This window comes from Archocentrus centrarchus, chromosome 5 (assembly GCF_007364275.1).
Source record: "Archocentrus centrarchus isolate MPI-CPG fArcCen1 chromosome 5, fArcCen1, whole genome shotgun sequence".
In the NCBI taxonomy this organism is placed as follows: Eukaryota; Metazoa; Chordata; class Actinopteri; order Cichliformes; family Cichlidae; genus Archocentrus; species Archocentrus centrarchus.
The window spans coordinates 20,261,621-20,333,089 of record NC_044350.1 but is presented as its reverse complement, the minus strand read 5'-3'; the positions used below and the strand labels follow the sequence as shown (position 1 = coordinate 20,333,089).

At 39.6% G+C, this 71,469-nt stretch overlaps 4 protein-coding genes and 1 long non-coding RNA gene across 5 annotated transcripts; 2 read left to right on the top strand and 3 right to left on the bottom strand.

The window, feature by feature from the left end:
* Positions 1–11,791: 11,791 nt before the first annotated feature.
* synprb (synaptoporin b) lies at positions 11,792–17,126 on the top strand. Its single transcript, XM_030729971.1, has 5 exons — positions 11,792–11,815; positions 12,381–12,505; positions 15,970–16,168; positions 16,470–16,661; positions 16,755–17,126. The coding sequence occupies exons 1-5, from the start codon at positions 11,792–11,794 to the stop codon at positions 17,124–17,126; spliced, it is 912 nt and encodes a 303-aa protein (XP_030585831.1).
* A 7,088-nt stretch (positions 17,127–24,214) lies between these two features.
* LOC115780579 (green-sensitive opsin-like) lies at positions 24,215–26,622 on the bottom strand. The gene is made up of 5 exons (XM_030729846.1): positions 26,144–26,622; positions 25,881–26,049; positions 25,572–25,737; positions 25,194–25,433; positions 24,215–25,101 (listed from the first exon to the last, which is right to left on the bottom strand). The coding sequence occupies exons 1-5, from the start codon at positions 26,526–26,528 to the stop codon at positions 25,003–25,005; spliced, it is 1,059 nt and encodes a 352-aa protein (XP_030585706.1). The 5' UTR covers positions 26,529–26,622; the 3' UTR covers positions 24,215–25,002.
* Positions 26,623–33,097: 6,475 nt separating this feature from the next.
* LOC115780581 (uncharacterized) lies at positions 33,098–36,943 on the bottom strand. Its single transcript, XR_004019981.1, has 2 exons — positions 36,663–36,943; positions 33,098–33,271 (listed from the first exon to the last, which is right to left on the bottom strand). It is a non-coding gene; the product is annotated as an uncharacterized LOC115780581 (long non-coding RNA).
* A 1,551-nt stretch (positions 36,944–38,494) lies between these two features.
* On the top strand, positions 38,495–41,018 carry LOC115780580 (green-sensitive opsin-like). Its single transcript, XM_030729847.1, has 5 exons — positions 38,495–39,086; positions 39,164–39,332; positions 39,436–39,601; positions 39,801–40,040; positions 40,132–41,018. The coding sequence occupies exons 1-5, from the start codon at positions 38,702–38,704 to the stop codon at positions 40,228–40,230; spliced, it is 1,059 nt and encodes a 352-aa protein (XP_030585707.1). The 5' UTR covers positions 38,495–38,701; the 3' UTR covers positions 40,231–41,018.
* A 20,892-nt stretch (positions 41,019–61,910) lies between these two features.
* Positions 61,911–65,539, bottom strand: LOC115779812 (green-sensitive opsin). The gene is made up of 5 exons (XM_030728649.1): positions 65,155–65,539; positions 64,873–65,041; positions 62,831–62,996; positions 62,322–62,561; positions 61,911–62,019 (listed from the first exon to the last, which is right to left on the bottom strand). The coding sequence occupies exons 1-5, from the start codon at positions 65,537–65,539 to the stop codon at positions 61,921–61,923; spliced, it is 1,059 nt and encodes a 352-aa protein (XP_030584509.1). The 3' UTR covers positions 61,911–61,920.
* Positions 65,540–71,469: the final 5,930 nt, after the last annotated feature.

Sequence of the window (71,469 nt, the reverse complement as noted above, 5' to 3'; positions counted from 1 at the left end):
CATACTTGCCCATGCCATAACCTCCAACATGTTTGACAGATGATGCGGTGTGCTCCATACTTTTCTCTCCCCATCATTCTGGCATAAGTTAATCTTGGTTTCATCTGTCCTCGGATTTATGCAGGCTCTTTTTTGATGTTTCCCAGCAAAGTCTAATCTTGTTTTCTTGTTCTTTAGTGTAACCAGTGATTTGCGCCTTATTGTAAACCTGCTGTACTTTCATTCATGAAGGCATCTTTTGATTGGTGCCTCTGACCATGATACACCTATCTCATTGAGAGAATTCTTGATTTAGCTAAATATTATATTGTCTTCTGTCTTCCAGCCCTTTCGGCATTGATGAGCTGGCCAGTGCATTCATTATTTTTAAGACGGCACCAGATTATTGATTTGGATACTGCTAAAGTTATTTTAAATCTCACCTGTAAGCTTATTTTGGAATTTCACCCTAATCATAGCTTCCTTCACTTACATCAACATCACTTTGAACCTCATATTGAGCATTCCAGTGAAAAACTACCAAATGCGAGATGAACACTTGAAATCAACTCCAGATCTTTTTTTCTATGTATTTTGTCATGTGATAATTTGGTAACGAGCTTCGTCCAGCCATGAAACAGTTTATCAGCCAATTATCCAATTACTTTTAAACCTTTGAAAATGGGGACCTGTGTGTATGAAAATGGCTATAATTCCTTAACAGTTGATGCAATGCTTCTGTAAAACCCCTTGAATTAAAGCTGAAAGTCTGCACTTCAACCACATCTTAATTATTTGGTTAGGCAGTGTGGTGGTGTATGCAGGCAAAATTGCAAAAAATTATTCCACTGCCCCAAAACCTTTGGACCTGACTGGAATTGTTTGAGTTTCTCAAATACAAATGTGTCAAATACAAATCTGTCTTTAGCCAAAAAAAAAAAAGTTAGACATACATAACTGCTTTTGAACATCTGCATTTCATTGAGTGGACCATCTGTTGATGAAAAACACGTGGCATCACTGAAAGCTCCAAAACAACTGCAGCACTGACCTTTGGGTGAGATTATTTTCTCAGCTGTTATTGTTTACAAAATCCTAAACCTTGAACCTGAGTTTTCAGGCAGTTTAAGATAACGTGCTGGTCACGTACCAAATCAATATCAGAAGAAATTTATTTAATTTAGCTGTATTTACATCTATTAACACATCTATCAAATAACACATGGTTATTTTATAACTATGTGTAATTATGATTAGTGGAGATGAATCATTTGAACTACCCTTGACTCCATCCTAGAAATATAACATTAATTATAAGCATAGTCCTTGCTTGACATTATCATCACACCTGATACCAGAATGAATCTCTCTCAACACCTCTTTTCAGTTCTGATTTTAAATAAAAACTATGAAACAAATGAGGACAAAAATCATAACTGTTCAAATAGAACCATTAAAAACACTGCAGACCTGTCTTTTTTGTGCATTTTCTTGGTCAGGTCAGTGTCAGTTTTAAGTGTTTCAATAAAGGCTATATGGATGTGTGTGTGTGTGTGTGTGTGTGTGTGTGTGTGTGTGTGTGTGTGTGTGTGTGTGTGTGTGTGTGTGTGTGTGTGTGTGTGTGTGTGTGCGTGTGTGTGTCTTTTGCATGCCGCTTTTCTTCGTACAGTTGACTGAGACTGGAGCACACAGCGATGCACCAGACAGTGCAGCACAGTGGAAACATCTCAGACTAACTGCTTGATGATATATTCATAACTTCCCTCCCTCACCTCTGTCATTTATAAATCCTCTCTGTTACATAGACACAGAGCATGTTTATTTTATTCAGGTGATGATATATTCCATGACAAAGTGTAAGTAACACACACACACACACACACACACACAAAGCTTCTCTGGAGGACTTCTTTGAAATATTTAAATGCTGGGAGTGTTTTTAATGCGAGATTGATGGAATAGGGTCAGTGTCAGCATTGCAGCTACTATCGCCGTCTCTTAGAAGACTTCACACCCAGCAAATGATGATGCTTAATTTCACCAGGAAGGAGTTTACATCCAGGGAAACTGGTCCACAGTATATATGGATTGCAGGGATTGAAATGGTTAAGAGTTTAAAATGGAAAGGAGAAAAGAGAGAGCCATTCTGAGGAAATTACCAATCTACAAATCCTTTTACATAACCCAGTCTTCCACGCCCGCCCCCAACCCCCTTTGGCCAAAAAATAGAAATTGCAATTTTAATATTTTCATGTTCCCTTTCTAACATTAATCTTGCAGTGAATTTTAAGTGCTACCCAGCAGGTTCAGAAGAGCACATTCAGTATTTTATTACCTCTTTTCTTAACAGCTAAAAATGCAAAGGTTAGTGACATGACCTCCTTTTACATAACATGTATAGTTTTATGCTTCTTGGGTTAACTATAAGGCTACAGAGAATCAACATTTTCGTATGTATTAAATGTAATTAGCCTTAGCTATGGTTTCATTTGGGTTTGTACAGTAAGTTCTGCAAAAGAAAAAAAAAAACTGCATTCAACTCACTGGCTCTCAGAGTGTATTATATATGTTTTTGCTCCTTGATAGGTAGAGGGCTCATGACAACCGCCAGATTTATGCTTGTCGCTTCCTCCCACAGTTTTCAGAGTATGGAGGGGATGTGATGCCAGAAAAAGATTCATTAATAATGCAGCGAGAGGCTGGAGCCTCACCACTTTACCATGACGAAAAAACAAAACAAAAAACCCCCCTGCGTTCGGCCAGCACAGTCCTCTCATCCACCGGAGGATACAGTTTATCCAACCAGTGCATACAACAGAAGATGAGTTACAGCATATTTAGCTTATTGTGCATACAGCTGACACATTTGTCAACTGAATTTTGAAGCGAGAAGGATCAAGGAAGAGAACATCTCTGCAGCTTGAAGGATTTTTCTTCTCATCACCGTGGCTAAGTACTGCCCCCTGTTGGCTGAATGATAAAAGGTCGTTTAAAGTATTTTGGTTTGCTGTGTTTGAAGATGAGCATACACAAAGATCCTCACGTGATGTGCATTTCAGATGAAACATTATTGTTTGTGTCGTGCTGAGTGGATGATTATAAACCACTCTTAAATTAAAATCAAGACTAAGAAATGTCACACTTTTTAAAATATATCTGTGGCCCTACCATAGATTGGTGAGCTGTCCAGGGTGTACCCTGCCTTTTCCCTCTGTGACAGCTGGGATAGGCTGGCGTATGAGCTGGATGGTGGTGAAGATGTTATCACTGTTGTCTCACAGCCACAAAGTTCAGGGTTTAGGTCTTCCCAGAGCAGCTGTTCTCCCTGAGCCTGGTGGGTTTTCTCCAGCAGGACTCTTGTGTTTACTGGTGATTTTAAATTGGCCATGGGAGCCAATGTTCATTTGTAAAGCCTGTGAGCAGTGCTGTACAAATGAACATTTCCAAATTTTGTTTTTTTTGTTTTTTTTTTAAAGACATGCTTTTTTACTGTAACATTAAGGTGGAAAATTGTCACCAGAAGTTCAGTGTCTGTGCATACTGCGTAGCACCCTGCGTTAGTGGCACAAAGACAGCACCTTAGCAGGAGTGGGCAATGACATTTTCTCAAGGGGCTACATGAGAATCTGCTCAATATTAATGTTATCTCTTTATAAGCTTATTAGTGCAGTCCTTTAAAAGAGTTCCAGTTTCTCATGTGGCCCTTTGGGAAAAATTAAGTGCCCACCCCTGCCATAGAAAGCAATGCCCCTAGGACCCTACAAACTGAAGCAGCTAAGCCCAGAAGTTAGCCATCACTGATTTAATGACATAAATCATGGGTTTTGTTTTTGTTTTGATGAATTGTATTTCGATTTTGTATTTTTGCTGAGGTTGGTCCTTTTTTATATTTGTTATGTGTGACTGCCATCACCTGTCTCTCATGATGCAGCTGTGTCCACTCCCTGATCAGCCCTTTGTGTGTTTGTAGCCTCAGTCTCCCCTCAGTTCTTTGTTGTGTTGTCTGTGCAGTTTGCCTGTTTGTCTGCCTACATTCCTCTGAGATTTCTGTTTGTGCCCCCTAGTGTGTTTGGTTTGCTTTATTTTGTTTTGGACTTTGCATCAACCCCTGATCAGCCTTTTGTTTATTCATCCTGTGTTGTGTATTTTGGTTTCTAATCCACATCACAATCCACAAAGTTTTAGCATTCATTTCTGTTTTTCCTCCTGAGAAATGTCAGTTTGTCTTTCATGAAAAGGGCTTGTGGGTAACTTGTGGTTAACTTGGTTTGCAGTGAACCGAGGAAAACTTCATAAAGGCTAGCCTATTCCAGACCATTAACCGTAACCAGCTGAACAATACTGGGAAAAACAGGCTGCAAGGCATTGTGGTCATTTCCCCTTTTCAAGCCATAGAAACACAGCTGTTTGTTTTCACTGTCAGATATCATTTAAAAATAATAGCATATTGTAGTTTGACATGACTGATGTTCTAGCAGTGGAAGTCATCTTTTTGAACATTAAATTAAAGATGCTTTTTGGTAGTTTCTTGGTTTCACATCCTGAAAAGGCAAATAATGAGCTCTGTAACTGTAAGCAGTGGACGCTAAAGACAACAAAATATTTTTAATTTCTCCCAAGATATCTTTTTTTTCTTCCATTCATCTCTTTTTACTTTCTTTGTACCCCACTCTGCATTTAAGCAGAGATAAGAGATAAGATAAGATAGTGTTTATTTGTCACATGCACAGTTATACACAGTACAATGCACAGTGAAATGTATTTTGTACCTGCAACCTTATATACACACACATATAAATAAGAAGAATAAAAAAAAAAAAAAAAAAAGTAATTCACACTATACACTATACTCTATATACTATACACTATACACACTTTTTAAATTATGATATTTACACTGTGCAATAATGGTCCAGTTAGGGCTCAGAGTTGAGCAGACGGATGGCTTGTGGGTAAAAACTCTTCTTCAACCTTTCAGTCTTAGCCCTCAGGCAGCGGTAACGCCGGCCTGATGGGAGCAGGGAGAAGAGAGAGTGTCCGGGGTGGCTGGGCTGTTTTAGGATCTTCATGCCCCTCAGCCTGCACTGCTTGGTCTAAATGTCCTGCAGGTTTGGGAGGGTGGTTCTGATGGTCCACCCTTTTTAGGGCCATGAAGTCCTGCTTGGTGCAGTTTCCCATCCAGGTGGTGATGCTCCCACGCATGATGCTCTCAATGGTGCAGGTGTAAAAGTTCCTGAGCACCTTGAGTGGGAGCTTGAAGTCTCTCAGCCGCCTGAGGAGGTAGAGACGCTGTCTGGCCTTCTTCACAGTGATGTTTATGTGATGAGTCCAGGACAGGTCCTGTGAGATGGTCACTCCCAGGTATTTGAAGGTGTCCACTCTTTCCACCTCAGCACCACTGATGACAAGTGGATGGTAGTCCCTCTGCTGCTTCCTGCTGAAGTCCACGATCAGTTCCTTTGTTTTGCTGACGTTGAGCAGGAGGTGGTTCTCCTGGCACCAGTTCTCCAGGCGGGAGACCTCTCTCCTGTAGGCTGTCTCCTCATTGTGAGAGATTAGTCCCACAACAGCAGTGTCGTCAGCAAACTTGATGATGACGTTGGACTCTGACGTGGCCTTGCAGTCATGGGTGTACAGTGAGTACAGCAGAGGGCTGAGCACACAGCCTTGGGGGGATCCAGTGTTGAGGGTGAGGGAGGATGAGGTGAGGTGACCCACTCGTACCACCTGTGGTCTGCTGGTCAGGAAGCTGTGAACCCACCTGCACAGGGATGGGCCCAGGCCCAGGTCCAGCAGCTTAGAGACCAGCCTGGAGGGAACTATGGTGTTGAATGCTGAGCTGTAATCTACAAACAGCACTCTCACATAGTTCCCCTTACCAGTGTCTATGTGTGAAAGGGTCTTGTGGAGGAGGAAGAATATGGCGTCATCTGTGGATCTGTCTGGCCGGTATGCAAACTGTAGTGGGTCGAGGGTGGTGGGCAGTGAGGAGGTGATGAATGTCTTGATGAGTCTCTCAAAACACTTCATCACCACAGAGGTGAGTGCTATGGGCCTGAAGTCATTGGGGCTGCTGGGGTGTGGTTTCTTTGGGACAGGGACTATGATGGACTTTTTAAAGCAGGTGGGAATCACACACAGTTTCAGTGAGAGGTTGAATATCAGTGTAAACACAGGTGCCAGCTGGTCAGCGCAGGTCTTAAGGACACGTCCGCTAATACCGTCTGGGCGAGCCGCTTTCCTGGTGTTTACACGTCTAAACGCCCTCCTCACGTCGCGCTCCGTCACAGTGAGTGTCTCCGCCCCTCCGGCCGGGAGCGCAGCGGGCTGTCGGCTTCCCGACTCAAAGCGCGCAAAGAAGATGTTGAGTTCATCAGCCAGAGAAGCGTCGGCACTCACCGGGTGTGTGTGTGGTGCTTTGTAGTCCGTGATGGTGCGTAGTCCCTGCCACAGTCCCCTGGGGTCAGACTGTTGTAGTTGCTGTTCCAGTCTGCGGCCGTAGCGATGTTTTGCCTCTTTCACCGCTCTGCGGACGTTGTATGATGCAACCTTGTAGTCCTCCATGTTCCCAGAGGCGAGGCCGGAGTTGTAGGCAACGGTGCGGGACCTCAGGGCGTCGCGGACAGATTTATCCACCCACGGCTTTTGGTTGGGAAAAGTCCTGATGGTCCTCCTAAGTGAAGTGTCTTCAACAACTTTCCCAATAAATCCCACAACAGTTTCCGTAAACTCCTCGATGTCTCCGCCCGCGCTGCTGTGAAACATGTCCCAGTCGGTTGAATCCAACGCACCCTGCAGAGCGGCCTCTGTTTGATCAGACCACCATGTCACTTCTCTCACAGCAGGGGGTTCCTGCCTGAGCCGTTGTTTGTATTTCGGCATGAGAAGTACAGAGGTGTGGTCAGACTTCCCAAAAGGCGGAAGAGGCTTTGCTTTGTAGCCATCTTTGAATGGAGAATAGCAGTGGTCTAGGGTCCTCTCTCCTCTGGTGGGGCAGTCGATGTGTTGAATCAACTCCGGTATCAGCTTTTTCAAGTTTGCACTGTTAAAGTCCCCGGCTACGATGAGAGCCGCATCACGCTGGTTAGCCTGATAGGTGGAAATAGCCTCATGTAGCTCGGATAGTGCAGTGTTTGTGTCCGCCTGAGGTGGAATATAGACGGCGCTGAAGATGACCGACGTAAACTCGCGGGGCAGGTAGTGGGGACGGCATTTCAGGGTTAGGAGCTCCAGGTTAGGTGAACATGATTGTTTCAGAAGGACAACATTCCTACTGTCACACCAGTTGTTATTAATCATTAGGCACACACCTCCTCCTCTTGATTTTCCAGACTCACTCGTTCTGTCCGTGCGATGAACACTGAAGAACTCCGACGGCTGTACGGCGTGGTCCGGTATGAGGGGAGTCAGCCATGTCTCCGTGAGACAGATGATGTTGCAGTCCCTTATGTCCCTCTGAAACTGTATCCTGGCCCTGAGTTCGTCCAGCTTGTTATCCAGTGACTGGACATTAGCCAACAGGATGCTCGGCAGTGGCGTTTGGTGCGCTCTGCGCCTCAGCCTCTCTCTTACGCCGGCTCTTTTCCCTCGGGGCCTTGTCCGTGACCTGGTCCGTCCTTTGTTTGAGCTGGCCCACTGGAAACGCAGTATCTCCCAAGGCCAAGTCGGGTCGGGAGAAAAAGGTGTCAGAATACAGCCAGAGTGCTGTATTCTGATATTAAAAAGAGTCTGTCTGTCATACGTGATATGACACAGAGCAGGCGGAATTATAAAGCATTATTTATTATTAATCTATGTCACTCCTACACAGCATGTCTTCTGTCCTGTCTCTCACCCCTCACTCCCAACCAGTCGCAGCAGATGCCTGCCCCTCCCTGAGCCTGGTTCTGCTGGAGATTTCTTCCTGTTAATAGGGAGTTTTTCCTTCCCACAGTCACCAAGTGCTTGCTCATCGGGGGTTGTTTTGCCTGTTGGGTTTTCTCTGTATTATCGTAGGGTCTTTACCTTACAATATAAAGCACCTTGAGGCGACTGATTGTTGTGATTTGTTGCTATATAAATAAAATTGAATTGAATTATGCACTGCACGTTTAACAGTGTGGGATGTTGAATTTATTCAAGCCTATGCATGCTGGTGAGGCTGTGGAACATTGATTGACATGAATTACATTACATTAATCCATCCATCCATCCATCCATCCATTTTTTTTTTTTTTTACCTATTTTCACATTTTCAGGGGGAATTTCAGAGGAATTGTGGAACTTCACTACTGCATAACAGCTATTTTTAATTTTATGATTTCTGTTTTTGTTTTTTTTTCTTTTTTACATGCAAAACATAGATAACCTCATATGAGTATTAGTATAGTACAGCGTTCAGGTACTGCATTTAAGGGTAGAATAAAACCATGACTAATTGTTATAGTCCTGACTGAGGACCTGGTTATGTTCCTGTTTGTCACCCTTGTGTGCTCCCTCCCTGCCTGCTGTTTATTTAGTTGCCTCTTCTATGGACTTCTGTATTTTTGGATACCTCTTCAGCCTACAATAAAGGTTTCTTTTGCATTATTTTTCTCTGCCTTTTGGAGCCTGCATTTGGGTCCTCAATCTGCAAAATATGACACTAATAAGCATTTTCATACTTCTGTGCATTTTAATAGCACAATGTTTTCATGTAATGGAATAACTTTATAATAGTATTGATTGGACAGCACAATGATACAGTGATTAGAACTATTGCATGACAGCAACAGTGACATCGACCCCAATGGTCAGCTGGGGCCTTTAAGTGTGGAGTTTGCATGTTCTCCCTGTACGTGTTTGGGTTTCCTCCTGCAATCCAAAGGCAGTGTGAATGACAGCGTGAACAGCTGTCTCTCTCCCTCCTTATGGTGGACTGAGTGAAAAAGAGAGGGAGAAGAAAATGGATTTATGATATTGTTTTTTCTTTCTTTCTTTCTTTCTTTGAACAAACCACTGCTGAGGAGTTTTGTTTTCTGTAAAGAAGAGACGACAGCCCCAGTGGGTCAAAGCTCATGTATCGTCCTGAACAGAATATTCTCTTTCCCCTTAGCTGATTGGCCAATGACCTCTATTTAGATTGATGTTTTTCACAATCTAAATTTCTCTATTGTGCAGTTTTCAACAGCAAACATTTATATTGCTGAAATGCATCTGACCTTTATTTCCAGTCTGCAAGAGACTTCTCACAACCTTCATGAGAGTTCATTTCAAACACGATATTGTAAAATGTCTTACAACTCGAGTGCAGTCGGACTGAAATTTTTATTTTGCCTCTCCACAGTTACCTAGCTCTTTCAATAGAAATGGGATTTTTAAAAGCTAACTCAAGGTGGAAAGAGTCTAATGCCACAGTCTTTACTTGTTAGAATTACAAAAAAAGCAAACTATTCTTATCTGTGCCTAAACGGGGGAGGGGATTTCATGTCTCTTCTCATCAAGACTGCTGCATGAACCTCTATTTTTACATCAGTTTAACGGTCCTGTCAGCCTCCAGCTGGAACAAAATGGATTCTAAAAGAATCCACATGACATCTGTCTTTACTCTCGCACACCGGGTATCCATCACTTTCAGAACTGATTTTGAGAGATTTCTAAACACATTAAACCTGGCATTTTGCTACCTTTCAGGTGCTTGCACCCCATAGCAGCCAGGTTTCCTCTGGCATGGGCTGATTCTGGCTGCTTTTCAGTGCAGATTTAAATTGTGATTGGTCACTGCCTGAGGGATTCAGGCAATCAATGTCGCTTTCTATTTTAAAATAACTTCTCAAAACAGGCTTCTGACTTTTTCTTTTATGCTGTTTTTAATCACATGCTGCCTGCTGCTCTTGAATGATTACTTTCAAGTTTTGAGTGGCCAATTTATTCTAGTATATATTCCAACAATTCACAAGATATATAAAGATATTTCAAAATATCTATCTCATTATGTCCTGTTTTTAAACAGTTGCTTTTGTCGTATCATTACTGTATGCATTACCTGATGCCTATTTGTTTCTTAAATCACAATGTGTGTGTGTACCCATTTTAAATGATCTATAGCAGGTGTTTTAGCATTAGGTGGTGTGATGTGAATATAGTAGCTGCACTGCTTTTACAGAGGCAAATGTGAAAAATTAAAAAGGAACACTAAATTCAGCAAGAAGGTCTATTGAAGAGAACCAGTAGCTGCTCTTGCATCAGCAAAACTAGCCAGCTCTCAAATGATTCTCTAAATTTGTTCATACTGGTGAGCTGTAAATAAATAAGTTCATAGGGAATTCTCTCCACTCAGAACTACATTTTGACAAGAGGTAAAAAGCTACAAAAAGGTGACTTTCTTTCTTTTTTTAATTTTAGGTATGTGATGGAAAAGAGCTTCGCTCCTTCAGCATCTTCATATCACCTGGTATAACAATAAATTGTTAAAACCCAGGTTGTGGTTCGGAAAATTGCTGATATTATTCAGTGACAGCCACATGCCTAATTTCATCCTTGCTTAAAAATTAATCTGTAGTACAGATTTGTCACCAAAAGAGGTCAGCAAGATACTTTTTATATCAGCACACATGACCTAAATATCAGTGGTTCCTCAGAAAATAAAATGTAATTAAAGAATCCAGCAATGATTAACGCCTGAAAAACATACAGTTCAACACAAGTCAGCTGCAGATGTATTTTAACTCAGTCATTCGTTAAATTAATCAAAAATAATATTGAAGGGGAAAATATGCTGGTTTGTAGCAGACATTTAACCAAGGTTGCTGCGCATATATTAACTAGCATTATTATTTGAGATCCTGTGACACTCAGGGCTTTCTCAGTCCCAATAATTGCAAATATCCATGTTTTTTTAATAATGAATATAAAAAAATTCCAGGGAAATGCAATCAATATATTCAGCAGACCTCAGTATATGCAGCACAGCTACACTGGAGCTACATTAAAATGAGAGTAACCAGAGTAACCAACTGCATGTGTATCTGTGTCAATCAGACCTCCTCATAATGTTCTAAATAAAAAATACTGGCAAGCAAACCAATATTTTCAGGATGAATTTAAGGTGGTGCAGACTTTGTCACACATGAGAATGATTATTTTACAACCATGTTTTCGTGATATCCAGTTATGAACTGGATAGCTGAAGCAGATGAAATGATTTCTTTGCATCAACATTTCCCTTTAAGTTCCAAATGAAAAGAGAAAATTAAACTTTCAGTCATTCGTTTGGCTTTTGATTTTCAGCCTAAAGCAGAGAAATCAAAGGCAGACAACAAAGCAGTAATTTGTTTCCTTCATTTCTGTTTACAAAGACAAGTTACCTCAGTGATAAAATACCCAGGTGCATAACATCTGAGTGTGTACAATATGATACAGCATTACAAGTTCAGGGTTTTATATTTAACCATAAATTCAGCACATTCACTCAATTAAATTCCAAAAAATAATTATTATGATGAAAACACTGCCCCAGATATTTGCATGCGTTTCATGTTCATGACATAGCCTTATTTTGAAAAGATGTTTATCCCATGCCATGCCATTACCCCAAAAACCATCAGTCTTAGATTCAGTATAGTACAAACAAATAAAATTATTTTTTACCTGATATTCTTTGATAGCTTATTGCAGTGCTTAAATAAATATAGCATCTGAGAACATCTTCGACTCCTCCTTGGGGAAGGCACCTCCTGTCAGCCCTCCCCTCTGCTGGAAGAGTCGCTCTGGTTTTCCTGTCTACATCAGTGACATTTCAACCTGGTGACTAAAGCTGCCTGCACCGTGCGGAGTTGGGCTCTGTGATTTTTAAATGTGTATGGTTATATTTGCTCCGGTAAGTTTCTTTCTTTGTTGGCTTATTTTCTGCATTTAGCTGTTCAGTTTGGTGATAATGAGGATATCTGCATCTCTTCACATTTAACGTATGATGTGGTAAATGAATTAAAGCAGTTTATTTAGTGATAACTTTTAAAGTTTAAAGTTGTTAATGCTGAAAGTAAAAATTCTGTTTAAAAGTTGCTGACAGAGTAAAGCTCTTGATCTTTATGTAAATAAAGTGGAAGAAATAGGAAGGCTTCTGCTCCACGTTCAGTTAGATTTCACAGTTAATACAAAACTCAGAGGTCTAAGTAACATCGACAATTTGAATCTCACTGTACTGCTGTGGCCTCCTTCCAGGGCACAGTGAGGAGCTCTGTTTGTTGTCTTCGAACCTTTAAATTATTCAGGTTTTGTTTTCAAACCAATTATAAATCTTAATAATCTGTCATATAATTTATTGATGTGTATACATTATGCAGTAAGCCACACTCACACACTGATTGGAGTCAACTGCTTTTAGAGAATCTGAATAAATTGTCAAGTAATGATTATTCGCTTATGATTTTTTTTTTTCAAAGATTTTTGCCATCTGTGCTTTTGCAACATGTGGAGGATACTATGGTCATCTCCAGGTTAAAGTGGACTGTGCAGACAGGAGGCAGAATAACCGGAGCATCAACATTGATTTTGGCTATCCTTTCAGGTAACCTGGCTGCTTGTGCTTTCTTTTTTATAACATCTTTTTGATCCCATTTGGTAGTTTACTTACAAGTGAGACTCCTTTAATCTTTGACAGAGAACTTTAAAGAAATAACTTTACATCTCATCATTTTAAGAGTTGAAATGTGAATAGTCTCCTTAAAAAAAAAAAAAGCATGTCCACAGCAATCATCTCAAATAGGCTCAGAAAGTATTTTAAACTCACACACAGCCCTGCTCCACTGAGTTATCGGGTCTAAAAGAGAGGAGATGCTCTTTGTTAAAGCTCGTCCAATTTAAGATGAGGGAGCTGGACAGCTGAGCAGGAGTCTGACCCATTTATTGTCCCAGAGTCTAAAATACTGCGCTGCATCATTAGATTCAGCTGTGCCTGGAGTCCTATGGGGAAAACCTTCCCTTCAGGTGTTCTTTTTTGAACTTCTGCTCCAGGCATTTCTTTTTAGTGTTCTCTATCTTCACAGCATGTACCTGTGGATGTATGCGAATTCTTAGCGATGCACTGATGATATTAATAACCACAAAAATTGTATCTTTCTTTGTGAATTTTAAATAAACATTTCTTGGCTGTTTTCCAGGATGACAAAAAGAAATTGTTCTTATTGCTGTGTTGAGTCTGTCGGGATCTACTTTATTCACAGCAGTTATATATTTTTAGTACGTTTCAGATGTGCAGTGGGAATACAGAATGTAATTACTCACTGATTAAATTAAATTGCAGAATGAGACAGAGAATCGAGCCAAAAGCAGATGTTGAAGAGTTTAATTTTATATCAGTTAAGTACAAAGAGCAATGCATGAAAATGGAGTTGTTTTACTGATGGGGGTGTGTTACCTTTAAGTCCTGCATGCATAACAAAAGCCTCCCCATTTAAATGAGTTATTTCCACAGACTTCAACATGTTGCTGCAGGTCACAGTTTTCACATTTTATCTGAGCCATGAATGGTGTGATGAATGTGGATGTGCTTGTTGTGAACCACAAGTCATCAGGATTTATTTAGGTGCAGCTGTTAGTCAGCCTCTTTCATCCTTCATAGTGCAATTGTGGAAAATAAATAATATAATAATGTGGAGCAATAGTTGGCCTCACAGCATAAAGGTCCTGGCGGCCCTTCTGTGTAGAGTTTGCATGTTCTCCCGGAGCCTGTGCCGATTCTATCTATCATCTAAATTAATGGAAAACAGAATTCCGCACACCAGAACGCTCCTTGAAAAATATTTAATCTAAACAGACCTTACAAAGAAGTGACGTTTCGGGCCAACATGCCCTTCTGACATAGGTCAACATGCCCTGATTCTAAATTGGCCACAGGTGTGATTATGAGCGTGAGTGATTGTCTCCATGTGTCAGGGCTGTGATGGACCAGTTCAGAACTGGACTCTGCCTCTTGCCCATGCACAGCTGCCTCACTAACCTGAAATGGATAAGTGGTTGAGAAAATAGGCAGCTGGATGGCTAATTAACAGTTCAACCACTTTGCCGTTTCTTGTGTAGTTTACATTGGATGGTGGCAACAGTAGTGACACAAAAACTGGTGTCTGAGATCCAGAAATATCAGTTCACAAATACCAGCACATTCAAATTAATGATTTTCATTTGGTAAGTATGTCTACACTGCTTTTCTATGCATATAACAGTGTAAAGCCAGTAGTTGTGCTGCAAAAATTGCACCTGTATTTATTGCTTTGTTTGTGAATTTTTAAAAAATCATTAATTCATCACAAATTGATCAAAAGCCAAACTCTGATCTTGAGGTGAAAAAAAACCCAGTCACAAGACCCAATCCAACCCCTCACGCCCTTTGCAATTTTATTAGAATAGATGCTGAGAGAAATCAAATATACATTATAAAGCATATCGGGGCAGCTGTAGCTCAGGATTGCGGATCGTCTACCAAGGTCGCTCCTCTAGTCTGCACACTGAAGTATCCTTTGGCACGATATTGACCTCCAATGTATCTGTGGGAGTGTGTGAATGTTAGGTTGAAAGCACTTAGGCATAAAAAAAGGTGCTTGTGTGAATGAGGCTTGTAGCAAGAAAGTGTTTTGAGTGCTCAAATAGAGTAGAAAAAGTGCCACATGAGTGTGAGCCAATTTACCATATGGGCAATATGCATCAGTATTTTATAATGAAGCCCCAGTTAATCTTCAGGCTGCTTAGTAATTTTTTTTTCTGGAAGGCTTCTTAGTCCGTGTTTTATTTTCATGCACACAAGATACATTTTGCCCATTTTGGTTCCTTGATTAGTTATTTATGCACAACTAACTGAGAGACAAGAAACAAGTACACAAGCATCGTCCACAAAGCTCACACAGTGCATTATAACCAAAATCACTTCAAAATTACATCAGTATCAAAGCTACACATTTACAGTACATTTCCACTAATCCTGTCTCTGTATCAGGAAAATTAATAGTTAAGAAGATACTTTTGTTATGTCACATGTGTAAATGCATGAAGCTCTCACATCTTTGTCTCAAAGGAAAGACTACAGCAAGAAGCCAGAAATCAAGTGTCTTAAAGTTTTTATCAAAAGCTATTTATTTTCAAGCAAGTTTCATTAACACCTGTTACTGAGGTGTGTGTGTTCACACTGGGCAACTTAAGCACATTAACTGTATCTTTTGAATCCACTATAATTTTTTGGACAAGTGCTGAAATTTAAAATAAACCTGATAATGGGACTCCGTGTGCATTTTGCTTATTTTGAGCTAATGATGATCATAATTTTTCTGGTTATTAAATGCAAATTAACAATTCTTTGATTGTGATAACAAATAGCCAAAGAGTGCCCCCTATCTGGGACCTCCTGATTTACAATTTCAGCACCAAGTAGCACTCAGTATAGTAAAATGTTGTCACAAAATATTTTGTTTTTGATATGTGGCTACCTACTGTATGGACTCCTTAATGATGAAAGGATGAAATCATTAACCGTAACACTGAAAAACATGACTAATGCTCAATAAGTGCTGGATTGATAGAGATCTAAACCTTTCACAGTAACAGTTGCTCAGTTTGCTTTCATTGGACTGAGAATCCTTCACATTCCAGATGCAGTCTCAGTATCCTTTCCTCATATTCTAGACATCTTGCAGAAGTCCTTGACTTTTTTCTCTTGCAGCTACTTTATAAATTTTGTATAGTGTCTTCCTATATGAGCAATACCAAATTCACAGGGGTCCTGTGAGAAACAAACAACAACAACAACAACAACAACACCTAAAAAGAAAGAAACAAAGAAGTTAGCATTTTATTTTTTACTTTTTATTAAAGCACCACTAGGGTTTTAAGCTGTATTTCTCAACTCCCCCACCCCCCAAAAAAGTTCTGGTGAACAATCAATGGCCAGTTAAATTAATATGCTTCAGACAGATTGTGTAATTCCATAGACTATATGTAAACAGCTATGGACCCCCCCATAAAACTGCTTTTTCTGTTTTGTAGATTACAGCAAGTGCATTTTAAGGCTCCTTTGTGTAAAGAGAACAGAGAAGAGATTATTTTCCTGGAAGGTGACTTCTCCTCAGCTGCTCAATACTTCGTGACCGTGGGTGTCTTTGCTTTCCTGTACTCGCTGTTGGCAACCATTGTCTATGTCTTCTACCAGAACAAGTACTTGAAGAACAACAGAGGTCCGCTTGTGGTCAGTGAGTTTTTACATTCAAATGTCACTCGTCCAGTCTTTTAGTTTTATAGATCTGGGGTGGGGACTTGTTGTCGAGCAGCTTGCAGGTACGCAGTAATTTTAAATAGCCTGTTCTATGTGAGATAGCCAATTGCACAGTGTAGTCATTGGTTGAAGTGAGGTGGCACTGATATAAGCTATTCTGCCAGTATTGCGACCTTGACCTCATGAACTAACACTGTGCTCTATTTTAAGTTGTTACTCAATATTTTTCATCACTTTCCTCCCTTTCTGCCCTTTCTCTTCCTGTCCTGAGCAGGATTTTGTTGTTACAGTCATCTTCTCCTTCATGTGGCTGGTCAGCAGTTGTTGTTGGGCCAAAACGCTTTCTGATATAAAGGCAGCCACAAACCCAACACAGGTGCTTCTTCTCATCACTTCCTGTAGAGCTCAGGAAAACAAATGTACAGCTACAGAGGAGCCTCTCTGGTCACGTCTTAACACATCTGTGGTATGTCTTCAATCAACAAATAACACATATTCTGTATCACAGCTATGGAAAGCAAGCCATTAGTCTTTTCTTTTTCTTTTTCTTTTCCTCCAGGTCTTTGGTTTTGTTAATGTTGTCCTTTGGGCTGGGAATATTTGGTTTGTCTTCAAAGAGACCGGCTGGTACAAGACTGGTCAGAGATATCCGACCAGGAGTGCATCTGGGAAACGTTCAGGCTCAATGCGACAGCGGCTCTACAGTGAGAGCAGCTTCGATCAGCCAGAGGAGAGCTTTAGTCCCTCCAGACAGAACAGTTTCAGTCTGTCAAAGGGAGATTTTGATCACCAGGTCCAGAGGCAAGCTAGCATCAACCAGTCACAGGTAAGCTTCAGCTTACCACAGACTTATCTTGGTAAACCAGTAATTTATGACAAAGGGGATAAAATTGCTTCTCAAGGGCCGATGATATTTATCAATGAGATGTGACCAGATGTTTGATCATGCACATGTGTATGGTGGACTGAATGAAAATGTGTTATTGGCATTTTCAGTTTATGAAAATGGCTTGATTGCTGACTAAATGTCACTCTGAAGGGGTCAGATCACGATGCATTTTATTTTATCCTCTAGATAAAATTATATGCTCATGATTGCTCAAGAATCCTGTTTCTGAGATCTTGGGGTGCTGTTGCATGTTTTAGGGGGAATTTCCTATTTTTCTGTTATTTTCCCTGGAAATACCTTGTTTTAGTTTTTGTTTGGATCAGTGAGAAAGGATCTAGTTGCTTTAGCATTATCATACTGGGGCTTGGACTTATTAATGCAAAAATAATTGAACTTCACAAACTAAATTCTCAGTTTTCCCTTTAAATGGAAAATACATTTGTTACTGTGTAAAGAAAATGGAAATATGTATCAGTGCATGAATACATCTAACCAATGTGGTAGCATTTGCTCTATAAATATTTAATGTTTGACTGTACTGTATAATTGATTCTCTTTGTTATTAGCACTGCAGTGTCTCCATTTGAACATTTCTAATGAGTATTGATAGATGTGTGCTTCTTTCTGTAAATACATGCATATTCAACACACATATCATAGCTCGGTGCTTCTTCTTCTGTACATCAGTTCTAATGGGTCATTATAACTTTCATGTTAAAATCATAATTTTAACCTGAAATATGCTGAAGAACTCATGTTGTATAATTACCTGCTTGCAAAGACACTGTGGGACATCCAGCCTGTTTTGAGGTTTTGATATTCATCCAGTTACAGTGTTTCTTTAGATAATCAGAGTGAGTGTGTGTGATTTGTTTGTGCAGTGAAAGATGTCAGTCGCTACATTGTCATTAAAAACGACACAAAACAGGGGACACTGAAAGTGAGGAAGTACTGAGAAAAGAAATCTGTAAAGGAAATAAACAGTGAATACTGTTATGAAAACACCAAAGTGTTGCTCACACTGTGTATCAGGATTATCTCAACTGCAAAGCCCACGGGGATAATCCCTCAGGGTATCTGTTTCATCCTGATTAAGACAATTAACAAAATGCTAACTAATACTTAAAACGTCTTAACCCGTTTGACCATGCAGTATGCACTGTTTGGTCCTCAGACACCAGTAACTGCAAAGACAAAAGGATATACAGCATGATGATACAATCATTATCAGTCAGTGCATGCCAAGGAACAAAGGCATGTCAGTTTACATGATATCATGAAGTTAAACATGACTGTATAAACTGTGCAAACAACTGTAGCCCTGTGGTTGTAGCATGAAACCCAATCATGACGACAGTTTTTAGTGACTATTTTAACTTCTTAACATTAAATGTGACATGTTAAATGTGTATACTATTACAACTACTAAACTACTACTACTACTATTCCAAATAACAATAGTATAACAATAATAGTAATAATAATGAACAGTATTTACAAGCATCATTAAATTAAAGGGTGTACTCACAGACATACACACACATTTATATATATATTTGTATATACATTTATATATATATACACACACACACACACACCTACACTGTAACTGTAATACCAAAAACTCTGTGACTAACATGGGAATTGTGCTTTTCCATGAAAGTAGACCACTATTGGATTGCCTTTAAAATTTTTGACATTTTTGGTTCTTTTTTTAAAAAGAAATCTGCATTCAAATAAATACACTAACTGGCCACTTCATTAGGCACACCTGTTCAACTGCTTGTTAGCACAAATTTCATCAGCCAATCAGCCGTATAGACACGGTGAGGGCAATCTCCTAAAGTTCAAAGTGAACATGAGAATTGGGACACTCAGTTTGAACATCCACATTCGCCATTCTGGCGTGGTCTTTGATGCCTGATGGGCTGGACTGAGTATTTCAGAAATGGCTGATCTACCAGGATCAGCCATTTCTACTGGGATTTTCTAACACACCCATCTCTAGGGTTTACACAGAATGGTTCAAGAAAGAGAAAATATCTAATGGGCAGCAGTTCTGGGTGAAGAGAAGGAGATTTGCCAGACTGCATCAAGCTGATACGAACTTACTAGTAATTCCTTACAACCAAGGTGTTCCAAATGGCATCTCTGAATGTACAACATGTCAAACCTTGGTGCAGATGGTCTACAGCAGCAGAAGACAGCACTGGTTGCCTCTTCTTTCAGCTAAGAACAGGAACCTGAGGCTACAGTTCACACAGGCTCCCCAAAATTGGAAAAGACTGGAAAAATGTTGCTTGGACTGATGATTCTCAATTTCTGTTGTGACATTCAGATGGTAGGGTCAGAGACTGGTGTAAACGACATGAAAGTATGGATGTATCAATGGTTCAAGCTGCTGCTGGTGGCGTAACATAGTGTGGGATATTTTCTTGGCACACTTTGGCCCCCTTAGTACCAAGTGAGCACACAGCCACACTCTACCTGACTATTGTTCCTGACCACGTCCATCCCTTTATGACCCCAGTGTACCCATCTTCTCATGACTGCTTTGAGCATAATAGCACACCATGTCACAAAGTTCAAATCATCTCAAAGTGGCTTCTTGAACATGACAATGAGTTCACTGTACTCAGGTGCCCTCCACAGTCTCCAGATCTCAATCCAAAAGAGCACCTTTGGGATGTGGTGAAACAGGAGATTCATATCGTGGACATGCAGCAACTGTGTGATGCTATCATGTCAACATGGACCAAAATCTTTGAGGAATGTTTCCAGCGCCTTGTTGAATGAAGAATTAAGACAGTTCTGAAGGCAAAAGGGGTCCAACTCAGAACAAGCAAGGTATACCTAATAAAGTGGCCATGAATGTAAATGTTCCCAAAATAAATGGCAAGTAAATTAGATGCTTTAACATTTAATATCATGTTGGGGACTGATTAAATTAGCTAATTTCACCTGATATATTAGACATATTTTTAATACATGTATAATTTGTTTTAGTATATTATGAATTCTATGAACATGTTGTATTAGTGCAGGAATATATCCAACCAATGTACTGTAGAGTTTTGACATGTATTTATATAATGGTCAGGTGGCTCATGTTGTTTATAATTTATATTATTATTAAGGATGTGTGTTCTCTGCTGATAAAGACACTGAGTTTTGTGTTAATTTCAATTTTCATATATAGTTTGTTCAGTTCTTGCTGTGCATATTTCTTCAGCGATACTCTGATTATGAGTGACATGTCAAAGTGAGTATATGCCACTATTTGTTTGTGCAGTCAGAGATATCAGAAAAGTACAGAAAGGGGGGGATGCTAAAAGTGAGTGAATATTTAAAAAGAAAAAGAAAAAAAAAGTGAAGCCAGCACAGAGAATTAGAACAAATACTGACTCTAGTCACTACAATTTAAATAATGAGTAGCTCATATATAGAAGCATGGCTCACACTGTGAGTGGATTTATCTCTCCTGCAAAGCCTAACAGGAACCTTATTTAGATATCTCTTTCACCTGTTTGAGACAGTTAACATCATACCTAAAACTTCTCACCACTCAGCCCATCTTCACATGTCAATGACTTTGAGTTAGTACATGTTGGTTGAGCTGGTTTGTGTACATGTTCTCATTGATATAAATGTCAGCAATTCATGTTTGATAATCCACCTTTGAATTGCAAGTGGTTTACACGTCACCTAAGTAAATTGTTGTTGTTGCAATGAAGCCACTATAGGTGGAATAAATATTCTTTGCTGAATAATAACTTTGCTTGTGAATCTCAGTGTGTCAAAGAGTCTTTGTCGCTCGTTCAGAGGAACACCACCAACACATAAATTCAATTATCGTGGCAGGTCCTGAACAGTCACCTGTTTTTGAACAACATGATCAGTGTTGTTTGACAAGTTGTTCTTGCTGTAGCCTATGAGAAGTAATTTGGTTTGGTATCTGAGCAACACTGATTGTTCTCTTCTGAGCAGTCAGGTCAAATGCTGTCAGAGGCAAAGATGTCAAAATCTGTTTGATTTATTTAACTTGTATTCTGTGGCAAAATGACATCAGACTGAAATACTATTTGTATTTAATAGTCAGACTGTTTCAACAAACCTTGGCACCAAAACCGTCAGTTTTAGTAAATCTTTTAGTTTTGTCACATACAAACAGTAACCTGTCAAAAACGAGATAAGAAAAATGTAAGCAGATTTTTGGAAAAACAGCAAAAAAGAGAAAGAAATGAAGCCAGTACAAATCTCACCTTTATTATGAATCACTTTATACATTTCAGGCATACAGTAAAAAAAAAAATGATATCATAAGTCAAAAACAAATCATGGCAAACTTACACGTGCAGATTTGACCTTCTGTTTAAAATACTGGTGGTTATAGGCAGTAATTATCTGCTACACTGCAGACTGTTGCTAAAAGAACTATTATGTTGCTCCAGCCGTCCTCAAAGTGAACATTAGCTTTGAGTTACAGTCAGCGCATCCCCAAGTTTGTTATTAAGGCTTCTGTATGCAATCCGCTATCTGATTAAAGCAATTAGAACAAAGAGGGGTGATGCTCGCCTCTGCCGGCCCCCTGACAGAGAGACTAAGCACATGCAGGTGTCCAGAGCAGGCTCTTTGAAGAAAATTGCAGTGAATGTACCCACAGCATGCCAATTAGGGTCAGGTCATCAGCAGGAAATAAAAGGCTTACGTGATGAGATAGATGGCCCATCTTGTATGGAAGTAAGGCTACATTTAAATGTAATTAATCCCCTTTTGTAAGATGTAATACTGGCATGTAACACTTAATGTTGGTTATGTCTGTTTCCACTAGTGTATATGAACCAGCTGTGACCTTTATTTCCAAATGGAGCATAATAAGGAATGTGTTGTATATGTTGCGATGCAAAGTCATAGGATGTGTTTCACTTTTTTGTAAACACCTGCAGGGGGCAATATCCACCTACTTAATCATCTGAGAGTGTTTTAAAAGAGGATCCTACAAGGTTAATTTTTTAAAATAGCCATTCTTTTCTTTTAAATTATCCCACTTGAGCAGAAACCACGTGTTACCTTCATGTTTGTCTTTGTTTGTTTTTATATGTGCATTTTTTTTTTCAGTCTCCAAAGATTTGGCATGCATTACAGCAGACATGCAAAAGGGGTTGCATGTTAGGAATTAGACCTCAAGAGGGTGGTGTAACATCACAGGTATATGATCTGCATGTTTTTTTCCCTTCTGATCCACCGTCTCCACCGAGGAAGCTCATTTATTATCAAGTCATGGGAAATAGCTAATTACTGAAAATATGTTCTACAATTCAGGTGATTTCACATATAAGCTCAACATTTAAGACTTTGTGAATAAAAAGGGGATTTTGGGCATTTTCAGATACAAGGAAATGTACTCTCAGACTCATGTATTTGCACATGCCATTACATAGTGTTTAACATATTATCTGTGAGTCATACAGGCCAAAGGACATTTTAACGTTCTGTTCTGAAACATCTACTGGTCTCCATTGTAGACCTGTTGGTCTAATCCCCTCAATGTGACTGCCTTCCATCACAAGGAAGTGAAACAGTTCTTGTATCTAATAACAGTGTGTAACACAAGTCATTCATTTCACTGGCCAATTTTCACATCTCAGCAATTCGCCATTATTTTAAACATGCAGCCATGTCTCTAAACATTAAAGGTGCACTGTGTAAATTCTCACCACTAGATGTCAGTATATTGCAGTCAACTGAATTCTGCTTTCTTACCCCTCCCAATTTTTCAAGTGCATAATCCTAGCTACGGTGGCCACTGTGTGACATAAAGCGGTTGATGCCACGGCTGGCTGACATGTTTCATGAGTATAAAAAATTTTCATGCACACTATATTTTAAGATATTTGAATAATATCAACACTTAGTAATAAATCAGGAATGAAAAAAACAGATGCGTGACTTACATATTTAGTGAGTGTAGGATGTCAGTCTGCTGTTTACCTTTTAGCTGTCAATAGAAGAGTCCATGAAGCTCCCTTTGACAGCGAGGCGGAGGTGAGTTGTTGAGGATGTCCTAAACTTTTCTGTCGGTAAGGACTGCTGTTTTACCACCGTTAGTTTCTTTTATCCTCTATTAGTAGCTGGTATTTGTGGAAGTTTCTTTGAAGTGGATCTAACATTGTTAGACTTGGACACTCATACAATGTGAGAGTTATCTCTTTCCTTTGTGCTACTGATTTTTCTTCTCCCTCACCTTTGGTGTACTCCCCATGTGGCTGGTCTCTAGCTGGTCTCTAAGTAGTACACCAAAGGGAATATCTGTGTTACTGCTTTAGAGAATTCCCAGTGGATTGCTATGATTCATAGATATAACATGACAGATATGTCTGTTCAAAAGTGGATTGCTGATTGTCATAGTTGGGTAACTTGAGAATGATATGATGAGAATATGATCAGTGAGTGACTTTGGTTTTATCCAGAAAAGAATAATATCAGCCTGGTGAAATGTATTATTTTTCTTGTTCATATTCAGAGGGGGAAGAATCAGTAAATGTAAAAACCCGTAAAATGTTGAAACCAGAGTGTAAAAGTTCACAGGTAAACACAAGAGTGTGCTTCTTTTCATGCATGCATTTATTATCTACTCAGTTCTACATTTTTCCACTGGCAGACCAGTAAAGTATACAGTATGACACCCCCAGCCCGCATAATTACATGAAAACAATCAACATGTGATTGGACATTCATCAGGTAAAAGTGTCACATTTCAGCAGGTTTAAAGTTTGTCTTTTTTTTGTCTTTTGAGTATCTGAGTTCACTCACACTCACTCATTCACATGCATTCGCAGGAACACAGACACACTTGCTGTGTTGTTGTGTTAAGAAACAGAATGATAGAATGACATGCACACATGCAAAATGACCTAGACCAGACAGACATAATCCAAGTTGCAAGTTGGCTTCTACCTTGAAGCTTTTCACATGTTTCAAGTGTGTACTGACCAAGATTTCAACAACTAAACACTGACTGTAAAACAATTGCTACTGATCTTACATGACTGTGTTTTTACAACACATTCTGTTCTTACTTTGTAACAGAAAATTTACAAAAGATTACTATAAGTGTGATTATAGTGTGATGGCATATATATTTACTTAAACAATCATTTTCTTGAGAGTTAAGGGGTTAAGTATATTAAATATCGCACAGATTGTGAAAATGCTCGAGTTCAAACTATTTTGGGCTACATAAAAACACAAATTGATTCAACCTGAAATATTGAATATTGCAGTTTTGGATGCAGCTAGTCATAATATGCATCAGCTGTTATCTTATCTTCTCTTATCTGCTCATGAAACACATTAGGGCTTGTAATTTAATTTCAAATATTCCTTAAATATGCAGAGTTCTTCTTTGGTTTTAGGCAGCAGATAATCAAACCAGCATGTAAAGGTTCAGAGTTAAACAACCACACCAGTATGTTTCTTTTTCATGCATGCATTTATTCTCTACTCAGTTCTTTTTTTTTTTTCTTTTTCATATAATGCATAAAAATAACACCACTGGTAAACCAGTAAAATATATGCTCTCCCACATGAAAACAATCAACATGTGACTGGACATTCATCAGGTAAAAGTGTCACATTTCAGCAGGTTTACAAGTTGAGGTGTTTTTAGATTATGAGGTCACTCATATTCACTCATTCACATTCGCAGGAACACAGACACACTTGCTGCACAAGATAACCTCAACAGAAAATGCCTTTCCTCTTCTGGTAGTTCACAGATAAGATAACTTAGAATTCCTTAGTGCTTTTGATCCAGAGTCCCTTTGTTAAATCCATTTGGCAAAAATTTTCTCTAATTGGATCTTTTGAAATCTGGAAACAATCTGTAATGTCCATAAATCTGAAGATGCCATCACGGTTAAGACACAGAGGACACCTCTGTCTTGCTTGCTGAAACTGAGGTCTCATCCTCCACCATGCCGCCCATTCCAATAGTGGATAGCATACAGTTACGGAACTGAAAGGCAGAGTAAAAACAGAAACTCAGGAAACACAGTTCAAGATTGAAAAAAGTGAGAAGAAAGCAAAGAGAACATATATAGAACCAACCTGTTTGTTCATGAGCACGTAGATAATAGGATTGTACAAGGCAGAGCTCTTTGCAAAGAAAGCAGGGAGGGCTGCAGTCAGGGCACTGAAGGAGGCTCCCTTGTTCAGGAAAATCCAACCAGCAAAGCTGGCATATGGTGTCCAAGCTACCAGGAAGCCCAAGACCATCAATATACACATACGTGTCACTTCCCTCTCAGCTTTCTGGGTAGAAGCTGAGTCCTGCTGCTGTGCTGCTGCCTGTGAAGTTTTGTAAATGTAAAAAAAACAAAACATAATCAGCAAGGTTCATATATGAAGCCTACAGTAGTAGTGGCTAGTTTGTTGTCATGTAACAGTGCTTGATATAATGTAAAAAGAGCTTGAATTTTCACTTACAGCTTTGACTGTCATCACAAGGCTCCCATAAGTGAAGAAAATGATGAAGACAGGAACAAAGAAGTGGACAACAAACATGTAGATGACATAAGACTCATTGTTGAAGCCTGGAGCCAGTGTGTAGTAGTCAGGACCACAGGAGCACTGCATTCCCTCTGGAATGTACCTGCGTGAGATTTAACAGGTTTTTAAAAATCATCCATAATATTTAAAGACATTTACGATCTTCTCAGTCTGTTTTGGTGGTGGTGGTGGTGTTTTTAAAAGTGCTCTTAAACTAAAGCGAACGCTTTAGAAACAAATGAGTACCTGGACCAGCCAAAAAGTGGAGGTGCAGCACAAGCCATTGCCATGATCCATGTGAAGAGTACTCCAGCACCAGCGTGAGTTCCAGTGAACTTGAAGCTTCCCATGGGTTTGCAGACAACAATGTATCGCTCAACAGCCAGAACAACAAGTGACCAGAGAGCAACCTCACCTGTAGACAGAAAGGGTAAGTTATTGATTTATATTGTATACCTGCCAGTGAAATCGAAATGATCCTGAAAAGGATCTTGCTTCTTCTTTCTTACCTCCAAGTGTGGCCATGAATCCCTCAATAGCGCAGAAGGTGGCTCCAAGAATGAAGTAGCCATTAAAAGCTGATGTGATGGTGATGGTGAATCCAAAGCAGCACATGATGAGTCCAGCCACAGCCAGGTTGACCAGGATGTAGTTGAGAGGTTGCCGGAGCTTCTTGTTCTGAGCAGTTACAAACAATGTCAGACTGTTGATGGGCGTTCCAGTGCAGATCAGGAAGAACATGTAGAAAGCCAGGAGCTTGAAGAATATTGGGTCTGCTAGGTAGTACTGTGGGTACTCAAAAGGGCTTCTAACAATCCCAGTCCTGTTGGACATGGGAATGTAGAAGTTCTTGCCCTCAGTGCCATTGGGCTCAATTCCTCCTTCCCAACCCATCTTCAGTTGTCTAGTTGCTGGAGCTTTAGCTGATTCAAAGTCCCAACAGTGTTAGAGAGGTATAAGCCAAACCCACACAGGTAGTTTATGCCTGCCTTGGTGTTTTATACCTTCTCAAGGTTATCCTCAAATTAGCAAAATTAGATTACAAGAGGATTGTGAGGAAGTGAAGAGCTCACGTCTCACTGATAATTGACTTTAAAAAGCAAAGAGGGACAATGACCTCAGGGTCATGCAAATTAAAAAAATTTTTTTCTTACTTTTTCCTCATCTGCAAATAAGTGCTGTTTTATATTATACAACCCATCTTATTGGAAAATGACTGAGGTTTTTTTTCCCTGCTTTTTGTAGTTGCTGTTTAAATAATCATTGCAGTATAAACATTATTTTAGTTACAAAAAAGTCTTGGTGGAAATATTTTTTAAAATTCCGTTTCAAATAAAACATATAAGTTCTATCGTTGTAGTATTTAAAAATTTAACCCTGAGAAGTTTAAATGACCCTAACTCCCACACCTAATCAACATATGTGATCTCGGGGTTTGAATTCCTCCTGCGAATTTGCCATTAGGAGACATGTAATTGAACTGATGCACTTTTATTTATCTATTTATATATCAGGACATTTCTAGTGTCTAGGGTCGTTTTGGGCCAGTCGTGAACGGTGAACTGGTCATGCTGTAATACTGCAAACAGTAATAATTGGAAGGACCTCTCAGAGTCCACTCTTCAGTTGCGACTGATCCTCACCGCTGGGTGTCCCCCGGTGCGCGCCGAACACTAAGAAATGTGCGCGCAGGTCCGTGCGCTTCTCTCGCAGGGCAGACAATATCTACCTGCCTCTTTACGGATTACATTTAGACAACCGCCCGGCGAAATGGATGGTCGGAAGACAAGGAAAAATGGAGGAGAGAGGCGGAGAATAAAAAAGAGAAAGCCCCCTGCTGCATCTAAACACTGCAAAATAAGCTCCCAGTCAGGGACCAGGTCAGTCAAAAACACTCACTAAAACACACAAAATCTATTCAGATTGGCATTTATGTTTCGTTTTAGTGAGTGTACTTTCTGTTTTGTTTGGTTTTTCATTTTGATGCTTTTGCCTGATGTTTGACTATAATGATAATCATATGATATCAAAAATGGGTACGTTAACTGTTTTGTGTCTCTCACCTGTTGTTTTTGTAGCGATGATTGATGTGTTTGTCTCATGTACATTTTATATATAGTTTTTCTATCCCTATTTTTTTTTCTTGTGTACAAAGAAGCCACATCAACACACCGCACCTTAAAAATTAGGCGTAACTGGAGCGCATGCACATCTCACGCCAAATATGAGGAAGCCTCAAAGCGTATATGATAAAATAGATGTGTTTGATATTTCGAGCTGGTTGGCTGAGTTTATTAAAGTTATGCAGCTTGAATCAAGAGCGTCTCCAACGTGAGAGAGTTGTGCGCGCCAGGCAGGGGCGTAGAATTAGGTAGGGAAAGCGACACGTCCATATTCTCTCGGTCTTGGTTGTAAAAAAAGAATGCAGTCACCATGTGCCAATCAAACTCTATCCAGATCTATATTTTTTTCATATGATGATGATGATAAGTTATCAACACGTTTCTGTGCAGCTTCTCTCCTGCTATCCCCCCCAAACCCCATCTCCATAGAGACGGTGTCGCACCCATCACTTTAATCGCACTCTGGATCCTGTTGTGACATATGGCATAGAAACTGAAGACTTAACTATATTCCCTGAAAGCTCCCTCCTGTCTGATCATTTTCTAGATAACATTTACATTTATATTAATGGATTACACAGCAGTGGGTAATACATTTTATTACAGAAGAAGTCTTTCTGAAAGTGCTGTAACTAATTTTGAGGATATAATTCCTCTATTATGCTATTCAATGCCATGTGCCAACAGTGCAAACTGTGCTCTCAGTGAGGTAGATTATCTCGTCAGTAGTTTCACATCCACACTGTGTACAACTTTGGATACTGTGGCTCCTCTGAGGAATGGTTTATTTGGAGATTCAGTTTGCATTTCAGTCAGGATTCAGAATTCATCACAGTACAGTAAAAGCATTAGTGAAGATTACAAATGAGCTTTTTATGGCCTCTGACAGTGACCTGTGCTTGTCCTGTTAAACCTCAGTGCAGCTTTTGATACTGTTGACCATAATATTTTATGACAGAGATTAAAGCATTCCATAGGTATTAAAGGTACCGTGCTGCAGTGGTTTGAATCATATTTATCCAATAGACTAGAATTTGTTCATGTAAATGGGGAGTCTTTACACACTAAAGTTAATTAGGGAGTTCAACAGGGTTCTGTGCTAGGACCAGTTTTATTTACACCAGGGGTGGGAGAGGTACAGCCCCTGGGCCACACCTGGCCAGTTGGTCTTTTTAATCTGGCCCACTGAAGATTGGTACAGAATTGCCCAAATCAAATCATATCATAATTATGACTGTTGTCGAGGATTCTGAGAATTGCTACAACAAAACTAACACCAGACTGGCAAAAACAACACTGTTCCCACTAAAAATAAATGTAAGTATTAACACTGTAATGCCTTTTTTTGGTTTGATGTTTGATATGTATGCATCTGGTGCTGGCCCAGCCCATCTGTCAAATTTCAAAAAGTCAATATGGCCCCAGAGCCAAAATATTTGCCCACCCCTGATTTACACTATACATGCTTCCCTTATTAGAAAGCATTGCATACATTTTCATTGTTATGCAGATGATACTGAGCTTTATCTATCCATGAAGCCAGATGACGCACACTGCAGGAATGTCTTAAAGACATAAAGGCCTGGATGACCTCTAATTTCCTGCTTCTAAATTGAGATAACACTGAAGTTATTGTACTTGGCCCCACAAATCTTAGACATGGTGTTAGACATGGTGTCTAGCCAGATAGTTACTTTAGATGGCTCCCTGTTAAATCCAGAAAAGAATTTAAAATTCTTCTTCTCAAACGAGGTCTTGAATAATCAGGCCCCATCTTATCTTAAAGACCTCATAGTGCCATTTCACACCAATAGAGCACTTCGCTCTCTGACTGCTGGCTTACTTGTGGTTCCTAGAATACTTAAGAGTAGAATGGGAGGCAGAGCCTTCAGCTTTCAGGCTCTTCTGTGGAGATAGCTCCCAATCTGGATCTGAGAGACAAATACCCTATCTATTTTTAATATTAGACTTAAAACTTGCCTTTTTGATAAAGCTTATAGTTAGGGCTGGATCAGGTGACCATGAACCATCCCTTAGTTATGCTGCAATCGGTCTAGGCTGCTGGGGGGTCCCATGATGTACTGAGTGATTTGAGCACAAGTCAGTCCAGACTGTGGTATCACTGGAGCTTTTCCTTCTTTTATCATAAGGTTATGGTCCCAAAGTTTCACTCTTCTATTCTGATTGAAGTGCAGTTTTTCAGCTTGAATTCAAAGGCTTTTGCAAAAAATTTTGCATGATCTCTTTAGGGATTACAGACATTTTTACATCCCATTTTCATTGTTATTTCATGACAAATAAATCAGGTAAAATGTGTAAGTTGATTTCATAGCTTTTTCACTCTATTTTTAAATATGAGGCCCAGAAAGATGCCAATGCAAGTAAGGGAGGCCATCATCAGGCTTAAATAAATATGCAAATAAATAAATCTGTCAGAGAGATAAGCAAAACTTCTGGAGTGGCCAAATCAACAATCTGCTAAAGTGCATGATGGCAGAAATTATTTAAATGGTATGTAATTATTTACATACACAGCTTCACAACATGTAACCAAGTCAGGAGTAGTCTTGATGAGGTAGGCATGTCATTGTCAAAGTCTACAATCAAGAGACACCTTTATGGAAATACAGAGGGTTCACATCAAGGTGGAAACCACTGGTTACACTCAAGAACAGGAACTCCAATTTTGACTTTGCCAGAAAACATCTAAAGAAACTTGAAGGTGGATGTAGTAAAGGCCTGGCAGGACATCTTAAGGGAAAAAACAGTGTTTGGTGATGTCCTTGAGTTTTAGACTTGAATGCAAAGGACTTTCATCGAAGAATTAAAATATTCAACAAATTGTGGACCTAACTGTGCCAGTAAACATAAGGCAGCTTATTATCGAGTGCTGTTTTTCAAATAAGGCATTTCCTTAGGTTTTATTTAGTGTTTTAATCATTTTCTTTTAGCTTTGTTGTCAACTCAGACACCAGAGAGAGACAGAATATGCAAGAAAAAAAGGTGAGGCCAGGTAGTGTAAGGGAAAAAGAGTGAACATGTTTCATTATGAGTTGTAAAGTTAACTTAGTCATTCAGATTAGATCTGGGTTGAAACCAGTTTGTATTGGCCATTCCTAGTACCTGGTCAATGTAATGTTATTTAACTGAGCCCACCCTTCCATCAGTAACTGCAAGAAGTTTTTTCTTTACATAGCACAGGTGTTACCAGGATGACATCTTTGAGTGGACATTTGGATTTCTTTTTGGCAGGTAACAATAAAAATGTTGACCTACTTAAATCAGGTATGTAAATAGTAGCATAGTTTAGATTGGGCCAAGGGGCAAAAGTATTTCAATTATAGCCTCCAATTTTTATAGTAGAGTTAGAGGCCATTACCCCATATTGTTAAAAACAATTAAACTCTTTAAAACTTAGATTTTCTGATTCATATAACAAGAGAAGAAAACCTGTAAGTAACGTTTGCTTTAGGCTGGAGTCTACTCCAGCTGTGAGAGGGCAAAAGACCAGGACAGGTCTCTGATCTGTCACAAGACTAATAATGTCTACACTGTAAACCCAGGTTTTGATTCGACTTAAAAATATTGAGTTCATATTACTTAAAATGACCTAGAATGTGAACATTACTTGTTAATGCTGAGTAGACTGTTCATAGTTCATACCGGTTTTAACAGACTGGCTTAATATGCAGTAGCATGGTGGCGTAGTGTTTAGCACTGCTGTCTCACAGCTAGAATAACATCAAGAAGGTCTGGGTTCATTTCCACCTTGGCCCCAGCCTTTTGCTGTGTGGAGTTTGAAAGACTAGATATTTGGTATTTTTGCTTTTTGTTCACACTCTGGTTCTCTACTTGTACAGTTTTTTTTTTTTTTTTTTTTATTGTTCCATGGACAAATGTTATTTGTAAATGTTAATGTACCAGTGTTCAGCAGGGCTGAGTTTTATCATGTTTGTTTATTTACCAAATTTAAAGAGACACAGTTCAACATTGTAAGAAATATTTTTGTTACTGAGCAGCACGGTGGTGTGGTGGTTAGTACTGCTGCTTCACAGCTAGAATAGCTGTGGGTTTGATTCCACCTGGGCCTCTTGCTGTGTGGAGTTTGCATGTTCTCCCCGTGTCTGTGTGGGTTTCCTCCCACAATCTGAAGACGTGCAGTTGCTAGGATTAGGTTAATCGCTCACAGGTGTGAATGGTTGTCTCCCTCTCTCTGTGTTAGCCCTGCAACAGGCTGGTAACCTGTATGGGGTGTACCCTACATCTTACTTCCTTGTCAGCTGGCATAGGCTCCAGCCCCCACCCCCACCCCCCCGACCATGAAAAGGATAGGGGAATTGATTAAAAGACATTTTAATTTTTCACGAACTATAAAAGATAAGTTTGGTCAATTAGAAAATACAGTTTAGTTCAGTTGGTAATGGAGTAGTGCTTACTTAACAAGCTGAGTTAAATAAATGGGTGGTGATTGTTTAAACTAAGTATCTTCAGTTACTGAAACTCTGTTATTAGTACATTCAACTTAGATCTGCCATTCCATTCCAAAAGGGCCTCAAGTGCATTGAACATAGTCCACTGCACTTATTCAACTGTTTCATTACTTAAAAAATTTAACGCAACGAGTTACCTTGGTTTTTTAAAGTAGATTCAACTTATCCGGGTTTACAGTGTAGGTTAAACACCATCTTTAGCTCTAAGATAATGTTTAAATTGCAAATTAAACACTTTAACTGCCAATTGATGCACAATTTTTAATTGTTTTGTTGAAAACAACTAGCTGCAAACAGGCTGTGCAATGCACTTAGCCACGTCTGCATGGTATATGTCAGCAAGTGTTTGGCCTTAATGTAAAGGAGGAGCACTGACTAAGTAAAGTCACATCTTCAAAACAGTTAGTAGGACAGCAGTGATTTTTTTTTTCACAACCAGCTGTGGTTTTTCTCCAGTTTTCCTCAGGTGGACAAGGCCACCCAGAGACATCTCTGCCACATAGCCATCAGAAGGGGTTAGAGGCAACGAGAGGTCAAAGTGATATGGCAGGTAAGCATTTCAACTGTGAGCTTTGGTATTGTCTAAGAGTATTCCTGCTTCAAATATTTATAAAACAATATTAATAGGGTTGATAAATCTACTTTCTTGTGGTTATTGTTATTCATCTGATGATTTGACAGTAGGATTGCACTGAGAGTTTCATCACTCATGAGTATGTGAATGTGGAGCTCAGGATTGGATTGATGTCAGCCTATAAAGAGCAACATCAAAAAGAGATCATACAAAGATATTCATTAACTGCACAGCCAATTAGTGTATTGTCATCAAAATCACTTCACACATAAGGGGATTTTTTTAAACACCATTTAATAACTAAAAACTCTGTGCAGCTGTCATCCGCTCTTTTCCCCTTCCGAGACAAGGAGCAGGTCATCTCAAACCAGCCAAATTTCAGTGCTCTTCTTCTCACGTGAACCTTCACTGAGTCGCTTTGCAAGGCTACAGGCATTCATGGCTCTGAATCTGTGAAATAATCAGACGCCATTCGTTAAATATAATCTTAGTAATATAAAAATGCTATGATATGAATGCATGTGGAAGCGTTAAAAAAAACAGAAGCACTCTAGAACAAATAGTCCCTTGAAAACCCTTTAGGTCATTTATGCATTTTATTTACATTCATCTAAAATGCCTTATTCATTTATATAATTGTTGATTTTTACCTTATCCAACCTTGCCTAACCACGCTGTAGTGGAGGGGTTTGAGTGCCTGCATGATCCCAGAAGACATGCTGTCAAGGGTACTTTTTCCCTGGTTGTGTCTCCTAAAGGCAAATTGTTCCTGGCTTAGAGGCCTTTCTAAATGTAATACAGAAGATTTCTATATGATGAAAACCAAGGAAGTAAGATACTTCAGCCAACAAAGAGACATCAAGGCCCATTCTTGCCTGGCCAAATAGCTCCTTTCTGAGCCTGCCACATGTAGTATGGACTGGGAAACACCTGAAGGCCTTCTAGTCCCTGGTTTCCAATACTGGATGGAATGATCTTTAGAGGAGGGATCCTGATCTTGTGCCAGAGGTTGCATAACAACAGTTAAGATAGGCTACAGTTGGATTCACCTTAATGCAGAGCACATTTTTTTACCCACATCTTTGGGTTGGGAGAATGGGCTCTGATTATTGTTTGCTGTTTGAGTATCTGAGCAAACATTCAGATAACTAAGGACAGAGAACCAGTACTTTGCCCATACTGTGTGCAGTGGGAATAGAGGAATTCTGACCTCTTTAGAAGGAATTTGCCAAGTTTCCCAGAATTCATATATACAGGAGAATAAGATAGAGGACTGTCCAATCACTAGGGCTTAGGTCACTGAGGTAGTTAAAGTAAATCTTGGTGGTGGTCTACCATTCAAGAAAGGGGACAGGAGAGTGTGTTCATCTCCTCAGGTGCTTCTCAGCTTTTTCTTAGCCTTCCCGGAAAGACCCATTCCAGAGTCCTGGAGTTCTCTGTGCATTTGATGAACATCACATTCAGGTCTTTTTTGTTCTGGTTGTGGAAAAGTACTTTACCACTGCAAGAGGCCAGCTGTTGTGCTGTTCCACTGCCTGGAGCTTGGTTTGCATTGTAATTATAATCACACTCTCATTCCTGGTTGGAATTAGACTCTGCTAGGGCTGCTTTCAGCCCTCACTGCTTCTGTTCATATCTAGGGGTAGTGAGTGCATATTTGCTTTTCAAAGATGAGCGGTCCTGTTCACATTATCAAGTGTTAAGCTTCAGCTTGCATATTAATGTGCCATCCTGGAGGAATTGTATTATTTATGCAACCTTACAGGTATTTCTACCAGTAGTGACACTGACCCTAGCCAAATGCAAAACTAGTGAAAAACAGTCAGAAAAGATGAGGAGGGAAAAATGTCAGTAGCCTCCACCTGTAAAACCATTCCTGTTTGTGGAGGTTGTCTCATTGTTGCCCATCTACTGCACGCGTTGTTAATTTTATTAACACCAAAGCAGCTGAAACTGATTAAAAACCCCCTCTGCTACTTAACTGACCAGCTCAATATCCCAGAAGTTTAACTGACTTGTTGCTATACTCTGATTATAAAGTATTCCTTTATTTAATTATCTATTTATTTTGAGCAGTGTAGTTATTAACAAAGTTATTAACAAAGGCAGTGATGAGCAGTCAGACTTGCAGCTGCTGTTTCTGCCTGTTCATGGTTCTACAGTAGAATCACTGTGCCAATCACGTTGAAGTCTCTTTGGGCTGGTTTTCAACTTTAATTATTGTTGTTGGCTTTGTGGTCATACATTAAGACTAAAAGAAAGATCTTACACTTGTCATCATTAGGATAGGGCATGCAAAGAGGCATGCTTGAAATAGCAGCATGTATGCACTTCATGATTACCAGCTATATTGTTAGCTGATAATCATGAGACAATGCACTTCAGGTCATTTTATGGAGTAAGGAGACAGTAATGTAACAAGTAGTGTAACAAATTACTTTCTACAGTGTGTAATTAAGTGATGTATTGCATTACTGTTAAGAAAAGTAACGAGTAATGTGTAACACATTACTTCTTTTGAGTAACAACCCCAACACTGCTATTATTTGATGTACCGAGACAAATACAGGTACTTTGTCCTCTGTAAACTGACCACAGAATGGCTTTTCTAGTCAGAGACCAAACCTCTACAAATCTCAACAGAGACGATGCAAAATGACCTTGAGACAGATGTGCATTTATTGACTAAGTATATTAAGAGCACTTCTGAGGTGAAAAACAGGAGAAGAAAGGAAGACTTTGAGGAGGCTTAAGAATTTCCTAAGCAGAGGAGAGAGCGGCAGGAGATACAGGCTATTGGGTTATTTCTTCCCATTATATTGCAGTTTATTGCTTAAATTATCAGCGCTGTAAATAAACCAAAGCAAATAAAAATATATCAGCATATAAATACATTTATGTCACTGCACAAGTAGACCTGTTTTAAACATATTGTAGAATAAAGCATGGATTATTATTACAATAAATGGCATTCATATTACTCCATGTCTTTTCTTTCCATGCCACATTTTTGTAATGTGTCATACCTAATAAACCACACCTCCTCACTGAGATAAAACTTTAAGTCCCTTCCCCACTCAGAGTTGCTCTAAGGATTTTTCCCTATTACTTGCCAGAACTTGATTAAGTAGACTAAGGGTAGGTGCTCTGTTCGAATATTCCTACATTGCTTGTGAATGTGGCCCCTGATATGCAGTTATTGGAAATGCTTGTTTGAGGTTATCGATGCCAAAGGAGGTTCAGATAGTTGCAAAAATGAATATTTCAGCGGTATATTCTGTTATTACACACAAGATTTTTATTTTGTTAGCTTAACTGTATTGTTTTTGTCTACAGTGAAGATCAAACTGCTTTCTTACAGTTATGTCTTAATGTTGCCTTAAATTTAGTTCTAAGCTTGACCAAAGTTGTTCTAGATAGATGTTTCCTGTAAATTCCCTAGAAAATGCTTTTCACTTACACTGACACATTTAAATGATTTTAACCTTTAACGTGGGTCTGGACAATATAATCTTTTTGTGAGTCTACAGGCTGCAGTGAGCCATATCTTTGAACAGCCAGCACTAATAACAGTCTTAAACAGAGGGAGGAAACAAATAGCAATGTTTTTTCCAAAACCTGATTAGACAGTTCTCTTCATATGTACACATGATCAGCAAAGAGGCATGCTTGTCATAGCAGCATGTATGCAACTGCATTACATTTTTGCAGCAGAGATATGATATTTATGTGACTGTTTTTACATGCTCAGTTTTTAAGCTAAAATTTGAGAATAACCTGCCAAGCATCTAAGTTACAATGCCATAATTTTTTACATTTTTTGTTTTCAGTTGCAGTTTACCTTTGCGAGGCCATAAAACCTTGGAAAGCGTCCATCTCCAGTCTGAGCACAGCTGAGTTGACCAGGATGTAGTTGAGAAAGTCCAGTTCAGCTTGGACAAACATGTAGAATTCTACCATGATCTACCAAATAGAGCTGATAGTGGCGTTTCAAAGACCTCACACTCCCTAACTGGCTGGAAATGAAGCTGCAGATGTGTGTTACTTGACTCTATTAGGACCTCTTGGAATTTCCAAACACTTAATGTAATTACAGTTTCTTATTTTACAAATGGTGATAACCTCGACTTAGTGAAATTAGATTTCAAGTTGAGTGAGGTGAAGAGAAATTTGTTAATGATCTTAACAGTAAGTCATGTTTTAAGTCTTTCCCTTAATTTGTTATCTGAGCTCAGGAAATGACGCTGCCACCTGAGACACCATCAGGTTAAAAGGTATTAGTTACAGTCTGGTTTGTACTGTACTGCATTTAACCACTTATCACAGTCAAACCCAGATATAGACTGAAAATAAATTATACAGACTCAAAAGAGAAATGGGAATGTATAGCGTATTTAGTAATGCTAACATATGTATATAACTTACAGATGTGTTTTATGTATCAAAATTGAATACTATTCAATTGAATTTACTTAAATATAAATAAATTAATCTCAGTCAATGTCAATTTTATTTCTTGAGCACGTTTAAAAACAACATTGTTGACCAAAGTGCTTCACAAGATCAACTACAAAGTAACAAAAAAATTTCCATTGATGAATAAAATAGAATAAGACATAAACATAAAAAACAAGGAATAAAATAAATATGATGCAATAAAAGAAGTGACACAGAAGGCTCAGTGTCAGAAGGGAGTCAGAATTACCCAGTTCAACCTCTATAATATAAATAAATAGGGGGACAAGTTCCATTTTAAGCATCCAAAGGGCACTTAATATAAAGAAGTCAAGCAAAAGTCATAGTAATATGAATATTTACGTTAATTAGCCAGACCCAACATTAAACTAACCATAAATTATATTGCAAATTTAAAATAAACAACATTAATTATCATAGCGCATCACATTTCACTTGAAATAAACAGAGCATGGCAAACTGCTTGACCTGAACTGTTCAACAGTGAAATAAAAAGGTTTCTGCATCATCAGCCAAATCATCACTTCTATCTTTCAAATAAACAGAAGGCTAATTGAAATTGGATGTTCACGGCCACTGATGGTGTTGTAGTAGCTTAGAGAAGATAGCAAATTGGCTCAGTCTTTACCGAACATTTTCTTTCCGACTTGTGACATTAAGCTTTTGCCACATCACAGTCAGGCTGCAACAGGTGAGACACAGAGGTTAATCCAATCAGGATAATGACACCCAGTTCCTCCATATGGAGACGGACGCTGAGGGTCAAGCGTGCTTAATTGTTGGTCTTGTCTGAAATATTAAACACAAAAATATTTAATGTAGTGTAGTTAAGCAATCTAGGAAAGACAGTAGCCATAATGAACTGGAATAGAAATAAATCTGATTAATAAATTGCTGGTTGGGGACTTGTTTCAACACATTCATAGGTCATGTGAAAGGACACAGATGCCTCTATTTGAAGCACACCATCTCTGAGCATCATCTGCTGTATCATTTTATCTAGCTGTCCATATTTAAAACTGAAAAATCAGTACACATATTAATGTTAATTTATACACAGATATTTCAGGTATGATTTGTGTGTTTGCTCTTGATTAATGTCTCTTCAAGCTTTAAAAGCAGTTGGGAACTTAATTCCCTTTCTTGAGTCCGGATTAAGAGAATTCCTCTGGGCTTGGAAAGTGGAGCAAATTAGTTTGGACCCCATCCTGTCTATCCGTTGTTAAGATTAATTAGTGACCTTTTAGCTCTGCACTACCTCACAATCCTGTAATCCCATTTTGCCTATATGACATGAGGGTTAGTTGAGAGGTATAAAAACCACAGTGTGCAACACTGAACCTTGTCACCAACTACACCAGTAGACTCCTTACGCAGACTCAACAGAAGAGCTGACAAGCAAAGATGGTTTGGGATGGAGGAATTGAGCCCAATGGCACTGAGGGCAAGAACTTCTACATACCCATGTCCAACAGGACTGGGATTGTTAGAAGCCCTTTTGAGTACACTCAGTATTATATGGTAGACCCGATAATTTACAAAGTTCTAGCTTTCTACATGTTCTTCCTGATCTGCACCGGAACTCCCATCAACGGTCTGACATTGTTCGTAACTGCTCAGAACAAGAAGCTCCGGCAACCTCTCAACTACATCCTGGTCAACCTGGCTGTGGCTGGACTCATCATGTGCTGCTTTGGATTCACCATCACCATCACGTCAGCTCTTAATGGCTACTTCATTCTTGGACCCACCTTCTGCGCTATTGAGGGATTCATGGCCACACTTGGAGGTAAGAAAGAAGAAGCAAGATCCTTTTCAGGATCGGGTATACAATATAAATCAATAACTTACCTTTTCTGTCTACAGGTGAGGTTGCTCTCTGGTCACTTGTTGTTCTGGCTGTTGAGAGATACATTGTTGTCTGCAAACCCATGGGAAGCTTCAAGTTCACTGGATCTCATGCTGGTGCTGGAGTACTCTTCACATGGATCATGGCAATGGCTTGTGCTGCACCTCCACTTTTTGGCTGGTCCAGGTACTCACTGTAGTTTAAGAGCACTTTTAAAAACAGCAAAACCCCCCACCAAAACAGTCTTTAAATATTATGGATGATTTAAAAATTGTTAAATCTTACACAGGTACATTCCAGAGGGAATGCAGTGCTCCTGTGGTCCTGACTACTACACACTGGCTCCAGGCTTCAACAATGAGTCTTATGTCATCTACATGTTTGTTGTCCACTTCTTTGTTCCTGTCTTCATCATTTTCTTCACTTATGGGAGCCTTGTGATGACAGTCAAAGCTGTAAGTGAAGTTTGAAGTTCTTAGAATATTTACATTATTTACACTATATATATCAGTCTAAAATAACAACACTACTACTACTTTAGAATTTATTGGACTTTACTATCACTGATTACAGTTTTAACTACAAAACTACACAGGATTCATATATGAACCTTGCTGATTTTTTTTTTTTTTTTACATTTACAAAACTTCACAGGCAGCAGCACAGCAGCAGGACTCAGCTTCTACCCAGAAAGCTGAGAAGGAAGTGACACGTATGTGTATATTGATGGTCTTGGGCTTCCTGGTAGCTTGGACACCATATGCCAGCTTTGCTGGTTGGATTTTCCTGAACAAGGGAGCCTCCTTCAGTGCCCTGACTGCAGCCCTCCCTGCTTTCTTTGCAAAGAGCTCTGCCTTGTACAATCCTATTATCTACGTGCTCATGAACAAACAGGTTGGTTCTATATATGTTCTCTTTGCTTTCTTCTCACTTTTTCAATCTTGAACTGTGTTTCCTGAGTTTCTGTTTTTACTCTGCCTTTCAGTTCCGTAACTGTATGCTATCCACTATTGGAATGGGCGGCATGGTGGAGGATGAGACCTCAGTTTCAGCAAGCAAGACAGAGGTGTCCTCTGTGTCTTAACCGTGATGGCATCTTCAGATTTATGGACATTACAGATTGTTTCCAGATTTCAAAAGATCCAATTAGAGAAAATTTTTGCCAAATGGATTTAACAAAGGGACTCTGGATCAAAAGCACTAAGGAATTCTAAGTTATCTTATCTGTGAACTACCAGAAGAGGAAAGGCATTTTCTGTTGAGGTTATCTTGTGCAGCAAGTGTGTCTGTGTTCCTGCGAATGTGAATGAGTGAATATGAGTGACCTCATAATCTAAAAACACCTCAACTTGTAAACCTGCTGAAATGTGACACTTTTACCTGATGAATGTCCAGTCACATGTTGATTGTTTTCATGTGGGAGAGCATATATTTTACTGGTTTACCAGTGGTGTTATTTTTATGCATTATATGAAAAAGAAAAAAAAAAAAGAACTGAGTAGAGAATAAATGCATGCATGAAAAAGAAACATACTGGTGTGGTTGTTTAACTCTGAACCTTTACATGCTGGTTTGATTATCTGCTGCCTAAAACCAAAGAAGAACTCTGCATATTTAAGGAATATTTGAAATTAAATTACAAGCCCTAATGTGTTTCATGAGCAGATAAGAGAAGATAAGATAACAGCTGATGCATATTATGACTAGCTGCATCCAAAACTGCAATATTCAATATTTCAGGTTGAATCAATTTGTGTTTTTATGTAGCCCAAAATAGTTTGAACTCGAGCATTTTCACAATCTGTGCGATATTTAATATACTTAACCCCTTAACTCTCAAGAAAATGATTGTTTAAGTAAATATATATGCCATCACACTATAATCACACTTATAGTAATCTTTTGTAAATTTTCTGTTACAAAGTAAGAACAGAATGTGTTGTAAAAACACAGTCATGTAAGATTAGTAGCAATTGTTTTACAGTCAGTGTTTAGTTGTTGAAATCTTGGTCAGTACACACTTGAAACATGTGAAAAGCTTCAAGGTAGAAGCCAACTTGCAACTTGGATTATGTCTGTCTGGTCTAGGTCATTTTGCATGTGTGCATGTCATTCTATCATTCTGTTTCTTAACACAATAACTCAAAATATTTTGAATGAATTCTGATAAAACTTTGTAGGGGTGTAGAATGGGGTCATGTTCATGTTCAATCCATTGAAATTTGGCTTACATCCACCAAGGTCTTCAAGGTCATTAATGATTAATGATTGAATGTTTGAAAATAAACAAAAAGCCTTATAACTTTGAAACTATGATTCTTACAAGTGTAGTGTGCATTTTCAGCATATAGAAAGTACTGCATAAAGATGTAAAATATGTCACATTTGACCTCTGTTTTTAAAATTATGTTTTAAAACCAAAATGTCCTTTTTTTTGCCTTTATGTACCTACAACACCATATGAAAGAATCATTTTATTCTAATTGCACAAAAATAGCATATCATTTATATCCACAAGTTGAGTTATACATCCATGGCAGCCACCTACCAATGTAAGCAGCACCTACCACCCGTATTTTCTGCAGTTTGCCAACAGCATGTCATGGCCGGGGAGGAAAATGGGCGAGGAAGGACAAACACGTAGGACTCCAGAGATGGGTATAACTTAAAGGTATTTATTGGGACCGGACAAAAAGAAATACAAAACCTTTTGGGGGGAAGACGAAGGGAGCACAGGAAACACTGGAACACGGGGACACGTAGGTACACAACATCAATGACGCGACAAAGAACACATGGAAACTGAGGGCTTAAATAAACAATGGGTAATCAGGGGAAGAGGAAACAGCAGGGCACAGCAGGTGAGGCAAATGAAACTAATAACACAGAGGAAGCCAACTAAACGCAAAGCACAGGGAAAATCACACTGGCAAAATAAAACAGAAAGTGATAAACCAAGGAACATGCAGACGAGTCACAACACGGGGAACAAGACAAACATACTGGGAGGAGAAGCTCAGGAAATAAACTAAACACAAAACGCTGGGCAAACGGCCCAGGACGTGACACAGCATGAGCAGACCAAACAATACTGTAGCATGGGCATGTCCTCCCACAGTCCAAAGAAATTAAATTACTGAGGTTAGGTTAATTGGTCACTCTAAATTGCCCATAGGTGTGAATGTGAGTGTGAATGGTTGTCTGTCTCCCTGTTGTAGCCCTGAGACAGGCAGGGGTCCTGTACAGGGCATACCCTGCCTCTCACCCTATGTCAGCTCAGCTGGGATAGGATGTCTCTATGTCTCTTGTCTTCCTCACCACAGTCTTTGCACTGAAAGTTAGTTAAAAGTGAAGTTAGGACTTCCCAAGATGGCGCCGAGGTGAACAGACGCACTGAACGAGCGCTCCCAACACGGCTGATTAGCTCCCCTACGCCAAAGCTGTATTGACATTTTTGAATTCATAAATTTATGATGAGAAGGGGTAAGACACTAAAAGGTAACTGTAAATCAAACCAGATACAAGAAACAGGCGAGAGAGACTCTAAAGGGAAAGCCGACGAAGACGTAAACGACCAACACATGGCTATGGCAGGCCTCCAAGCTAGCATTGAAGCCATCCACAAAGAGATTGTAGCCATTCGCACAGACGTGAAAGAAGAACTAAGCTGCTTTCGTGACAACCTCTCCGGCGACATGAAGAGAGATCTAACCATTTTCAAAGAGGAGGTTAACGAAAAGCTAAACGCAATTGCGACCGACATGAAGGAGACCAGAGACAAAGCGGTGGAGTCGTTAAAACGAGTGGCAGAAATGGAGGAATGGACTGCGGTGGCGAAAGAGGTGCTGTCCCAAACCACAAGCAATCAAGATAAAATTCAAACCAAGCTGACTGAGTTAGAAGCACGCTCACGAAGAAATAACATCCGTATGTAGCCCGGATGGAAAAATGGGGGTTAAATAAGCTTAATTCCTTTGGTCATAAAAGCAAAGTTAACAGGAGTGTAATGTACTTTGCATATAATGTGTATTGTGTAATTGAAGAGGAATAATGTTATGTAAATATAATGTTTTCTTACAAAGTTGCTGAATGTAACAGAGCTAACACTCTTAGTTCGTATTTTCTGAGTGGTCAGTGAAGGTGGTCTGTGCAGGTCTACCTGTTGTATTTGGCTGGGTGTGATGAGAGAGAAAGGAGAGGAGAAGAGAGAAAACCGGAGAACAGACGCAGCAGTGTTGGCTCGGAGCGCGCTAGCACACGATAAACTAACAGAAGAGAACTGACTAGTAAATACTATCCAGTGACTGTTAGTAGGAGGCGTTGGGAAACCACCTGCCCGACAGCTGTGCAGCCGCAGACGACGGTGATTCAGAGCGAGGCATCAGCATCGGCGGCTAGCAGCTAACGGCTAGCAGGAGCTCGTCGCGGTGACGAGCGCCATCTTCTTTGCCCTGTCGGTGGCGAGTGTTGAGCGGAAACAGACTGCAGACGAGAACTGGTTGACTGTCGTCCGGAGGGGACGAGAGGGTGAGCTGGTTCGCAACGCGGAACTGTAAGTCAGACGTTTCTGGTGCAGCTTTCAGTGAGTGAAGAGGAGTTTCGCCACTGTGCTGCAGCACACAACAATCAGGCCTGCAACGTTTGTGTGAATGCGAGCGTGTGTGTGGGGCCCATGTATGAGTACTGTTAAGTGACTGGGTATATTTGAATGACGGAGTAGTCAGAATTAACCCTTATAAGCCTAATCCATTCGGACTGATCGGGAAAAGCTAAGGTTGAGTTCACTATTTTTACTGGTATTATAAGAATACAAGTGTTTTAGTGTTTCATTTGTGTCTTACATTTTGCATTTAAAAGTGTGGTTTTCTATCTTGCGTTCACGTTCAGTAAATGTTCAGTTTTGGAGTTAAAGAGTCATCTGAGTCAGTGTTATTTTAAATAGTGTGTGATTTAAGTTTCTTAATAGTCATCACATCATTGTCCACAAGTGAACCTTCGTGGTATCCACTTTGCATCGGACCCACACCCCACCTAGTTTGGTCAATCCTGGGGTTCCCGGTCAGAACACAATATAAAGCGGTGGGGTGCTACACGTATATACGGGATTCCTGAAGACACAGAGGGTGAGAATTTATTGGAGTTTATTGAAAGTTTTATCAAGGCTGAGCTGTCACTTCAGGATAACGATCTGGCTATACAACGTTGCCACCGTGCTTTGGGCCCCAAACCACCGCAGAATGCCAACCCCCGCTCCGTCGTGATTTATTTTTTGGCATACAGAACTAAGGATTTAGTGCTTCGCTCTGCATGGAAGAAAGGAGAGATTCGCCTCAATCAGCAACGTGTATACTTTGACCATGACTACCCGGCAGAGACCCAAAAGAAGCGGAAAGCTTATGCCCCCATCAGAAAATTTCTGAAAGAAAAAGGTCTCCCCTTTCAAACCCCACCGCCGGCAAAGCTCCGTGTGTTTTTTGACAGTGGTTCGGTTACATATAACAGCGCAGATGAGGCCATAAAGGATCTAAAGAAGAGGGGTCTCACACTTGACTACAACAGTAATGACAATCCCCCCACGACACCACCGATGGAGAGACTGGGCAGATGTCCTGGGAGAGGGTGGAGGCCAAACGACCGAACCCAGATACGCACGGAGAAAGAGCACGGAAAAAACTCAGCGGATTTCGTCATGATGCCGGGGACACAGCCCCTCCGCCAAGATAAACTCATTCATGTAACTTCCTTGTGGTAAGATTTGCAATCATAGTGCCTTAATCCAGCGTATGGACTAAAAACGGAATATTTGCATAAAGAGACACTGTCAGATTTCACCTTAACCATCTCTCACCCTGTCTTTGCTAATGTTAACAAGATAGACGCCAGTTATCGTTACACACAGATTACAAGATTAGACCGTTGTTTTGGGTGCTTGTTTAAAGGCTCTGATTGTGCACTGAGCTTATACTCATTACCGAGCAATGCCAGTTTGCACTGGAGAGACCCCCCATTTTCCGGGGACTTTTCTCTCCAACCTAGACTCTCATATGAGTCATTTTGTCTTGGAAGTCGCTTTTTCACTATCTTTATTTGGACATTCACAAGTTACAAGTTCATTGGTTTTATTTTTTATCCATGTTCAAATGTTAAGGTCACCCTGGATGTGTAAGATAGAGGGAACTATTTCATTTAAAGATTTATGTTTCACCAACAATATAAAATAATAACTCTTAATGTGCATGGGTTACAAAACCCAATCAAAAGAGGAAAGCTCATAGCTAAGATGAAGAGAGAACAGCAACACATTATCTTCTGGCAAGAAACCCACCTAACAAAAGAAGACCATGAGAAATTTAAAAAAATGGGGTTTAAAAAGACATTTTACTCTTTTCATACAAATGGACATACGAGGGGTGTTGCAATACTAATTGCAAATAGGATAGACTTTAGGTTATCTAAACAGATCACGGACAAGGAAGGGCATTTTGTTTTGGTGAGGGGGACATTAGACTCAAAGGAAGTAACTCTACTCAATGTATACAGGCCACCAGGTCACGACAAAACACTAATTGACAGAATATTTGATCTCATAGTGGCAGAAACCTCAGGTGTTTTGATATGCGGAGGGGATTGGAACGTACAACTGCATCCCTCCCTGGACTCCTCAAACCCAATTAAAAAAATTAACTCTGAATCATTGTATATTAAAAAAATGATCCAAAAGATAGGCCTAATTGATGTATGGAGGGAATGCCACCCATCAACCAAGGAGTTCACCTTTTTTTCTCACCCCCACGCCGTCTACTCACGAATCGACTATTTCTTCTTCTTCCGAGCAGACAGACACAAAATCCTAGATTGTAATATTGGCACTAGGGATGTATCCGACCATTCTGGAGTATACCTGAAACTACATTTAGAAGTTCAACCTAAGACAACAATATGGAGACTTAACACAGCTCTGTTAAATGACAATAAATTTAAGGAATTCATTAACAAAGAACTCGCAGAATATGTAGAATTTAACGATAACACAGAAGTGTCTCCGAGTACCCTATGGGACGCTGCAAAAGCAGTACTGCGAGGAAAAAGCATAATGTGGGCATCAAGGAAGAAAAAGGAAAAATCCGAGCAATTCAATTACCTGACTAAACAACTAGACACATTAGAGCAGAAGCATATTGAGACCAAAGACCCTACCTTACTAGAGCAAATTGCAACCATAAAAGAGGAATTAAATAAGAAACTTGATGACAAAGTGGAACTTAAACTCAAATATATTAAACAAACCTACTACGAAAATGGACCGAGAGCAAAAAAAACATTGGCCTGGCGACTCAAAAAGCAACAATTAGACAGATCCATTTATAAAATTAAAAACCCGGTTACCAATCAGATGTGCTTCACACCGGATGAAATTAATAAGTCTTTTGAAATATATTATAAGAATTTATATAGTCAACCCGAACTAACCGAGCTTTCATTGGTAAAGCAATATCTAGATTCTTTGGACCTGCCCTCAATCGGCCTAGATCAAAATAAAGGGATAACTGCAGAAATAACACAAACGGATATTGATAAAGCCATCTCAAAACTGAAGGCAAACAAGACACCAGGCGGAGATGGACTACCAGCTGAATGGTATAAGACCTTTAGGAAGTCTATAACACCTTTGCTGTTAAAATCTTTTAACCACGTGCTTAAAGGGGGCGAGACCCCACCATCCTGGAAACAAGCAATAATTTCTATAATACCAAAACCGGGAAAAGATAAAACGGAGTGTAATTCATATCGGCCCATCTCTGTCTTGAACACCGATTATAAAATGTTCGCTTCAATAATTGTTAACAGACTGGAAAATATTATCCCTGATCTGATCGATACAGACCAGACAGGCTTCATCAAAATAGACGTACACAGGACAATGTGAGGCGGGCACTACACCTTATTGACATTGTGAATAAGAATAATATGAAATCCCTGGCAATTAGTTTCGATGCAGAAAAAGCCTTTGATTCTGTACGCTGGGAATACTTATATCTGGTCTTACTACGTTTTGGCTTCAGTAATACAATCATAAGTTGTCTGAAGTCAATATACAATCTGCCGGTGGCCCGGATTAAAATAAATGGCAGCCTTACAAATACAATCCCTCTGGAACGAGGCTGCCGGCAGGGATGCCCACTGAGCCCCATTCTCTTCGCACTTTTTATAGAACCACTTGCTCAAAAAATTAGGGAAGACCCAGAAATCAAGGGAATCCTATTTAAGGGAAGAGAATACAAAACATGTCTATATGCCGATGATATTCTGGTGACCTTATCTGACCCAGATTTTAGTTTACCCAACCTCATGTCCTGCCTCCACCAATTTGGACTCCACTCGGGCTATAAGCTGAATATAGAAAAAACCCAGACCCTCTCCTTTAACTACTCACCCCAAGAAGATATAAGTAAAATGCTCAAATTTAAATGGAAAACAAAGATCCTGAAATACCTAGGCAATAACATTACCAAAAATCTAAACAAAATATATAAAACAAATTATGGTACCATGACTAATAAAATTAAAAATGATCTGGACAGGTGGGCCCCTTTGACACTTGACATATATAACCGCATATAAATAATAAAGATGATTGTATTACCCCAACTATTATTTCTTTTTCAATCCTTATCAGTGGAAATCCCTACCAAGCAGTTTAATAAGTGGAACCGATCCATCTCTAGGTTTATATGGCAGAACAAGAAACCGAGGGTACGCTACAAAACTTTACAGTTACCAAAAGATAAAGGAGGAATGTCACTCCCATGTCTGGAAACTTACTACAAAGCAGCACAACTGCAGTATGCTGCTTATTGGTGTGAAGAGGGGTATGATGCAAAATGGAAAGAACTAGAAGTAAATCAAACAGACATCCCCCTTCAAGCCCTGCTGGGAGATAAGCACCTCAAGAATACATATTCAGAAAAGTTGTGTGTTTTTACAAAAGCCCCTCTCAACACCTGGTTTAGAGAATTCCGCAACCCCCTCACAGAGAGGAGAACATGGCTATTTAGATGGATTGAATATGGTAAGGACTTTAGACCCGCACAGCTTGATTCCAGATTCAAGGAATTGACCAGAAAAGGTATTACGTCATACTTTGTGATCTCTTCTGGAACCGACTTGGAAAGCTTCCAACGTTTACAAGAAAAATTTGACCTTGACAAGTGTGACTTTTTCAGATAGTTACAGCTCAGGCATCACTTTAATAAAAATGTTAAAATACTAGAAAGAAACGATCAGGATTTAGCTAATATTTTTACTGACACTTATAAGGGTAAATCCAATAAGAAGAGACTATCCAGAATATATGCATGCCTAGAAGCATACAATAAAACATCAACACTACACATTAAAAATAAGTGGGAGAAGGAGGCCAAAATAACATTGACAGACAATGAGTGGCTAAACATATGCCAAATTAATTCCACCACCACCAGCTCAGGGCTATGGAGGGAATATTCATGGAAAAATATCATTAGGTTTTTTATAACCCCCAAAATAACATACTCTCAGACTGGCAGAACTGATTCTGGGCATTGTTGGAGACAATGTAACAATGTGATGGCAGACCATTTTCATGTTTTCTGGGGATGCCCACTGATTCATTCCTACTGGTCAAAGATAGCCAAAGAGATAAGAATAATTCTTGGATTTGGAATTGACTTTAACTTTCAAACTATATATTTATGTAATTTACCAACTGAACTCAACTCTCCAGAGAAATACCTTCTGAAAATACTACTGATAGCAGGGAAAAAAGCAATAACAAGGAAATGGCTTAGTGGGAGCCCACCAACACTGAAAGAATGGTCTGCCACTGTAAAAGAAATATGTGATATGGAGATGCTCACCTACTCCCTGAGACTTCAAAGCAACAAGGCCGAAAAATACTGGTCAAAATGGTTAAAATATGCAAATGTAAAAATACTGTGAAGTAATTATTTATTTTTCGTTTTTTTTTTTTTTTCTCTCACCTCTCTCTCTCTCTCGCTCTATTTTCCCTCTGCTATACTTTGTGATAAAGGTGACTTGATATCAGATAATAAGACATTACTGAAATTTTCACACAGGGGTCTCCACGTTCTTAGCAGGTGCGTCCAACCTACAATCCCATTCATTCCCCTTGGGACCTCAATAAGTTTTACTGTAACCCGGTGCTATTTGGAACATTATTTGCCCTTTTTTTTTTTTCTTCTTTTTTTGTGATACACCACTGTCTCTCTCCCTCGGTGACCCATTTGTTCAGTGTTCTATATGTTATTCAATTCCTATGTTGTGTTCACCTTTGTAAGACTATAAAACTGTTTAAAAATAAAGTTTTAAAAAAAAAGAAAAAAAAAGTGAAGTTAGTTATAAATTAAACAACTTATGTATGTTTAAATACATAAGTTGTTTATGTCAAACAAAGAGAGTTACATTACAGTTGCTTTTCAATCAAATCTTTACTAATCTGTGTTGCACATGTTGATCATAGAATCTGATCTTAAACATTTTACTTCACAGCCCAGTAACAGGATTACAGCCAGAAGACTGTAAGAGCCGTGAGATGCATGTGCGTCATGATGGTCATTGGCTTTCTAGTAGCTTGGACACCATATGACACTTTCACTGTGCTGAATCTCCTTTCAGTGCATTGATTACTGCTATCATCACCTTTGGAAGTCAACACTGTGCAGTCCTGTTATCTGCATGTGTACCTGTTTTTTTTTTCTGATCTAATATTTCTTTTTAGTTCTAGTAACTGCTCACTGAGCACAGCTATGATGCTTGACAAGTTGAAGGCCTAATTTTCAGACACTAAGCCAGAAAACTCATCTGTGTTTTAAAAGTTATTTTCATATATTTGGACACTTTCTTTTCTATTGTCTGTTTGATTTAGAAGAATTATTGATGTAGACTGGTCAACTTGCTGAGTAAAGTAAAGGAATGGCCAAACATCCTGATTTATTTGAATGAGCTTGGAATGTGTTTGTGAATTTCAAATTAGCATCCAGTCAAGGTACTGATATACTCCTGATTTCTGTGGCACTTAGCACTATTAAATCTAGATTTCATCCTTTAAATATATATCATTTTAACACTGTAAAGTTTCTTTATTTTAGATTAGCTGGTTTTGTCTCCCTGTTCAGTCACATCCTGTCTTATTTTGATTGTCTCTTGTTTCATGTGCTTTGAGTTTAGTTGTATGTTTCTTTTTCTGTGATTAGTTTCAGCTGCTCTCCCACCTGTTGCCTGTTCCTCCTCCAGTGTGTGTATATATATATTATCTGATTCTTGCTCTGTTCTCTGTTGTGTTCTCCCTTGTGGCTTTGCCTCTTCTTTTGTGTTCATCAAGAAAAGTTATATTTTGGATTTTTTTTCCACAAGGAACTCCTGTTCATGTTGTTCAGAGCTGACATTTATTCTAACCTTATCGTTTAAGTCTCAGCCTGGCCAAACACATCTCACGACAGATTGTCACATCCTGTCAGTAGAGGGCAACATCTCCCACAAGTGGTATCTTAGGATCATGTAACTGAGGTTACCTGATCAAGACAGTGCTAACACAAAAGGGTGTGGTGAAGCTAGATCAGGTTAATCCACTTAACAAAGAAAAGTGCAGGGTTAAGCACACCAGGGCTGCAAACCTAATTAGCTTTTATTGGTAGAACACCAAGTGTACATGTTGAATTAAGTCTACTGGTTGTTTTAAAACAGATTAAACACCAAAGGGGTGCCAGGGTGGCTTGTCAGCTGAGCAGGCGACTGTGCACCACATGGTGGTGCAGACAGCCCAGGTTCACATCCCGACCTGTGGCCATTTGCTGAGTGTCTTTGCACTGTAACTTATCAAATAAGGCCAAAAAAACAAAAAAAGGGAACACGGTAAGAGCAAACAATGATCATAAAAATACAAATAAGATAGAAGGGTGGCCCTATCCAGGTATAGGTATTACAACTCAAACAGTCATTTAAAACAGCTAAAATAGAAAGAAACATAACTGATAATATGCAGCTTTCAGCCTGCCAAAAAATTATTGCAGTTTCTTCTTGTGACTGACATATAACTTCTGCCTCAGAACGACTTGTCACTATTTATCATTATCATTTAAAAAGCGATTGTCGGAGCTGCTGCACCAAACCATCTGTCAATCCCCAGCCCCTTTCTTCCCTCACTTGCGAACAAGATCCTGAGATACCTGAATTCCTCCACTTGGGGCAGCAATTCATCATTCTCAACCCAGAGTGGGCAATACGGGCTATCTTGGCTGCAAACTGTGGCCTCAGACACTCAGACACTGATATGGACTGGGTAATGCATTAGTAACAAAAGGATGCCACATCATTTAATGGAAATCAGGAACTCAAAATGGTCTTCATAAATTTACAATTACATATATATCTCCAAGTCACTGTGTGTTACTTTTTTGTCATTTTCCTCAGTAAAAAGGTATATTTTTGCTTTCTTCTTGCGTCTGGCCGAAGCAACAATTAAGTCCCTCATGACGACAATAATAGCACAGAGCAACACAAACATAAACAGTGGAGGGAGGAGAGAGATGCTCATTTTCTAGCTGGAAATACAGGCACTATTTTGAGTTTGTGTCAGCTAAAGATGACAATATCAAGGTTAGTTGTGCACTCTGTGCTGGCGACAAAGTGCTATCTAGCTTCAAAAACACTACGTAAGATTTGAAGAAACGGTTGGAGTCACAGCATGGCACAGTCAAACTTACAGAGCAAGTCCCAGCAGGTGGTGCAAAGCAGAGAGCTGCAGCTAATGCAGGCTCATTTTTATTGGCTCATTGGGATATATTAGGATTCTGTGTTATTGTACCTATTATAATCAATCTAGTGCTTTTTGGCCACTTAAAATATTTTTATAGAACTGTAATGTTATATTTGCTGTAATTTCTGCAGTCCTCTTAGTCAAATTTCTGTTTAAAAAGACATTTTTAATGTCAATGACAGTTTTTACCTTGATAAAAAACAAATATATAAAAGTCAGTTTGCTAAAAACTGTTTGCAGCTTCTACCTTGTGATAGAAGTGCTGTTTCTCACTCAAAATGACTTGATATCATTCGTGAGAGATATTTTTGACATATATTTCACAGATTACAGATCAACAAGTCCTTTACAGCCATTTAAATACAAGCAATCATTTTCTGGCAAATATCAGAAATCACTTTTTTGCACACTGAGAGCTGTGTAATGTAGCTAATAAACTAACTCGTAATCTAACTTGTTACTTCTAAAATCAGTAAAGTAACTAAGTTACTTTTTGAAGGAGTAATCAGTAATCAGATTACTTTTTCAAGATAAATATATTAAAAAATCGCAGCTCAAACTACAGGTGGTCTTTTTGCCCGACAAGCTCGGGTCCAGAGGCCTGGGAGCTTGAGGGTCCTGCGCAGTATCTTAGCTGTTCCCAGTATTGCGCTCTTCTGGACAGAGATCTCGGATGTCATTCCAGGGATCTGCTGGAGCCACTCCCCCAGTTTGGAGGTCACTGCCCCGAGTGTTCCGATTACCACGGGGACCACCATTACCTTCATCTTGCACATCCTTTCCAGCTCCTCTCTGAGCCCTTGGTATTTATTGAGCTTCTCGTGTTTCTTCTTCTTGATGTTGCTATCACTTGGTATTGCAACATCTATCACTACAGCCTTCTTCCTTTGTTTGTCCACCACTATGATGTTTGGTTGGTTAGCCATCACAAGTTTGTCTATCTGTATCTGGAAGTTCCACAGGATCTTAGCTCTGTTGTTCTCAACCACCCTTGGGGGCGTGTCCCATTTTGATCTCAGGATGTCCAGGTCATACTGGGCACAGATGTTCCTGTATACTATGCCACTCGGTCCAGGTATGCCCCACCTGCAAACATCTTGCACCCTGTTGTTATGTGCTGGATTGTCTCAGGGGCGTCTCTGCACAACCTTGTATGGTACACCCCAGCCTCTATTGATCTTGTGCTTAGAGCTTGTTCCTGTGCTGCCATGATTAGTGCCTCTGTACTGTCTGTCAGTCCAGCTTTCTCCAGCCATTGGTAGGATTTCTCTACGTCAGCCACTTCTTCTGCCAGTGGTACATGCCATGCAGACACCTGTCCTTCCATGATGGTTCCTGTTTTTCCTCCTCTTCTTCTTCTTCTTTCTTGGGTTTCTTCTGCCTGAGGTACTCACTAAGCACATGATCCTTTGTGGCCATCTTCCTAATGTATTCATGGATCTTTGTTGTTTCATCTAGGATAGTGGTTCTGACACTCACTAGTGCTCGGCCACCTTCCTTCCACTTAGCATATGAAGGAATTTAAATAATAAGAGTGTGTGTTGCTGCTTAAGCCTTTAGGTTTCTGCGTGTTCCTTTCATCGAACAGGAATGACAAACAACGGAATAAGGAGTCCAATTATTAAATTTAATAAAGCCATTTCAAACAGTTTACAGATTAATCTGGTTCAAAATTGTCGGAGCTGCCTGATGCAGTCAGTGCAGCTTCACACAAGTCTGACACTGCTCTCTATCTTAGTTCAAGTTTTATACACAGACTTGACACAGTTACACAGTTATTGAAATATGCAAGCATGTAGCATGCTTATCAGTTCCTTCTTCTGTGCCCTTCACTGTCGCCTGTTATCGGCCTCATCTGGGTCCTGTAGACACAAAATGTCATCTTTGGTTGTCTAACTGAAATCAGGGCATGTCCCCCTTTGGCCTCATGGGAATTTATAAGAGAACAATAGTTAGTGTTGGAGGAAGCATTAAACAAATTATACTCTTGAAACCACAAAATTCTGGCTTTTGTAGGGGTGGTCTTACAATAGTAGTTGAGTCATACTGCTGTACATAGCATAACTGAAATTAAAACATTGAAATCAATTGCTTTCTGCCTGGGAGTTCTTTGACCTTTGACCCTCTAATATCCTCTGATTCTTCACTGAGACCCTGTGACTGATTGCACCTGCTGTTATCAACCCCCACGCCAAAAAAGGTCTCCTATTGATGACCCTCTTTCTGGGCTCAGACTTGTGCACAAAGATCATCGGTCAAGAACTGTCAGGTCACCTGTTTGTGAGATGGTTGGCCTCCTTCTTGTGGAACCAGGAGCCTTTTTTATGAGTCTGTGGAGCTGTCAGTCTGTTCAGGAGATCTTAGGATGAGCTTGAACACCTTGTAGCGCACCAGAGTTTCTTTATTGATAGTTGATCAGTTCAGTCTCCTGCAGCACCCAGTGATGTTGTTCAGGCTCCTGTTACAATAAAACTGAGAGATTTTCATTACCGTATTTTTCGGACTATACATCGCTCAGGAGTATAGGTCGCACCAGCCAAAAAATGCATAATAAAGAAGAAAAAAACATATATAGGTCGCACTGGACTTGTAAGTCGCACTTTTTTTTGGGGGGGGGGTTGATAGAATCCGAGACCCAGAGCAGAAATTCCATCTTGAACGGCAATTTAAAATAATAATGGATTAAAGAACAGGACGAACACGGTTACGCCTACGTTATGCTAACGTAACACATTCAGCTACATGACGCACAACGAACACGTGTTCGGTATGTTAATGTAACATTAAGTTATTCAGATAACCTTAGCATAAAGAACATACTAACAAGTTAACCAAACCATCAATCCATTGAATTCTTCATCCTCGGTGTCACTTCTAAACAATTCTGTACACTCCGTAGACGAAGCGCCGCTTCCTCTTCTGTGTCGCGTTAGTAAGACTCGTCGTCAGCTGCAGTTCCAATTATTCCAGCCTTTCTGAATCCCAACAGGATGGTTTGGTTGTCACTGAAGCCCATGTTTTCTTGATCCATCCAATGACTTCCAGGAAAGTTGGGTGGCGCATTCTCCCAGTTGCCGTTAAGCTGTGCTCTCCGTCCATCATCCACTGCGCCCACAGGTTACGCAAGACTGCCTTAAAGCTGCAGTTCACGGAGATGTCAAGTGGCTGGAGTATTTTGGTTCATGTGTTATAAATGTCACATATACGTCGCTCCGGAGTATAGGTCGCACCCCCAGCCAAACTATGAAAAAAAGTGCGACTTATACTCCGGAAAATACGGTAGTTAAATCTTTAACTTTCTGCTGGCCTGTCTCCCTCCTTTGAGACTTAACTTTGTTTGTCTCAATAATTTACCTTAATCAACTTATTTATCTAAAGGGCATACTGATTTTTATATTATTAGCTTCTGGGATTTTTCCTTTAATGCTTGATTCAATATCAAATTGTTTAGACATTCAAAATTCAAATGTTTCCAGCTTCTCTCTTACAATCTTAGCTTTAAACAAATCTACCAAATAAATAAATGTAAATGCATAAAAGAGTATATTGGTATCTTGTATTCTATCCTGCATGGGTAAATAAATAGTTTTTTTAGTTCTCTATATTTTGCTTTGTAGCAGAGCGGCAGCTCAAAGTTTGGCACTTTACTTTGGGTCTCAGATTTGGCTGCTTCACTAAGTATTTACATGCACTGTTTTTTTTCTTCTTTTGAGGTTTTACTAAAACTAAGCTTCTCACATAAATTTTTCTTGAAATTTAACAACAATCTTCTGGAAAAATGACCTCTAATAATTTGCAAAAAATACTTCAACCTGAGATTTTCAAGGCATCTATTTTACTGGCTTTGTTTATTTATTTATTATTTTTAAAGCAATTTTTGTCTTTTTATCCATCTATGATTGGCTTATCTCTCATATGTATCGGAAGCGAAACCTTCCTTCTGAGAATTTTTGACCAGCATTCCCTTATACAACCATATCAGTCCAAATTATATAAAAGAAAAAGTAGAGAAAAAACTTAGGGCTATAACTCTCATCCACACGCACGACTTCTGTCTCTCTGGCTCTCACTTAGATTCACAGGCACACAAATCCTTGAGATCAAAATGCACACACACACACAGCAATGCTAAAACCTTGGCACCATTCTCTTTTCCTTTTTTCCTTTTTCTTTCCTACACATACTGACACACACACACAGCTATGACATTACAAAACAGCTAATATGACCACTGGAAAATTGTCCTATTCCTCTAAACTCTGTTCCTATTTAAACAACAAATGACACCATACTTTGCAAAGATATTCACCTCAAAATATTTTGTCCTTATTTCCTATTTCTCTCTTCCTCTCTGTCCTACTGTTACACTTACACACACAAATACACAGATCACTGAACACACATACTAAACGAAGCACCATTTTTCTTTTCTCTCTCTCTGAAACACACATGGCAATACAAATACACAGCAGTACTCAGAGTCACATACACACATGGAGGCCTCCTCACACACAAACACAGAGCAGGTCTGAGTTTCGCATACCAGCATAAGCAACAAACAGATACAAACACAGAACGACAAACATTTATGAATTTTCTCTCTAGAGATTATTTTTATAAACCGGGATTAGTTGACAAATCTCTTAGTTTCTGTTGAGTCAAACACCTGTTTTTAGCCTACTTTTAAATGGACACGTCTCTCCTTTAAATCTGCTTTTAGCTTAATATCTGCACTTGAAAGTTTACATTAAAATAATTTTACATCACCAGTTATTTTTGAAGTTTCACCTTCTTGTTAATCGGAGCCCCTTTTCTGCACCCAGTGTCATCAGTCATTTTGTCAGTCAGTCCAAACTGCAACAACAAAAACAATGTTAGTACCATTTATATTTTTTTTCTTTTTTTTAGGGATTTTATTTTTATTACAAAACTCTTTATCTCTTTGTCTCTTTATTTCTTCATTTCTCTGTATTCTTTTACTTTTTCTTTATTCTTTTTATTCTTTATCTCTGTCTTTTGAGGCTTTTAAAGGGTTTTAGTTGCTTTTATGGATCTCACAAGTGAAGATTCTTATGAAAGAACCATATAACCATAAGCTATTACTCTCGTCAACTTCTACCAGGAGTGCTATGTCTTTACGCACGTTTGACCAACCTCTCTATACCGGGAGGACACTGGTAAAAGGCAGATGGCCAGTTCACTTCAGAAAAACCAAAGGCCCTCTAAACCTAAAAACCCCCTGAGAAGGGCACTCGTTCAGTCCGCTGATCAAACAGCCCATGGGCTCAACACCGTCCGACTCATTTTGCCTATATTTTTCTATACTCTTTTAAACTCTTTTATTCTTTTTTCTCTTAAACTCTTTTAAACTCTTTTTTTTTTTCTCTTAAACTTTTACACCTGTATGAAATGGCTCGAATCCTGTCTTACCACCAGTGACCATTATAATTTGATACAATTCAATATGCAGATATTTAGAAAAGGTCTCTGCCAACCTTTAGATGGAGATCTCCTGGTCACTGATAGCATCTGGAAGTCAGCACTGTCACGAGGAACCTCGAAGCGGCGATTATCGGTGGCCAAATTCACTCCTTATTCCCAAGAAACTCAAAAACAATTAAAAACATCTGAAAATCAAAAACATTCCTGTTCGATTACGTCGGGCGTCACCAATTGCAGGAATTTAAATAATAAGAGTGTGTGTTGCTGCTTAAGCCTTTAGGTTTCTGCGTGTTAGTTTCATCGAACAGGAATGACAAACAACGGAATAAGGAGTCCAATTATTAAATTTAATAAAACATCAGACCAAAATACACATTCTTTTCCAGTACATCATTGGCATGTGATTTTGTTGTTTCTCTACTATGCAGTCTTATTTCTGTCTGCTGTACAGTGTTATTTCAACACTTTCACCTTGTTGTGAAGATTAAGTCTGCAATATGCTACTTGATGCTATATTTCTATTTAAATTGTTATATTTATGGTATGTCTAGTGTGCAGCATATTTACACTTCTCCCTTCACATACAATCTCAGGGTGCTGAATTTGGGGTGAAACCCTCCATGTATGGTAAGGAGCTTTCTTGTCTTGACATCAGTGGCTTCTATGTCCTCCTTTGGCCAGCTTATTATCCCAGCAGTTTATCTGACGACTGGCAGGGTGTATGTAGGTGTTGATTGGCCGGATCTTGCTCTTCCCATTCAGCTGACTCTTCAGGACTCACCTTACTCTTTGCAAGTACTTGGAGGTTGCAGCTTTCCTAGCGGCCTCTTCACGGTTCCCATTTGCCTGTGGGATTCCAAGGTACTTGTAGCTGTCCTCAATGTCTGCAATGTTGCCTTCCATTACTGCAATCCCCTCAGTTCTGACTACTTTTCCTCTCTTAGTTACCATCCGACTACACTTCTCCAGTCCAAATGACATTCTGATATCATTGCTGTAGATCCTGGTAGTGTGGATCAGCAAATCAATATCTTGTTCACTCCTAGCATACAGCTTGTCATCCATGTAGAGGAGGTGGCTGATGTTTGCTCCATTTCGTAGTCGATATCCATAGCCAGTCTTGTTGATGATCTGGCTGAGGGGATTCAGACCTATGCAGAACAGCAGTGGGGATAGAGCATCTCCTTGTTCAATTCCACACTTGATGTTGACTTGTGCAATTGGCTTGAAGTTGGCCTCTAGTGTTGTCCTCCACATACCCACTGAGTTCTTGATGAAGGCTCTTAGGGTCCTGTTGATCTTGTACAATTCTAGGCATTCTAGGATCCATGTGTGCGGCATCAAGTCATAGGCTTTCTCGTAATCAATCCAGGCGGTGCACAGGTTGGTCAGTCAGGTCTTACAGTCTCGAGCGACTGATCTATCTACCAGTAGCTGGTGTTTTGCTCCCCTGGTCTCTCTGCCTATCTCTTTCTGGGCCTTGTTCGTGTACTGTGCCACATGTCTATTCATCTTAGCAGCTAAGATGCCTGACGGTAGTTTCCACGTCCTACTGAGGCAGGTTATGGGCCAGTAGTTGGATGGGACTGCTCCCTTCTGGGGGTCCTTGGGGATCAGGACAGTCTGGCCTTCAGTCAGACATTCTGGGTGCATCTTAGCGTCTAGCAGCTGGTACATTTGTGCTGCCAGTCGCTCATGGAGTGCAGTTAGTTTCTTTAGGCAGTAGGCATGTATCATGTCAGGGCCTGGTGCTGTCCAGCTGAGATGGTTACTGGATCCTGTTCAGGGAGGTTGCTGTGGTCTGCTCTTAGATCCACTAGCCACTGGGTATTGGTGTTGTGTGACGCATCCTTCTCCCATATGCCCTTCCAATATTGTTCCATCTCCAGCCTGGGTGGGGGTGCTATTCTCACATTGTTCCCCTGCCACTGACAGTATACCTTGGATGGTTCGGTGGAGAACATCCGGTTTATTTTCCTGGCTTCTATTTTCCTGGTATATCTCTTCAGGCGGTTAGCCAAGGCTGTGAGTCTTTGCTTGGCAGTCTCTAACACCTCAGGTATGGGCAGCCTGTTGTACTGGCTAACTTCCTTCCGTGCTGCCTTGTCTGAATCTCTAGTTGCAATAGCAGTTGCTTCCTTCGTATGGTCAAACACTGAGCCACAAGTTGTTTTGCTGTCAGTTTGGATGTTGGGTTTCAAAGAATCCATAGGTCCCACATCTTCTTCATGTAACCTCTCTCGCTGGGATTACATGTGTAATAGCATTCCAACAGTTCCCGGTTCTCATCTCGTGTCCATTTATGCTGTTACTGTGTAGTGTATTGTGTTTAGGGTACTGTGTAGTCATTGACAAGGTATATGTTAGACAAAAAGCCACAAAAGATTCTGTCTCCAGGTGTACAACAGGAAGACGAACACACCTGAAAGTCTTAGGCCTGTGATGTGTCCTTCTGCCTTGTGGTGGACAAAAACAGTATTTTGAAGTAGCACAAATAATTTGTGGGCAACACAACTGTGTCAGCTGGGATAGGCTCCAAAAGTAGTCAAAAAAACCCTGCATATTATACCATAGACTCTACATAGGGCAAAAAAAAAAAAGATATGTTCCTCAAAAACCTATCAGATTCATCCGCTATTTAGTACACAGTTGTCGAGGGTCAAATTGAACGGCATCTAGATCTGATCCAGATTCTGGACTGGCAGACCACTGGAATCTAACATGGGAAACTCTATTGAACAAATATTTTTGGCCATATCTCAGAGCTCTCAGAGCTCCTTCCAAACATCCATCTTTGTTTTCACCACCACCAGCATCTAGACTCAGGCGGGTCCAGCCGTAATTCCTGTCTCTGCTGTGATTCCATTGTGCTACGATCAGGTATTAGAGTCTAATTGCCAAATAACTAATTATATTCCTTATCAATAGATCATGTTATATTCCTCCTAATAATCTCTCCTTATTGAAATGCTTATAGAACAATAAAAATGCTGTCAAATTGTTTACTGCCACTACCTTGTTTACCTTGTCTCAGTTTGCCCTGCCTTCCCTGTGTTTAATTTTAGCTTGTATTTAATCCATCATTGTCACCCCTAGTGCTCTGTTGCTCTTTCAAACTGGCATTTTCTCAAACTGACTTGCCAGATATCCATTATTTTAATTTTTACTTGCACTTGAAAAGAAGGCAATTGGACCTCTTTTTGGTTTGTGGAGAGATTTCACCTCTCAGGACATGCAGAGGGTTGGTGTTGCAGAAGAGGATGGTAGAGATAGGGTGAGATGGAGGTATATTATCCACTGTCCACTAAAGGGGCAAGGCGAAAGACATTTCACCTTACATCCAAAAGACTTCTTCAGCTCTAAAAACTGATGGAGAGTATTTCACCTCTAGTGGAGTTGTCCCCTTGCAGGTGGTCCTGAGAGTTGTTGATCCACCCTTTAATCATATGAGCGCATAAGCCAAAGTGTGAATAAAGGTGTGGGTCATTACTTCACGGGAGCCAAAGTGTGAATCCTTTTTGAAGCATTGTTAAGGTGATGTGGGAAAAGATATTTGAATTTCCTGGAAAGGGTTGTCAAGACTCCATTATAGGTGGCTGATAGTTGATGTTACAGGCTACTACCTCTGTTCAATGATGGTCATTCACACTGGACACAGATGGTCTCCTCTACTTCTTTCTCAAACTATCTGTGAATGATCTTAATAACTCACATGATTATAGGGTAGGGCAAAAACTCTGAGGATAACCTTTAATTGGACAGCCCCACCAGGGGTTAAATGCCATACCTGGGACTCTCCATTCCTTTTCTTAAGACATGAAAAACCCTCTTGGATGAGAGGTGAAATGTCTACACAAAACAAAAACAAATCCAGCTTCTTTCATTTCAAACACTTAAGACTGCTGTGACCTTGAGGACCTACACAAACACATTGTTCCTGCGCTTGCTATATATGTATTTTAGTTTATCAAATTATTGGAGAGGAAAGAAGGCTCACAATGCAAACTCACAAATTCTGAAGAACTCAAAATTCCAGTAAAATGTGTAGTATAAAGAACAGAATTTTTATGTTTTAAAAGCTTTAAACTTTATCCTCTCTGTGCACCTTGGAAACAGGTGAAGTTTAAAGTAAGTAATCATGTCGGAATTGTAGAACTGTAAAAATGAAGACAATAAACAACCAAAAAATCTTTGGATGCATGCATTTAATATATTATTTCTTATTTATTTTCTTTAGAAAATATTTACAGAATATTATGACAAAGGCTAACACATATGAAAACCTCTTTATGTCATAAATATACAAAGGAATTCTCATCTCCTTACCATCCATGCATTTCAAAAATAAATCTGGAGTCATGGAGTCAGGCTTTCACATACAACAATAAGGAATGAGCACAATAAAATGCTGCAGATGTAAAGGAGCTTATATCCATTTGCTCATGTCCATGTCGATGGTTATTCAGTATGAGGAAAAAGTCAGGAAGGAGCGTGTCTGGAGATTTGCAGTCATAATTCTTAGGAAACAGAGGAGACTTCTGTCTTGCTGGCTGATACCGAGGTCTCATCCTCAACCATACTGCCCATTCCAACTGCTGCAAGTATGCAGCTACGAAACTGTAATGGGGATAAAATGCAGGAGAAAAAAAGAAAGCAGGATCTTGTGACCATCCCAAAGTAAATAATCAAGTATATGAGCATGAATCAAATAAATATTTGCAACATTTTCACGGTACTTAATTTTATCATTTAAAATATGGTTTATAACACATTAAAATGCAATTGATTTGATACATTTGATCTTCTTAATGTATACTGTATACAGTATTTAGCATTCATTTTAACTTTTTTATGGGGAGATTTTAACAGCTTACTTGTCCCCCATACATAACTGCTGAGCAATATAATAATAAACTGACCTGTTTGTTCATCAGAATGTAGATGATGGGATTGTACAATGCTGAGGTCTTTGAGAAGAAGGCAGGGATAGCCATGGCTAAAGGTGTGAATGCAGCTCCCTTGTTGAAGAAGATCCATGCAGCAAAGGAAGCATATGGGGTCCAGGCAAAGAGGAAGCCCAGAACCATCAGGATGCACATACGTGTCACTTCCTTCTCAGCTTTCTGGGTAGAAGCTGAGTCCTGCTGTTGGCTTGCAGCCTGAAAGTAAGGAAATAATCAGATAATGCCTGTGCTGATTTTACATAATGCTGCAACAGTGTCATAAAGGCTGAACATGCTCAGCATTTTTTCAGTCAAAATATACTAGCAAAATGACAGCAGGTAGACATGTTTGTTATGTTAGAAATAATCTCTTAACACTGAGGTAATATTCTAAAAAAAACCCAAAACAAACAAAACCAAATCCAAAACCAAAACAGCTGGAAATAATAGAAGCACAACATATAATTTAAATACGTATTACTTACAGCCTTCACTGTAAACACTAAATTTCCATAGGTGAAGAAAATGGTGAAGACTGGAACACAGAAGTGGCAGGTGAACAAGTAGATGACATAAGATTCGTTGTTGTAGCCTGGGGCCAGAGTGTAGTAATCCGGTCCACAGGAGACTTGAAGTCCCTCAGGAAGATACCTGTGAATACATAAAATGTTAGATGCTCCCTCCAAAGCATCAGGTCCAAAAGGGACTTGTTACATCCACCGGTTACAGCACATGATCTCAAAGGGAGCCTGCCAATCAATACAATATCTGCAATGGCTAAATGAATACTAAACAGATGCCAAGGTCACTTGTAAATTCTTTATGTCATCAGGAGAACCTCTCAAGAAGAACAATGGGTAGAAAATGATTCACCCAATAGATATTCTTCAGAAGCAAATTAAATTCCAACTATACTGTACATGTTCTCTAGAAATGTTACAGCTGTACTTCAGTCAGATGGAATGTTGCTTGTACACGGTACATGTTTTTCAGGTAAATTCAGGAAAAATGGTAGGAGATCAGTAGATTTAAATTAAACTACTTATTTAGAAAAAACTAAAGCTGAACCAATCAGGCTATGGAATACTGCCATATATATTGTTTGAACCAATATCGTAATATAAATTTCTAAGTATTACATCACAAAGCTGAGCCTGGATGCCCCTCAAGTGGTGTAAATAATACAGGTAAAATGGGGATCAGCTGTGTGGAGTAGGCTACCAATCAAATGCTTCAGATGACATTAACTCTTCCAGCTGTTACTGAAATTCAGTGTATTCACAAACAAAAGCAGAGAGCAACCACATAATAAAAAATTGTCAAAACACACTTGTGCAATTCTTTCTATGGTGGAAATTAAAACTAGTTTGGAAAGTTTGTCCAAACACAAGATGTTGCCACAGATGTGCTGCATTTTTATGTTGCTATGCTTTCACAAACTAAATCAATGAGGTCAAGTCAAGAGACTGTGTTACCTGATGTCGACTGTTTAGTTTAAGTTACTTCTCTTCTAATGTTTGGGTTCATTACATTGCTTTAAGTTGAGCCCCTGGCCATATGAGTCTGTCTTCCTTTATAATTTCCCTTTGTTTTTTCTTAAGTTCCTTTGTTACTTTTTCATTTTAGCCTTTTGCAATGCATTGCTATTTGTCCTAACACAATTTGTTCCAACACTTCCTTTGTACAAATAGAGAATTTGTAAGTAATTAACAAATGTTAAGGAACATGTGGGTTGATTCCTATGATTTTCAGATTTTTTTTTCAGCTTTTTGTGATCCAAGCTTGGTACATTTAATATTATCCTCTGCTCTGGAATAACTACATTTCTAAGAACTAGGTTGCAAAATGCATAAATCTAAATGATCAAGGAAATCCTTATTGGAGATGGCTGAAATAAAAAACAATTCCATTCTCTTTGACTGCCATCCCAGGTGTGGAAAGGAAAGGATACTGTAATCCCTTTTGAGGAACTATCTCATTCAATCATCCAAGGCAACAGACAGTGTACAAGAGAGGTGAAGAAGAGAGTGCAGGCAGGGTGGAGTGGGTAGAGATAAGTATTGGGTGATTTGTGACAGCAGGATAGCAGTAAGAGTGAAAGGGAAGGTTTACAAAATGGTAGCAAGGCCTGCTATGATGTATGGTTTGGAAATAGTGGCACTAACAAAAACACAGGAGGTGGCAGAGTTGAACATGCTATGGTTTTAATTGGAAGGGACCACAATGGACAAGAATAGAAATTAGTATATCAGAGGGACAGCTCAGGTCAAGCGTTTTGGAGACAAATTAGAGGCAAGGTTGAGATGGTTTGAAAAGAGGAGGGATGATAGATATATTGGACAAAGGATGTTGAAAATGAAGCTGCCAGACAGGAGAAAACGAGGAAGACCACAGAGACACGAAGGAGTACATGCATGGGGTCGGTGTGATAGAAGAGCATACTAGGGATAGAGTGAGTTGCAAGCAGATGGTCTGCTGTGGCGACCCCTAAAGAGAGCAGCTGAAAGAAGACGAAGAATCTCATTACCTTGACCAACCAAAGAGAGGGGGGGCAGCAGATGCCATAGCCATGAGCCATGTGAATGCACAACCTACTCCTGCATGGGTAGCTGTAAATTTGAAACTTCCCATGGGTTTACAGACCACAATGTATCTCTCAATAGCCAGAACCACAAGAGACCACAGAGACACCTGACCTGTTGACAAGAATGAGAGCGGGAGTAATGATGAGAACCTTCAAATAATGTTTCATAAGCTCAGAGCTCATTCTTACAATTTCTAAAATCTGCAAGCTATTGCTAAAGTTTACCTCCAAGTGTAGCCATGAATCCTTCAATAGCGCAACTCATAGGTCCCAAGGAGAAATAGCCTTGGAGAGAAGAATAAATGGTGACTGTGAATCCAAACATGACCATGATCAGTCCAGCCACAGCTAAGTTAACCAGGATAAAGTTGAGAGGTTGCCGGAGTTTCTTGTTCTGAGCAGTGACCACCAGTGTCAGAAAGTTGATGGGGAATCCAGTAATGATCAAGAAAAATATATAGAGAGCAAACAATTTGAAGACCCATGGATCTGCCAAATAATACTGTGGATATTCAAATGGACTCCTCACAACCCCCGTCTTGTTGTTCATGGGGATGTAGAAGTTTTTGCCCTCTGTGCCATTGGGCTCAAGTCCTCCATCCCATGCCATCTCTGCTGATCAGTTGTTAAGCTTCTTGGAGCACTGTTAATGCAGTAGAGTCTGCTCTCTAACTTCTTAAACGCCACTGAGCAGCCACAGTTATATAGTCCTCAGGGGATGATGAAGATGAGCTAAGAGGATCTGCAAATTCAGCCTATAATCTCTGAGTATAATCACTTGTTTCTCCATGATCTTATTTTAAAATGTATTTTCTTAGCAAGTGTTTAGTAATTAAGACCATGACTGTTAATGAGTGGTGGTCACTAGGAAAAGATCAAAGAAAGAAAGTTGTTTAGATGCAGGAGCTAAGCATTAAGTTATATTTTTATATAATATCCCAGTTTATCTTCACAAGGTTTTCCTCAACCTAGCCACACATTTTCTTAGTGGGCAGATGCAATCCTGTCCACAGGCAAGAGTGTTATAATGTTATGATACAGGAACCTTAGCAGTTGATATGTGCAGTTTATGTATTACAGTATTTTCTCCACAACTCTTTTTAAAGTCATCAGCACTTTTTGCACCATCGTATCAGCAGGGGAGACCATGATGTAGCCATTAAGCAGCTCCAATGCTGAACCCTTGCCTGTGTCCTGAAATTGGAAATAGGCTGTGCGTATTTCACGGCTCCGTGATGATTAGCTCTTTAGAATAGAATAGAATGCCTTTATTGTCATTATACAGGATGTACAATGAGATTGGAGGGCCACTCCTGTTCAGTGCCATGTAACAGAAAATCAAACTCTCTAAAATGAAAATAAAAATATTATAAAAATATTATAATCTAGTATAATCAATATGATCAAGAGATATACAGAAAATAAACAATGTGTAAAATATACAAAAAATAGAATGTATAAAAATATATACATACATACCTACATTGGTGCATCTGTACATTGTAAGAAAGTAAATGCGTGTATACATATAATAATGAAGATGGTGAATATTGCACTTGGTGAATGAATATTGCACTAGTGAATGAATACTGGATATTACACAATATAGGAGTGATAGATATTGTTCAGTATGAATAATATAATATTGCACAGACATGTGGGTGTTGCACACTTACGGTGGGTGAGTGTGTGAGTTCAGGGTGGTGATTGCTCTGGCGAAGAAACTGTTCTTGAGTCTGTTTGTTCTTGCTTTGATGCACCTGTAGCACCTGCCAGAGGGCAGCAGGTCAAACAGGTCAAAGCCAGGGTGTGAGCTGTCCTTGATGATGTTCCTGGCTCTGCTGATGCAGCGGGAGGTGTAGATGTCCATCAGGGAGGGGAGAGGGCAGCCAACGATTCTTTGTGCTGTCTTGACTACCCTCTGAAGCCTGACCCTGTCTGCCTTAGTGCAGCTGCCGTACCATACTGTGATACAGTACATCAGCAGGCTCTCAATGGATGAGCGGTAAAAGGTCAGCAGCAGGTTTGAGTCCAAGTTGTTCTTCCTTAGGACCCTCAAGAAGTGAAGTCGCTGCTGAGCCTTCTTGATAACAGCTGTGATGTTATCTGACCAAGAGAGATCAGCAGAGATGAGGACACAGAGAAACCTGAAGGTGTGGACCCTCTCCACACGCTCGCCGTTGATGTAGAGGGGAGCTGGGTCAGTCCTGTGCTTCCTGAAGTCGATGATGATCTCTTTGGTTTTCATGGTGTTCAGTACCAGGTTGTTCTCTGAACACCAGGCTGTCAACTTCAGGACCTCCTCTCTGTAAGCTGCCTCATCTTCCTTTGAGATGAGTCCGACCACTGTGGTGTCGTCAGCAAATTTGACGATGAGGTTGTTATTGTGGGCCGGACTGCAGTCATGGGTGTAGAGGCAGTACAGGAGGGGGCTCAGCACACAGCCCTGTGGGGAGCCAGTGCTCAGTGTGCGGGTGGAGGAGAGATGGGGGCTAAGTCTCACAGTCTGGGGCCGGTTGGTTAAGAAGTCCTTGATCCAGGAACATGTGAGAGGGGGGAGGCCCAGGGTGTAGATGGTGGTCCTGAGGCATCTCTAAGCGAGCAAAGAAACAGTTAAGTTCCTCTGCTAGTGACACACTCAGGTCTCCTGCAGTCACATCACAGCCTCTGAAGTTTGTGATGTTCTGAATGCCCTGCCACACCTCCCGTGTGTTATTGCTGGACAGATGGGACTCTATTCTCCTCCTGTAGTCCATTTTGGCTTTTTTAATTCCTCTTTTCAGGTCAGCTCGAGCAGCACTGTACAGAGCTCTGTTTCTGGTTAGGGAAAACCCGGATGTTTTTGCTAACAGTCACATTTCTGATACAGAACTTAATGTAGTCCAGTACCATCCCTGTGAATGTTTCTAGGTCCTCGTGTTCGAATAAGTCCCAGTCTGTGTATGCAAAGCAGTCCTGTAGGTCGGAGAGTGCATTTTCAGGCCAGGTTGTAATGGTTTTTACAGTAGGCCTGGCTCTCCATCTGAGGGGGGTGTATGCTGGGGTGAGCAGCAGGGAAAGATGGTCGGACTGGCCGAGGTGGGGGAGGGGTTTGGCTCTGTAAGCGTGTTTAATGTTGGAGTAAACATGGTCAAGAGTGTTCTCCCCTCTTGTGGAACATTTGACATGTTGGTGGAATTTTGGGAGTACAGTCTTTAAGTTGGCCTTGTTAAAGTCTCCCACGATAATAAGAACACCGTCGGGGTGGACCCGCTGCTGTTCGTTAATGGCGTTCAGCAGGAGAGAGAGCGCCATGCTAACGTTAGCATCGGGAGCTATATACACAGCTGTGACGATCACTACTGTTAGCTCTCTGGGTAGAAAAAAAGGCCGACATCTTACAGACATGTACTCGAGGTCTGGGGAACAATGTTTGTCTATTCAACTGTCAACTGGAGCGGTCTAGTGTGTTCCTGGGGGGAAAAGAGCTTGATCTTGTGCAGGATTTCAGGTACCTTGGGGTCACACTGGATCCCACACTGTCTTTTAAAAAACATATAAAACTTACAGCAAGCATAATTAAATTTAATTTAAATAACTTCAAACAAATTAGACCATCAATGACAATTAATTCAGCTAAGATTTTTCTACATTCAATGTTATTTTCACATATAGATTATTGCATTACATCTTGGTCACTCACTGGAGATACGTTCTTAAAACCAATAGAAATATTATTTAAAAAGGCTATAAAAATCCTTGATCAAAAGCCCTTGTCATATCATCAGTATAATATTTTGGAAAAATACAACATGCTCAATTTTGAAAATTTTATTAAATTTAAAAATAGTTGCTTAATCTATAAAGCTCTTCATGGACTAGCTCCACTTCCACTTTCTACATACATTAAATTAAGATCTGACCGAGGTTTTTACACCAGAGCCTCTTCCAGAGGAGACCTTCAGATCCCCCGTAGAAAAACAACCTTTGGACAAACGGTTCTGTCAGTCAGAGGGGGTCATTTCTGGAATACTGTACCGACTAACATCAGAGAATGCTCCACTTACAGTACTTTTAAAAAGCACCTTAAGCAGTTTATTAAAAGTTCCCAGACATGTTCGCACTTTCACTGATTTTCATTTTCACTTGTATATTGTTTGAATGTTTGTCAATGTGTTGTCTTTTTACTGTTATTGTATACTCATGATGTCTTCTGTTGTTTGTCCTTCTGCCTAGGGACTACAGATGCAAATTAGCAAATATGCTATAATCTGGCTCATTTACAATCCGTACAAAGTATTGATTGTTTTATTAATGTGCATTGTCCCAAATGAATAAAATTGAAATTAAAAAATTGAAACTATGATTGTTCCGTTGTTACACCAGTCCTCATGCACGTAAATACAGAGACCCCCTCCCCTGCTCTTACCGGAGTCCTTGGTCCGATCTCCGCTTAGCAGAGTGCGGCCTGCTAGCTGCACGCTAGCATCGGGAATGTGGGGGTTTAGCCAGGTCTCGGTGATAATCATTACACAGCAGTCACGAACATAGCGATTTACAGCCAGCTCTAACTCTAGGTTGTCCGTTTTATTTACCATGGACCTGGCGTTGGAGAGATACAGGCTCGGCAGAGGAGGCCTGTGTGGTTGGCATTTCAGCTTCAGCATAAAGCCGGACCTGCAGCCCCGCTTCTGCTTCCTCTCCCTCCGCCGTCGGCGGCGCCTTCCAGACCCGATAACAATCCACGGAGCACCCGGCGGTCTCGCTATTGCGTCTGGGATGTTATGAGTGTAGTGAAAATCACTCGATACTGATATCTTGTGCCGGTAGACAATGTCCACAAGATCCTGGCGTGTGTAGCAGTTGTTTGCAGAGACAAATGCACCAAAACTAACAAATATGAAATACAAAAAGTACAAAAAAGAGCACCGAAAGGAAGAGCCGTGAGCCGCTGCGTCTGTGCGCGCCACCATCTTGAATCTAAACAATTTACTTTAGTCTACCCCAATGTAGTCACTTCCTTTTCCACCTTCTTTCATAATGTACTCTCTGGCCATCAGAAAGCAAATACACAGTATTTTTTTGTACTTTTTCAAGAACAAAAGAAGAGGCCAGAGGAAGAAAAAATACGGAAGAAAATATACTGTACAATCCCAACATATACCGTAAATGTTTTGAAGAGATGCTTTGTGCAGATGTGTGTGATGCATTGCAATTCACCACAGAGACCTCTGAATCCTTATATTAACCTGTTATCGTGATAAGATTTTAAAAAAAATACTGAAAACATCATACATATTGACATGAACCACTTACTGAGGTAAGGTAAAGGTAAGGTAAATTTTCCATCACCAAGAATATACATCACAGGACTCAACTCCTTACATGTAAAGCTGTGTGATACCACAGCAACATGAGAACAAACAAACATTAATTATATTAATTAGTTGTTAACTTGCTAAACAGCAGGGAGAATTCACAGCTGTTAGTAGTAGTGTTAGTATTAGAGTGTCTGTAGCAGGGGTGAAACTTCAAACTTGCCATGAGCAACAGTGACAGGCAACAGAGGACTAAATTTCATTTACCTCGGCTTTCCAAAAAAATGTAGTGAATCATAATTAATTCATGACTTAACAAGAGGAGGCAAATACTTTTTCACACAGGGTCAGATAAGTCTGGATAGCTTTTTTTTCTTTAATAAATGAAATCATTGCTAAAAACTGCATTTTGCGTTTACTCTGGTTATCTTGGTCTAATATTAAAATTTGTTTGATGATCAAAAATGTAAATTTGACAAATATCCAAAAAACCTTTTCACAGCACTGTACATGGCATGACTCAAAAAAGAGGGAGTTGATCTGCAAAATGTTTACTGTGCTCAGTGAGCCTGGATTGTTAGATGCACAGTAAAAACAGGTTCATTACAGTTTTCACTCAGTATGAAAAAATAGTACACTGACAAAAAAAGAAAAGAGAGAATTTTTACAAATGAAACCAATTAAAGATATTTTGTGGACAAAATAAAATAGAAAAAATAAATTATTTCAGTTATTGTAATTATATAGTTTTGGGCATTATTGGTTTATTGAGTCACATGCTGGTACAAAGTAAGTCTGTACTGTGTGACTTTATCTAAACCAAAATCTATGATCTGACACATACCCTCCAAATTATTATAATGAATACTAAAACAAACACAGCAGACAATAAAAACTAAACAAAAAATTACAGTGGTTAATAATTAAAAACTAAACAAGTAATTTAAAAAATCTTTGGTTTGAGGCAATGAGGAATATATGCATCCAAGTATCAGTTTTTGACCAGATGAGTTCAATTGATAGCCTACACTGTCTCCACATTGTACTTTTAATTGTGGGTTAAACCCAATGGAAAAATGTGATATGTAAAGTTACTTTTTCATTAAAGCAGTCCATAATGTTTCCTTAACCTTAAGCTGGTTGTAATTATATTTCTATGAATATTCCGCTGTTATCTTTGTCAGCACTAACACAAGTGCTGAGCAGAGTGTACAGCCAAAAGCTGATTTTGTCAAGGCACAGC

Excerpts from the sequence above, each read along its gene's own strand:
- LOC115779812 (XM_030728649.1), bottom strand. The coding sequence starts at position 65,539 with ATGGCATGGGATGGAGGACTTGAGCCCAATGGCACAGAGGGCAAAAAC. Across the intron at positions 62,562-62,830 it reads TAGTGTTTACAGTGAAGGCT|GCTGCAAGCCAACAGCAGGA; the intron begins GTAAGTAATACG and ends CCTTACTTTCAG. Across the intron at positions 62,020-62,321 it reads ACATTCTGATGAACAAACAG|TTTCGTAGCTGCATACTTGC; the intron begins GTCAGTTTATTA and ends TCCCCATTACAG.
- synprb (XM_030729971.1), top strand. The coding sequence starts at position 11,792 with ATGTGTATGGTTATATTTGCTCCG. Across the intron at positions 12,506-15,969 it reads GATTTTGGCTATCCTTTCAG|ATTACAGCAAGTGCATTTTA; the intron begins GTAACCTGGCTG and ends TCTGTTTTGTAG. Across the intron at positions 16,169-16,469 it reads ACAACAGAGGTCCGCTTGTG|GATTTTGTTGTTACAGTCAT; the intron begins GTCAGTGAGTTT and ends TGTCCTGAGCAG.
- LOC115780579 (XM_030729846.1), bottom strand. The coding sequence starts at position 26,528 with ATGGGTTGGGAAGGAGGAATTGAGCCCAATGGCACTGAGGGCAAGAAC. Across the intron at positions 26,050-26,143 it reads ATTCATGGCCACACTTGGAG|GTGAGGTTGCTCTCTGGTCA; the intron begins GTAAGAAAGAAG and ends TTCTGTCTACAG. Across the intron at positions 25,738-25,880 it reads CCACTTTTTGGCTGGTCCAG|GTACATTCCAGAGGGAATGC; the intron begins GTACTCATTTGT and ends AATCTCACGCAG.
- LOC115780580 (XM_030729847.1), top strand. The coding sequence starts at position 38,702 with ATGGTTTGGGATGGAGGAATTGAGCCCAATGGCACTGAGGGCAAGAAC. Across the intron at positions 39,333-39,435 it reads CCACTTTTTGGCTGGTCCAG|GTACATTCCAGAGGGAATGC; the intron begins GTACTCACTGTA and ends AATCTTACACAG. Across the intron at positions 39,602-39,800 it reads TTGTGATGACAGTCAAAGCT|GCAGCAGCACAGCAGCAGGA; the intron begins GTAAGTGAAGTT and ends AAAACTTCACAG.